Source organism: Rutidosis leptorrhynchoides, chromosome 7 (assembly GCF_046630445.1).
Source record: "Rutidosis leptorrhynchoides isolate AG116_Rl617_1_P2 chromosome 7, CSIRO_AGI_Rlap_v1, whole genome shotgun sequence".
Lineage (NCBI taxonomy): Eukaryota > Viridiplantae > Streptophyta > Magnoliopsida > Asterales > Asteraceae > Rutidosis > Rutidosis leptorrhynchoides.
Genome location: NC_092339.1, coordinates 360,669,794 through 360,741,882, shown reverse-complemented (window position 1 = coordinate 360,741,882; position 72,089 = coordinate 360,669,794).

Here is a 72,089-nt window from a genome sequence, read left to right as displayed (position 1 = left end):
TCCGAATATTGGACTTCGTGATTTAGAAAAAGCGGCTAACATGCAACATAAAGAAGCATGTTATGCTTACGGATTAGTAATGTTCGCTTCTCACCAAAGTGAGAACAAGAACATCGGGCTACAACTATTAAACAAAACGTTTCCACAAGTGACGGAGTCGGTAATTGGGGTAAGAAATGAGGTTTTTAGATTATTACGGGACTGTTGGACATTACGTAACCCTCGTCCCTTTGATGACGTTACAACACGCTGTCTTATCAACGGCCATAACGGTTATGTTGCACAAGACCAAGGATGGGAAGTAGTCCTAGTAAAACCAGAATGCATGACTTGTTTCTGGACGTATGAATTACGTGTCTTTATTGCCTTTGCTGAACGACTTGTGTACTAGCTAGAATTGTCTTCACAACTATCTTGTATCAAAGTTATTGTGTGCTATATTTCATGCTTTATGTAAAATAAGCGGTATTGTAAGTTTGTAAAATATTGTATAAAAGTTTGAACGCGAAATATTATTATAATCAGTTTTTCATATAGAATTGTAGTAGTTGAATTGTATATTAGCTACTAAGTATGAACTTAACGGGTAGGTACTACCCGAATTTAAACTTATAAAATGCTAATATGAAGAAAAAGCTTTTATAAATGAGTTCATATTATGCTACGAAATACTATTAACTACTCTTAATATTCTGTATGATTAACTTGTTCCATTTAACTATTTTGAAGGAAATGGCACCGACTACTCGACACACCGTGAATATGAATGAAGAGGAATTCCGTACTTTTCTAGCTTCAAACATAGCCGCAGTACAGGCTGCGCTACATACCAACAATAACCTTGGATCTAGCAGTACAGGAAATCGTATAGGATGCACCTACAAAGAATTCACTGCCTGCAAACCTTTGGAATTTGATGGAACCGAAGGACCGATCGGATTGAAACGGTGGACCGAGAAGGTTGAATCGGTGTTTGCCATAAGTAAGTGTACTGAAGAGGACAAAGTGAAGTACGCTACGCATACCTTCACAGGATTCTGCGTTAACATGGTGGAATACCTATCTAGAGCAAGTGGGACAAGATGATGCGTACGCACTACCGTGGTCAGCATTCAAGCACTTGATGAACGAGAAGTACCGTCCCAGAACCGAGGTCAATAAGCTCAAGACAGAACTTAGAGGGTTACGAACCCAAGGATTTGATATTACCACGTACGAAAGACGATTCACAGAATTGTGCCTATTGTGTCCGGGAGCATTCGAAGATGAGGAAGAGAAGATCGACGCGTTTGTGAAAGGATTACCGGAAAGAATCCAAGAAGATATAAGTTCACACGAGCCCGCCTCCATACAACAGGCATGTAGAATGGCTCACAAACTAGTGAACCAGATTGAAGAAAGAATTAAAGAACAGACTGCTGAAGAGGCCAATGTGAAGCAAGTCAAAAGAAAGTGGGAGGAAAACGGTGATAAGAATCACCAATACAACAACAACAGCAATTACAACAATAATCGCAACAATTATCCCAACAATCGCAACATCAATCGCAACTACAACAAACGGCCCAACAACAACAACAACAACAACAACAACAACAACAGCAACTACAACAATCATCCCAACAACAATAATAACCGCAACAACAACAACAATCAGAAGCAGCTATGCCAAAGGTGTGAAAAGAATCACTCGGGGTTCTGCACCAAATTTTTCAACAAGTGTAAAAGAAATGGTCATAGCGCGGCGAAGTGTGAGGTCTACGGACCAGGGGTTAATAGAACGAAAGGAACAAATGGTGTCGGAACGAGTAATGGCGGAGCAAGTAGTGTCGGAGCAAGTTATGCCAATGTAGTTTGTTATAAATGTGGAAAACCAGGCCACATTATTAGAAATTGCCCAAACCAGGAGAACACGAATGGACAAGGCCGTGGAAGAGTTTTCAATATTAATGCGGTAGAGGCACAGGAAGACCCGGAGCTTGTTACGGGTACGTTTCTTATTGACAATAAATCTGCTTACGTTTTATTTGATTCGGGTGCGGATAGAAGCTATATGAGTAGAGATTTTTGTGCTAAATTAAGTTGTCCATTGACGCCTTTGGATAGTAAATTTTTACTCGAATTAGCAAATGGTAAATTAATTTCAGCAGATAATATATGTCGGAATCGAGAAATTAAACTGGTTAGCGAAACATTTAAGATTGATTTGATACCAGTAGAGTTAGGGAGTTTTGATGTGATAATCGGTATGGACTGGTTGAAAGAAGTGAAAGCGGAGATCGTTTGTTACAAAAATGCAATTCGCATTATACGAGAAAAAGGAAAACCCTTAATGGTGTACGGGGAAAAGGGCAACACGAAGCTACATCTTATTAGTAATTTGAAGGCACAAAAACTAATAAGAAAAGGTTGCTATGCTGTTCTAGCACACGTCGAGAAAGTACAAACTGAAGAAAAGAGCATCAATGATGTTCCCATTGCAAAAGAATTTCCCGATGTATTTCCGAAAGAATTACCGGGATTACCCCCACATCGATCCGTTGAATTTCAAATAGATCTTGTACCAGGAGCTGCACCAATAGCTCGTGCTCCTTACAGACTCGCACCCAGCGAGATGAAAGAACTGCAAAGCCAATTACAAGAACTTTTAGAGCGTGGTTTCATTCGACCAAGCACATCACCGTGGGGAGCTCCTGTTTTGTTTGTTAAGAAGAAAGATGGTACATTCAGGTTGTGTATCGACTACCGAGAGTTGAACAAACTTACCATCAAGAACCGCTACCCACTACCGAGAATCGACGACTTATTTGATCAACTACAAGGCTCGTCTGTTTATTCAAAGATTGACTTACGTTCCGGGTATCATCAAATGCGGGTGAAAGAAGATGATATTCCAAAGACTGCTTTTAGAACACGTTACGGTCATTACGAGTTTATGGTCATGCCGTTTGGTTTAACTAATGCACCAGCTGTGTTCATGGACCTTATGAACCGAGTGTGTGGACCATACCTTGACAAGTTTGTCATTGTTTTCATTGATGACGTACTTATTTACTCAAAGAATGACCAAGAACACGGTGAACATTTGAGAAAGGTGTTAGAAGTATTGAGGAAGGAAGAATTGTACGCTAAGTTTTCAAAGTGTGCATTTTGGTTGGAAGAAGTTCAATTCCTCGGTCACATAGTGAACAAAGAAGGTATTAAGGTGGATCCGGCAAAGATATCATCATGATACTCTTACTCATTATTTCCTAATCGTTTCGTTTAATAGATTTTAATCGTCTTTTATATCGTGTTCGTAATAATGATAATAATAGTAATCAAAATAATTAGGTGTTACAAATATTTGTTTTAATTACACTAATATTAATAATGATAGTTACTATAACATTATTAACGATAATACTAATAATTATCTTAATGATAATATAGTAATAATAATAATAACAATAACAATAACCATTTTTAAATAATGATATATATATATTAATAATGATAATAATAATAATAATACTAATAATAATAATAATAATAATAATTGGATAATAATAATAATACTAATTATAACTTTAACGATAATAACGATAGTAATAATAAAAAAAATAACAATTTTTAATGATAAATCCCTTTTATTGATAAAGATAATAATAATGATAATAATAAGATAAAACTAGAACGACGATAATAATAATCATTTTTAATAAAAATATCGAAAATTCAATTGATTATAACTTCTAATCCGTTCATCGAAACCATTCGATATCTAAAGGAAAAGTTCTTAATTTTTCGCTAGCTTTCCAAGGACATGCATATCTTATACCTTATCTCAACCGCAAGTGTAACTAATTCAAGATTCAACCTAACCTGTCTAAGGGCAATATCAAAAGTACAAGCATGCATAATCCTAAATACTCGAGCATTAGTCAGGGATACACTATTAGTATGTAAAAGTTAAATTATGAGTACTCACGTATCAATATTGAGATTCAATATTGCAGGAAAGGTACGTAGACGCAACGAAAATGATAAAAACTATATTGACCTCACGAGCATACCCATGAACCATACTCAATCACCTCCATAGCTATAACCCATAATTTCCTTAATCCTATCCTACTCGAAAAACAATTTCGAAATCACTCGGACAGCACTCCGTCGTAATATTTTATGTATACTAATAATATCTTGAAATAATACGGAGTAAATATATATATGTAAATCTATTGAGAGAGTTTAGAGAAAAATATTTTCAAGTTTCTATGAAATAATGAAACCTAATGAATTCTATTTATAATAGATTTTTGAATTATTAAAGTGAATTATTAAAGTATGAATTATTAAAGTGAATTATTAAAGTATGAATTATTAAAGTGAATTATTAAAGTATGAATTATTAAAGTGAATTATTAAAGTATGAATTATTAAAGTGAATTATTAAAGTTAAAGTAAAGTAAAAATAAAGTAGAGGTAAAGTTTAAGTATAGTAAAAGTATAAAACTATAACTATGTACGTATAATACGCGTATAAATATATATAATATTAATTTAAATCATTTAATAAAATAAAATATAAATATCGTTATCTTTATCATACTAGTTAAGTAATGAGTTGTCAAAAGTGGTTCTAGATATTTATAAAAGTTATATACGTTTTAATAATAAAGTTCTTTTTAAACTGAAAACGTTTTTGTACGTTTGAAACTAAATAGGTCAATCGAGTCTTTATGAGATTCAATCTTCCACTATCCTTTGTCTAGTTCTCAATAATTGACAATTTGTTCTTATTTATAAATCACTTTACCATTTTCCGAATATTGTTAAAATGGAAAGATTTCTCAAATCAACGTGGGCCTTTCAACAGAGACTTGTAATCATAATTCAATATATCTGATAATTCAATCATTTGATCTTATCTTCTAATTCCATTGATAAACATTTTGAAACAGATACAATCATATAAAGTATTTAATCTAATATTTTGTTTACGTTTCAAGTTATAATATATATATACATATACATATATAATCATATTCGTTTAATGGTTCGTGAATCGTTGGAACTTGGTCGAGGTTGAATGAATGTATGAACATAGTTTAAAATTCTTGAAATTTAACTTAACAAATATTGCTTATCGTGTCGGAAACATATAAAGATTAAAGTTTAAATTTGGTTGGAAATTTTCGGGTTGTCACAGTACCTACCCGTTAAAGAAATTTCGTCCCGAAATTTGAGTGGAAAGGTCGTGAATGATAATAAGTATGTTTTCATGATGCATACGGGCTGAAAATTAGAGTTTTATCATCAGCGAATAATTTGGATAAACAATCCATTTATATGAAGAGTACGAATGAAGCTAACATAGAAGAGTGAAATGAGTAAGTGTAGATTCATCTTATCATTTGACGTAGATATGATTGATTCCTAGATTTTAAGGGATTTAAAGAAAATCTTCTTAATAAGATTTGACTCTCCGGTACTCAAGGGAATTAGGATCCTCTTTAAATGTGAGCGTCCATTTTAATTGTTCTTTCGGAGATTTTCTTATAAATTCACCTCCTTCGTTTCCTTACAACTCACACCTTCTATTGATGCATTTTATGCAAGTCCCTAGACATCTACCCACGTCCATTGCAGGTACAACAGTTTACAGGCCACCATGATTGCTCGTTATTATCCTATCCGTGTTTGTATGTGGTTACAGGAACTGCAGGAACGAGATTTAGATGTTTGACTATGTTAGACTTAGTCAGACGTACGAGTGAAGCCTCACTAGTATGGCTGACAAGCTCATACGCACGGTTGATGCTGAGCTAAGTCACAATTACAACCTAAATGAGAAGACATGAGTGAGTGATCACCCGTACGGCTGATGAAGCTAACTCGTACGTGTGATGAATGAATCGTATGGGTGAGTCAACAGCAGGGGTATATAAAGTCTTATGTTCTTCATTTTAGGTTAAGCCTCTCATTTGTTACACACACTCAGATCTAGTGAGCTCCTCCGATTCTCTCTCTCAGTCCAAATCACCCAGGTGGTGAATAATAGCTCTAGGTGTTGATCTAATCACACTTGATTTAGTTGTGGTTTGACTAAATTAATCAAAAAAAAAAACTTAACCTATTCACTAGAGGGTTTGATTCACTTATTCCGCCATTGTGTGAGTTAAATCTATTGATTTCTAAGTTCCTAGTCATGTTTCATCACCTTCTATTCTTTCCCCCTCAACTCATATTTTAAAGTATTCATCAATATGCTCCATCCAGTTCTGATTCTCAATATACTTCTAACTTTCATATCGGTCATTCTTCTTTTTCATCTACCGCCGGAAGAATCTATTTACTTCTACTATACTCTTGGGTTTATAGTGTTTCTAGTTCTCCCGTGTCTTTATATTGCTATATGCATCGATATATATGGTTTATAATTTATGGTTTGTCGTTGGGCTTTATATGTTCCCTTATATTTCAAAGTCTCTGCTTCTGTCTTCTATAATCATTATCATTCACAGTTAATGCTCTCTTTTATTTGCTGCAATTTATACCCCAATTTCTATTTCGGAGTTTTGTCCTTTCGTTTCTTCTTCTTGCGATTAAGCACCGCTTGTAATGGTCCAGAATTCACAGATATGAATTTCGGAATGAACATTGTTAATGTTCTAGGAAGGAAATTGTGATGGCACGATCTTGACTTGTCAAATTACTAGAATACCTTGGAAAAGGCCGAATCATCAAGAAATATTTTCTTGATATTTTAGAGGTTAAATAGAATACAAGATTCATATAACATGGCACATGATGATGTTATGATCTGTGAATCATCACATTCCATTTAGAAACTCAGCATGACTTACTGTAATATAATCACATTGATCAAGTGTCATTATATTATACTAATTCATGCTTCAGTTCCCAACACTACTTCAAAATATTACTATTTTAAACTTGAATGTTTCAGAATTTAGAAACTAAAATAGTTTCTTTTATGATGTAATACAGATAGCACGAAGAGGTAAATGATTTCAAATAAGAAAAATTAAGAAAATATCTTCAGAAATATGGAGGATATTTATAATGAAAGATATGATGATATTTTAGAATTTCTAATATCAGAGGATGATGAAGAATATTGTCCGCAGGGGTTTAGAGTCAGGAGCAAGGTATTCATTAATGACTTCAGTAGGTACTGAATCATTTGGATCCTTTGAAGTCAGGTTCAGTCTTTATAATTTGTCCACAGCCTCCTTCCTACTTTGCTCAATCCGTTTTCCAGTTCCAAAACTTCTCTTTTTCTGCGCTTTGCCAGTACACTTCATCATTATCATCCAGCTTTTACCATTTAAAGTCGTTTATAGTTTTTGCTGCTTCATCAGCATTTTTTTTTTTCCATTTTCGGAGAACCAATTCGTAGTTCGGAGTGTTTTTCAGAAACTTCACATTCAAATTAAGTCCAGAAGATAGACGTTATATATACACATATAACTGTTGGCGTAGACATGCTGCGAGATTTCAAAATACTGATTGCTAATTCCCAATGATTCGTATGGCAATTCTCATTACAAGATGCGAATGAGTAAATGATAGGGTTTCAATGAATAATTATAATGACTTTTTGGAGAGGCTAAAGTCAAAGGGTAATGAAGTTGTTGGTACATCTGCTAATAATGTGGTGGAATGTAAAAGGTTCCCTGGTAACGATGGTGTATATCTCAAGGTTATAATAAGGTTAGTCTGACTGAAAAGTCGAAGTTGACTTGCTGGAGCTGTGACAAAACTGGCTACTTTGAATAGGAGTCGCAAAGTTATTTTTGCTAATAAATGCCAAAGAATCTGACGCGGATACGTTGTTTAAACTTTTACTTTGGTTTCAAGAGTTTTTCGGGTACATAACTGTGGGTAACATGTGGTTGGATCATCATCTCGATTGCTCATCATTCGAAGTGTCTTCAGAAATTTTCGAAGGGTTTGAACACAGATTGTAATCGTTAACATACATTTGATATTCTAACACAGTTTTGAAGTCAAAATATAGCTTGTGAAAGATGTAAGGATCTAAGAGTGATGATTTTGGTCATATCTCAAGTTGAATTTTGAGATTTCAAAATCAGAATATGTAATTAAATTTTGAATGAGTATGGTTGTTTTGATTTCTATAAAAGAATGTATATTGTTGTGAAAGTAGGGAGTATAATGGATGATTTGCTGAATCAGATTCGAAGAATGTAACATATTAATTGTGAATTTATATATCTCTCGGGTATTACCTACCCGTTAAAAAAAAAAATTTCACAATTAATATTTTGTACAAAAGAATTTTATTACAGTCTTTATAAAAATATATATATGCGTGAGTTTCATTTGCTCCCTTTTACTCTTTACGTTTTTGGGCTGAGAATACATGCAAATGCTTTATTAACTGTTTTACAATATTTATATGCGTGAGTTTCATTTGCTCCCTTTTACTCTTTACATTTTTGGGCTGAGAATACATGCAAATGCTTTATTAACTGTTTTACAATTTTCATTACTCCCTTTTTAAATGCTTTCGCAATATATATTTTTGGGACTGAGAATACATGCGCTTTTATAAATGTTTGACAAAATAGACACAAGTAATTGAAACTACATTCTATGGTTGAATTATCGAAATCGAATATGCCCCTTTTTATTAAAGTCTGGTAATCTAAGAATTAGGGAACAGACACCCTAATTGACGCGAATCCTAAAGATAGATCTATTGGGCCTAACAAACCCCATCCAAAGTACCGGATGCTTTAGTACTTCGAAATTCATGTCCGAAGGAGGATCCCGGAATGATAGGGGATATTCTTATATGTATCTAGTTAATGTCGGTTACCAGGTGTTCACCATATGAATGATTATTTTTGTCTCTATGCATGGGACGTATATTTATGAACTGAAAGGACCCGTTCATATACATTATAAACGATTCACAATAGTTGATTACATTGCGAGGTATTTGACCTCTATATGATACATTTTACAAACATTGCATTCGTTTTTAAAAGACAAACTTTCTTTACATCGAAAATTGACAGACATGCATACCATTTCATAATATCCACTATCCAACTATAAATTAATTTAATAATAATCTTTGATGAACTCAATGACTCGAATGCAACGTTCTTCGAAATATGCTATGAAAGACTCCAAGTAATATCTTTAAAATGAGCAAATGCACAGCGGAAGATTTCTTTAACACCTGAGAATAAACATGCTTTAAAGTGTCAACCAAAAGGTTGGTGAGTTCATTAGTTTATCATAATCATTTATTTCCATCATTTTAATAGACCACAAGAATTTCATTTCCAGTTCTCATAAATATACGTCCTTCAACCTCGACCAAGTTCCAACGATTCACGAACCATTAAACGAATATGATTATATATGTATATGTGTATATATATTATAACTTGAAATGTAAACAAAATATTAGATTAAATACTTTATATGATTGTATCTGTTTTAAAATGTTTATCAATGGAATTAGAAGATAAGATCAAATGATTGAATTATCAGATATATTGAATTATGATTACAAGTCTCTGTTGAAAGGCCCACGTTGATTTGAGAAATCTTTTCATTTTAACAATATTCGGAAAATGGTAAAGTGATTTATAAATATGAACAAATTGCCAATCATTGAGAACTAGACAAAGGATAGTGGAAGATTGAATCTCATAAAGACTCGATTGATCTATTTAGTTTCAAACGTACAAAAACGTTTTCAGTTTAAAAAGAACTTTATTATTAAAACGTATATAACTTTTATAAATATCTAGAACCACTTTTGACAACTCATTACTTAACTAGTATGATAAAGATAACGATATTTATATTTTATTTTATTAAATATATATAACGATTTAAATTAATATTATATATATTTATACGCGTATTATACGTACATAGTTTTATACTTTTACTATACTTAAACTTTACCTTTACTTTAGTTTTACTTTACTTTAACTTTAATAATTCATACTTTAATAATTCACTTTAATAATTCATACTTTAATAATTCACTTTAATAATTCATACTTTAATAATTCATACTTTAATAATTCACTTTAATAATTCATACTTTAATAATTCACTTTAATAATTCAAAAATCTATTATAAATAGAATTCAATAGGTTTCATTATTTCATAGAAACTTGAAAATAGTTTTCTCTAAACTCTCTCAATCGATTTACATATATATATTTACTCCGTATTATCTCAAGATATTATTAGTATACATAAAATATTACGACGGAGTGGTGTCCTAGTGATTTCGAAGTTGTTTTTTCGAGTGGGATAAGATTAATTTTAATTATGGGTTATAGCTATGGAGGTGATTGAGTATGGTTCATGGGTATGCTCGTGAGGTCAATATAGTGTTTATCATCTCCGTTGCGTTTACGTACCTTTCCTGCAATATTGAATCTCAATATTGATATGTGAGTACTCATAATTTAATTTTTACATACTAATAGTGTATCCCTGACTAGTGCTCGAGTATATAGGATTATGCATGCTTGTACTTTTGATATTGCCATTACATAGGTTATGTTGATTCCTGAGTTAGTTACATATACGATTGAGATAAGGTATAAGATATGCATGTCATTGGAAAGCTTGCGAAAAATAGTTGAATTTTGGTTTAAGAATCACTTGAATCCAAGTAATGGTTAGAAAGTTATGAAATAAACAAATTGCATAATTAATTTCGTAATTAAAATTGCTGATGATAATTAGTGAACTAATTTTATGGGTTATAAAAAGTGATTATTTGGATTCTACTCGTCGAGTAGATGAATTTTCATATAAAGCACGTCTCGTTTCGTTGAACGGTTGTCAAGTTATGGACAAAAGAAGTTTTGCAAATTTTGATGAAATGTCGAAACCGAAACTGAAATTCTCGCTGATCTGCGTTGTTTCATATATAAAAAAAAATACCACTGAATTCTTTGCTGTACGGTCTAATAAAAAAATCTAGTCGTTTGTCAATTCGAGTCTCGACGATTTTTCTAAAAATCATCAAAGTTGACAGTTTGGTCACATTTTAAAATTCTAAAAAGAGCTGAAACTTTTTTATTTAAAAATGTCAGTTTTGTATCAGTTGTCATGGTCGGCCTGATATGTGTTTACTCTTGCCAAAAATCATGTTATATCTTTGTGGTAACGAGAATTTGCAGGCTTTGACCGTTTGTCAATATGAGTTTTGAGGAATTTTCTAAAAATCTCCAAAGTAGGCTACTCGGTCACTTTTGTAAATTTATTAAAGCTGAAAAATTAACTTTGAAACGCCGAAAACGCGTTGGCAACTACGAGTTGTCTAGGTTTAGTTTACTTCTGTAATATTTATGCTTAATTTTTTTAGTAATGTGTAACTTTTATCTTTGGCCGTTTATCAATCGGAGTTCCGATAATTTTTCTAAAAATAGCTGAAGTGGCCCGTTTAGTCATGTTTGATCGAAAATCATTTTTGTATAAGTTATTATATATTTGCATGCGACCTCATTTTTACTTTGACCTTTGACTTTTAACTTTAACCTTTGACTTTTGACTTTTAACTTTGACTTTTCCTGTTAACTTTTCAGTTAACTTTTTGTGTTGATTTTCTCTAAAAAAAAAAAAAAAAAAAAACCTAAAATACTATTTTATGATTATGAATCCATTTGTGTTACATTGTTTCACACGTCACCTTTTACTAGAATCTTAATTGAGCATGAGTAATATAACATGTTACTATACTGTAGAGTTAGACTCGAGCTATAGGATAGGATTACACTATGACCTGACCTAAATTGCTATACAAATATTGACCAACATATAAATATATATAATTAATATAGGTTCGTGAATCCGAGGCCAACCTTGCACTTGTTCAATGACGTTATATGTATTTTTACTACGAAATACAGTATGGTGAGTTTCATTTGCCTTTTTACCCTTTATATTTTTGGGACTCAGAATACATGCGCTTTTATAAATGTTTGCCGAAATAGACACAAGTAATTGAAACTACATTCTATGGTTGAATTATCGAAATCGAATATGCCCCTTTTTATTAAAGTCTGGTAATCTAAGAATTCCATAGCTATAACCCATAATTTCCTTAATCCTATCCTACTCGAAAAACAATTTCGAAATCACTCGGACAGCACTCCGTCGTAATATTTTATGTATACTAATAATATCTTGAAATAATACGGAGTAAATATATATATGTAAATCTATTGAGAGAGTTTAGAGAAAAATATTTTCAAGTTTCTATGAAATAATGAAACCTAATGAATTCTATTTATAATAGATTTTTGAATTATTAAAGTGAATTATTAAAGTATGAATTATTAAAGTGAATTATTAAAGTATGAATTATTAAAGTGAATTATTAAAGTATGAATTATTAAAGTGAATTATTAAAGTATAAATTATTAAAGTGAATTATTAAAGTAAAGTAAAGTAAAAATAAAGTAGAGGTAAAGTTTAAGTATAGTAAAAGTATAAAACTATAACTATGTACGTATAATACGCGTATAAATATATATAATATTAATTTAAATCATTTAATAAAATAAAATATAAATATCGTTATCTTTATCATACTAGTTAAGTAATGAGTTGTCAAAAGTGGTTCTAGATATTTATAAAAGTTATATACGTTTTAATAATAAAGTTCTTTTTAAACTGAAAACGTTTTTGTACGTTTGAAACTAAATAGGTCAATCGAGTCTTTATGAGATTCAATCTTCCACTATCCTTTGTCTAGTTCTCAATAATTGACAATTTGTTCTTATTTATAAATCACTTTACCATTTTCCGAATATTGTTAAAATGGAAAGATTTCTCAAATCAACGTGGGCCTTTCAACAGAGACTTGTAATCATAATTCAATATATCTGATAATTCAATCATTTGATCTTATCTTCTAATTCCATTGATAAACATTTTGAAACAGATACAATCATATAAAGTATTTAATCTAATATTTTGTTTACGTTTCAAGTTATAATATATATATACATATACATATATAATCATATTCGTTTAATGGTTCGTGAATCGTTGGAACTTGGTCGAGGTTGAATGAATGTATGAACATAGTTTAAAATTCTTGAAATTTAACTTAACAAATATTGCTTATCGTGTCGGAAACATATAAAGATTAAAGTTTAAATTTGGTTGGAAATTTTCGGGTTGTCACAGTACCTACCCGTTAAAGAAATTTCGTCCCGAAATTTGAGTGGAAAGGTCGTGAATGATAATAAGTATGTTTTCATGATGCATACGGGCTGAAAATTAGAGTTTTATCATCAGCGAATAATTTGGATAAACAATCCATTTATATGAAGAGTACGAATGAAGCTAACATAGAAGAGTGAAATGAGTAAGTGTAGATTCATCTTATCATTTGACGTAGATATGATTGATTCCTAGATTTTAAGGGATTTAAAGAAAATCTTCTTAATAAGATTTGACTCTCCGGTACTTAAGGGAATTAGGATCCTCTTTAAATGTGATCGTCCATTTTAATTGTTCTTTCGGAGATTTTCTTATAAATTCACCTCCTTCGTTTCCTTACAACTCACACCTTCTATTGATGCATTTTATGCAAGTCCCTAGACATCTACCCACGTCCATTGCAGGTACAACAGTTTACAGGCCACCATGATTGCTCGTTATTATCCTATCCGTGTTTGTATGTGGTTACAGGAACTGCAGGAACGAGATTTAGATGTTTGACTATGTTAGACTTAGTCAGACGTACGAGTGAAGCCTCACTAGTATGGCTGACAAGCTCATACGCACGGTTGATGCTGAGCTAAGTCACAATTACAACCTAAATGAGAAGACATGAGTGAGTGATCACCCGTACGGCTGATGAAGCTAACTCGTACGTGTGATGAATGAATCGTATGGGTGAGTCAACAGCAGGGGTATATAAAGTCTTATGTTCTTCATTTTAGGTTAAGCCTCTCATTTGTTACACACACTCAGATCTAGTGAGCTCCTCCGATTCTCTCTCTCAGTCCAAATCACCCAGGTGGTGAATAATAGCTCTAGGTGTTGATCTAATCACACTTGATTTAGTTGTGGTTTGACTAAATTAATCAAAAAAAAAAAACTTAACCTATTCACTAGAGGGTTTGATTCACTTATTCCGCCATTGTGTGAGTTAAATCTATTGATTTCTAAGTTCCTAGTCATGTTTCATCACCTTCTATTCTTTCCCCCTCAACTCATATTTTAAAGTATTCATCAATATGCTCCATCCAGTTCTGATTCTCAATATACTTCTAACTTTCATATCGGTCATTCTTCTTTTTCATCTACCGCCGGAAGAATCTATTTACTTCTACTATACTCTTGGGTTTATAGTGTTTCTAGTTCTCCCGTGTCTTTATATTGCTATATGCATCGATATATATGGTTTATAATTTATGGTTTGTCGTTGGGCTTTATATGTTCCCTTATATTTCAAAGTCTCTGCTTCTGTCTTCTATAATCATTATCATTCACAGTTAATGCTCTCTTTTATTTGCTGCAATTTATACCCCAATTTCTATTTCGGAGTTTTGTCCTTTCGTTTCTTCTTCTTGCGATTAAGCACCGCTTGTAATGGTCCAGAATTCACAGATATGAATTTCGGAATGAACATTGTTAATGTTCTAGGAAGGAAATTGTGATGGCACGATCTTGACTTGTCAAATTACTAGAATACCTTGGAAAAGGCCGAATCATCAAGAAATATTTTCTTGATATTTTAGAGGTTAAATAGAATACAAGAGTCATATAACATGGCACATGATGATGTTATGATCTGTGAATCATCACGTTCCATTTAGAAACTCAGCATGACTTACTGTAATATAATCACATTGATCAAGTGTCATTATATTATACTAATTCATGCTTCAGTTCCCAACACTACTTCAAAATATTACTATTTTAAACTTGAATGTTTCAGAATTTAGAAACTAAAATAGTTTCTTTTATGATGTAATACAGATAGCACGAAGAGGTAAATGATTTCAAATAAGAAAAATTAAGAAAATATCTTCAGAAATATGGAGGATATTTATAATGAAAGATATGATGATATTTTAGAATTTCTAATATCAGAGGATGATGAAGAATATTGTCCGCAGGGGTTTAGAGTCAGGAGCAAGGTATTCATTAATGACTTCAGTAGGTACTGAATCATTTGGATCCTTTGAAGTCAGGTTCAGTCTTTATAATTTGTCCACAGCCTCCTTCCTACTTTGCTCAATCCGTTTTCCAGTTCCAAAACTTCTCTTTTTCTGCGCTTTGCCAGTACACTTCATCATTATCATCCAGCTTTTACCATTTAAAGTCGTTTATAGTTTTTGCTGCTTCATCAGCATTTTTTTTTTTCCATTTTCGGAGAACCAATTCGTAGTTCGGAGTGTTTTTCAGAAACTTCACATTCAAATTAAGTCCAGAAGATAGACGTTATATATACACATATAACTGTTGGCGTAGACATGCTGCGAGATTTCAAAATACTGATTGCTAATTCCCAATGATTCGTATGGCAATTCTCATTACAAGATGCGAATGAGTAAATGATAGGGTTTCAATGAATAATTATAATGACTTTTTGGAGAGGCTAAAGTCAAAGGGTAATGAAGTTGTTGGTACATCTGCTAATAATGTGGTGGAATGTAAAAGGTTCCCTGGTAACAATGGTGTATATCTCAAGGTTATAATAAGGTTAGTCTGACTGAAAAGTCGAAGTTGACTTGCTGGAGCTGTGACAAAACTGGCTACTTTGAATAGGAGTCGCAAAGTTATTTTTGCTAATAAATGCCAAAGAATCTGACGCGGATACGTTGTTTAAACTTTTACTTTGGTTTCAAGAGTTTTTCGGGTACATAACTGTGGGTAACATGTGGTTGGATCATCATCTCGATTGCTCATCATTCGAAGTGTCTTCAGAAATTTTCGAAGGGTTTGAACACAGATTGTAATCGTTAACATACATTTGATATTCTAACACAGTTTTGAAGTCAAAATATAGCTTGTGAAAGATGTAAGGATCTAAGAGTGATGATTTTGGTCATATCTCAAGTTGAATTTTGAGATTTCAAAATCAGAATATGTAATTAAATTTTGAATGAGTATGGTTGTTTTGATTTCTATAAAAGAATGTATATTGTTGTGAAAGTAGGGAGTATAATGGATGATTTGCTGAATCAGATTCGAAGAATGTAACATATTAATTGTGAATTTATATATCTCTCGGGTATTACCTACCCGTTAAAAAAAAAATTTCACAATTAATATTTTGTACAAAAGAATTTTATTACAGTCTTTATAAAAATATATATATGTATATTTTCTTCAGATGTAACATAGATTTAATGAGTTAATGTTAAATTAAACTCATTTGATTTACGGTTGAAACTAGAATTGAATAATCCCTAAAGGCTTTAAAAAGTACATAACTTTTACGCAGTATTTCTTTAATGACATTGAAATTATGAATCAATACTTCGTTATTTGTTGATGTATGATGTTCGGTTCGTGGAATTCTTGTGATTTCGCAAAGTACGAATGATGTTATCTGAAAAGTTTCGGGTACATCGATGATGAAAGTGTAAAATCAAATATATACTTGATTTATTATGAATTGGAATTTGTTGAATTGCAACAGAGATTGTAGTTAACGCTGGTTAAGTTGCGGCCGAAGGACGTACATTATTGCATATTTGTAATATGAATTAACTGAGTAGTTAAGATTCACACACAATAGCTTAGCACGGAAAGATTTATTTCAAAATATATATATATATATATATATATATATATATATATATATATATATATATATATATATATAAGGACCCGTTCATATACATTATAAACGATTCACAATAGTTGATTACATTGCGAGGTATTTGACCTCTATATGATACATTTTACAAACATTGCATTCGTTTTTAAAAGACAAACTTTCTTTACATCGAAAATTGACAGACATGCATACCATTTCATAATATCCACTATCCAACTATAAATTAATTTAATAATAATCTTTGATGAACTCAATGACTCGAATGCAACGTTCTTCGAAATATGCTATGAAAGACTCCAAGTAATATCTTTAAAATGAGCAAATGCACAGCGGAAGATTTCTTTAACACCTGAGAATAAACATGCTTTAAAGTGTCAACCAAAAGGTTGGTGAGTTCATTAGTTTATCATAATCATTTATTTCCATCATTTTAATAGACCACAAGAATTTCATTTCCAGTTCTCATAAATATACGTCCCATGCATAGAGACAAAAATAATCATTCATATGGTGAACACCTGGTAACCGACATTAACTAGATACATATAAGAATATCCCCTATCATTCCGGGATCCTCCTTCGGACATGAATTTCGAAGTACTAAAGCATCCGGTACTTTGGATGGGGTTTGTTAGGCCCAATAGATCTATCTTTAGGATTCGCGTCAATTAGGGTGTCTGTTCCCTAATTCTTAGATTACCAGACTTTAATAAAAAGGGGCATATTCGATTTCGATAATTCAACCATAGAATGTAGTTTCAATTACTTGTGTCTATTTTGTCAAACATTTATAAAAGCGCATGTATTCTCAGTCCCAAAAATATATATTGCGAAAGCATTTAAAAAGGGAGTAATGAAAATTGTAAAACAGTTAATAAAGCATTTGCATGTATTCTCAGCCCAAAAACGTAAAGAGTAAAAGGGAGCAAATGAAACTCACGCATATAAATATTGTAAAACAGTTAATAAAGCATTTGCATGTATTCTCAGCCCAAAAACGTAAAGAGTAAAAGGGAGCAAATGAAACTCACGCATATAAATATTGTAAAACAGTTAATAAAGCATTTGCATGTATTCTCAGTCCCAAAAAAATGTAAAGAGTAAAAGGGCAATGAAACTCACCATACTGTATTTCGTAGTAAAAATACATATAACGTCATTGAACAAGTGCAAGGTTGGCCTCGGATTCACGAACCTAAATTAATTATATATATTTATGTGTTGGTCAATATTTGTCTAACAAATTAGGTCAAGTCATAGTGTACCACAATCCTAATGCTCGAGACTAATATGCAAAAGTCAACAAAAGTAAATTTGACTCAAAATAATTTCCAAAAATCTATACATGATTAATATATAGTTTAAATATCGTCGTTTTATATTTTTAAATATTTTTAAAAGATTTATTAGAGTAAATAATATAATTTATTTATTAATTAATAAAATTTTATATTAAATTTATATAATAAAATATACTTTTATATATATTAAGTAATAAAATTTATAAGCCAGGTTCATTTAATATCATAAAGATAATATGATAGGTATTATTAAAGTAAGTTATTACACGTAGTAAAATATGTTTGTATCACATATTTATTTGATAAAATAATATCTATAATGATAGTAAGTAAAAGTTGTATTATTTTGTAATAATAATTATTATTATAAAAATATCAATATTTATAATTACTAAGATAACATTATGATAAAACGATAATTCTAATTATGATAACTTTAATATTTACGATAATTTTTAATATTATCTTTAAAATAATAATTCTATTTAAAATAATAATAATAATAATATTTTATAGTAACAATGACATTTCTATTAAAATGATAATTTTTGTTAAAATGATAGTTTTGATACTAACGATACTTTTAATAATAATAGTAGTGATAAAAATAATAAGAACGATAATTTTATTTAAATCAATATCTTATAATATTTTAATTTCATCATGATACTCTTACTCATTATTTCCTAATCGTTTCGTTTAATAGATTTTAATCGTCTTTTATATCGTGTTCGTAATAATGATAATAATAGTAATCAAAATAATTAGGTGTTACAAATATTTGTTTTAATTACACTAATATTAATAATGATAGTTACTATAACATTATTAACGATAATACTAATAATTATCTTAATGATAATATAGTAATAATAATAATAACAATAACAATAACCATTTTTAAATAATGATATATATATATTAATAATGATAATAATAATAATAATACTAATAATAATAATAATAATAATAATTGGATAATAATAATAATACTAATTATAACTTTAACGATAATAACGATAGTAATAATAAAAAAAATAACAATTTTTAATGATAAATCCCTTTTATTGATAAAGATAATAATAATGATAATAATAAGATAAAACTAGAACGACGATAATAATAATCATTTTTAATAAAAATATCGAAAATTCAATTGATTATAACTTCTAATCCGTTCATCGAAACCATTCGATATCTAAAGGAAAAGTTCTTAATTTTTCGCTAGCTTTCTAAGGACATGCATATCTTATACCTTATCTCAACCGCAAGTGTAACTAATTCAAGATTCAACCTAACCTGTCTAAGGGCAATATCAAAAGTACAAGCATGCATAATCCTAAATACTCGAGCATTAGTCAGGGATACACTATTAGTATGTAAAAGTTAAATTATGAGTACTCACGTATCAATATTGAGATTCAATATTGCAGGAAAGGTACGTAGACGCAACGAAAATGATAAAAACTATATTGACCTCACGAGCATACCCATGAACCATACTCAATCACCTCCATAGCTATAACCCATAATTTCCTTAATCCTATCCTACTCGAAAAACAATTTCGAAATCACTCGGACAGCACTCCGTCGTAATATTTTATGTATACTAATAATATCTTGAAATAATACGGAGTAAATATATATATGTAAATCTATTGAGAGAGTTTAGAGAAAAATATTTTCAAGTTTCTATGAAATAATGAAACCTAATGAATTCTATTTATAATAGATTTTTGAATTATTAAAGTGAATTATTAAAGTATGAATTATTAAAGTGAATTATTAAAGTATGAATTATTAAAGTGAATTATTAAAGTATGAATTATTAAAGTGAATTATTAAAGTATGAATTATTAAAGTGAATTATTAAAGTTAAAGTAAAGTAAAAATAAAGTAGAGGTAAAGTTTAAGTATAGTAAAAGTATAAAACTATAACTATGTACGTATAATACGCGTATAAATATATATAATATTAATTTAAATCATTTAATAAAATAAAATATAAATATCGTTATCTTTATCATACTAGTTAAGTAATGAGTTGTCAAAAGTGGTTCTAGATATTTATAAAAGTTATATACGTTTTAATAATAAAGTTCTTTTTAAACTGAAAACGTTTTTGTACGTTTGAAACTAAATAGGTCAATCGAGTCTTTATGAGATTCAATCTTCCACTATCCTTTGTCTAGTTCTCAATAATTGACAATTTGTTCTTATTTATAAATCACTTTACCATTTTCCGAATATTGTTAAAATGGAAAGATTTCTCAAATCAACGTGGGCCTTTCAACAGAGACTTGTAATCATAATTCAATATATCTGATAATTCAATCATTTGATCTTATCTTCTAATTCCATTGATAAACATTTTGAAACAGATACAATCATATAAAGTATTTAATCTAATATTTTGTTTACGTTTCAAGTTATAATATATATATACATATACATATATAATCATATTCGTTTAATGGTTCGTGAATCGTTGGAACTTGGTCGAGGTTGAATGAATGTATGAACATAGTTTAAAATTCTTGAAATTTAACTTAACAAATATTGCTTATCGTGTCGGAAACATATAAAGATTAAAGTTTAAATTTGGTTGGAAATTTTCGGGTTGTCACAGTACCTACCCGTTAAAGAAATTTCGTCCCGAAATTTGAGTGGAAAGGTCGTGAATGATAATAAGTATGTTTTCATGATGCATACGGGCTGAAAATTAGAGTTTTATCATCAGCGAATAATTTGGATAAACAATCCATTTATATGAAGAGTACGAATGAAGCTAACATAGAAGAGTGAAATGAGTAAGTGTAGATTCATCTTATCATTTGACGTAGATATGATTGATTCCTAGATTTTAAGGGATTTAAAGAAAATCTTCTTAATAAGATTTGACTCTCCGGTACTTAAGGGAATTAGGATCCTCTTTAAATGTGATCGTCCATTTTAATTGTTCTTTCGGAGATTTTCTTATAAATTCACCTCCTTCGTTTCCTTACAACTCACACCTTCTATTGATGCATTTTATGCAAGTCCCTAGACATCTACCCACGTCCATTGCAGGTACAACAGTTTACAGGCCACCATGATTGCTCGTTATTATCCTATCCGTGTTTGTATGTGGTTACAGGAACTGCAGGAACGAGATTTAGATGTTTGACTATGTTAGACTTAGTCAGACGTACGAGTGAAGCCTCACTAGTATGGCTGACAAGCTCATACGCACGGTTGATGCTGAGCTAAGTCACAATTACAACCTAAATGAGAAGACATGAGTGAGTGATCACCCGTACGGCTGATGAAGCTAACTCGTACGTGTGATGAATGAATCGTATGGGTGAGTCAACAGCAGGGGTATATAAAGTCTTATGTTCTTCATTTTAGGTTAAGCCTCTCATTTGTTACACACACTCAGATCTAGTGAGCTCCTCCGATTCTCTCTCTCAGTCCAAATCACCCAGGTGGTGAATAATAGCTCTAGGTGTTGATCTAATCACACTTGATTTAGTTGTGGTTTGACTAAATTAATCAAAAAAAAAAACTTAACCTATTCACTAGAGGGTTTGATTCACTTATTCCGCCATTGTGTGAGTTAAATCTATTGATTTCTAAGTTCCTAGTCATGTTTCATCACCTTCTATTCTTTCCCCCTCAACTCATATTTTAAAGTATTCATCAATATGCTCCATCCAGTTCTGATTCTCAATATACTTCTAACTTTCATATCGGTCATTCTTCTTTTTCATCTACCGCCGGAAGAATCTATTTACTTCTACTATACTCTTGGGTTTATAGTGTTTCTAGTTCTCCCGTGTCTTTATATTGCTATATGCATCGATATATATGGTTTATAATTTATGGTTTGTCGTTGGGCTTTATATGTTCCCTTATATTTCAAAGTCTCTGCTTCTGTCTTCTATAATCATTATCATTCACAGTTAATGCTCTCTTTTATTTGCTGCAATTTATACCCCAATTTCTATTTCGAAGTTTTGTCCTTTCGTTTCTTCTTCTTGCGATTAAGCACCGCTTGTAATGGTCCAGAATTCACAGATATGAATTTCGGAATGAACATTGTTAATGTTCTAGGAAGGAAATTGTGATGGCACGATCTTGACTTGTCAAATTACTAGAATACCTTGGAAAAGGCCGAATCATCAAGAAATATTTTCTTGATATTTTAGAGGTTAAATAGAATACAAGAGTCATATAACATGGCACATGATGATGTTATGATCTGTGAATCATCACGTTCCATTTAGAAACTCAGCATGACTTACTGTAATATAATCACATTGATCAAGTGTCATTATATTATACTAATTCATGCTTCAGTTCCCAACACTACTTCAAAATATTACTATTTTAAACTTGAATGTTTCAGAATTTAGAAACTAAAATAGTTTCTTTTATGATGTAATACAGATAGCACGAAGAGGTAAATGATTTCAAATAAGAAAAATTAAGAAAATATCTTCAGAAATATGGAGGATATTTATAATGAAAGATATGATGATATTTTAGAAATTCTAAAATATCATCATATCTTTCATTATAAATATCCTCCATATTTCTGAAGATATTTTCTTAATTTTTCTTATTTGAAATCATTTACCTCTTCGTGCTATCTGTATTACATCATAAAAGAAACTATTTTAGTTTCTAAATTCTGAAACATTCAAGTTTAAAATAGTAATATTTTGAAGTAGTGTTGGGAACTGAAGCATGAATTAGTATAATATAATGACACTTGATCAATGTGATTATATTACAGTAAGTCATGCTGAGTTTCTAAATGGAACGTGATGATTCACAGATCATAACATCATCATGTGCCATGTTATATGACTCTTGTATTCTATTTAACCTCTAAAATATCAAGAAAATATTTCTTGATGATTCGGCCTTTTCCAAGGTATTCTAGTAATTTGACAAGTCAAGATCGTGCCATCACAATTTCCTTCCTAGAACATTAACAATGTTCATTCCGAAATTCATATCTGTGAATTCTGGACCATTACAAGCGGTGCTTAATCGCAAGAAGAAGAAACGAAAGGACAAAACTCCGAAATAGAAATTGGGGTATAAATTGCAGCAAATAAAAGAGAGCATTAACTGTGAATGATAATGATTATAGAAGACAGAAGCAGAGACTTTGAAATATAAGGGAACATATAAAGCCCAACGACAAACCATAAATTATAAACCATATATATCGATGCATATAGCAATATAAAGACACGGGAGAACTAGAAACACTATAAACCCAAGAGTATAGTAGAAGTAAATAGATTCTTCCGGCGGTAGATGAAAAAGAAGAATGACCGATATGAAAGTTAGAAGTATATTGAGAATCAGAACTGGATGGAGCATATTGATGAATACTTTAAAATATGAGTTGAGGGGGAAAGAATAGAAGGTGATGAAACATGACTAGGAACTTAGAAATCAATAGATTTAACTCACACAATGGCGGAATAAGTGAATCAAACCCTCTAGTGAATAGGTTAAGTTTTTTTTTTGATTAATTTAGTCAAACCATAACTAAATCAAGTGTGATTAGATCAACACCTAGAGCTATTATTCACCACCTGGGTGATTTGGACTGAGAGAGAGAATCGGAGGAGCTCACTAGATCTGAGTGTGTGTAACAAATGAGAGGCTTAACCTAAAATGAAGAACATAAGACTTTATATACCCCTGCTGTTGACTCACCCATACGATTCATTCATCACACGTACGAGTTAGCTTCATCAGCCGTACGGGTGATCACTCACTCATGTCTTCTCATTTAGGTTGTAATTGTGACTTAGCTCAGCATCAACCGTGCGTATGAGCTTGTCAGCCATACTAGTGAGGCTTCACTCGTACGTCTGACTAAGTCTAACATAGTCAAACATCTAAATCTCGTTCCTGCAGTTCCTGTAACCACATACAAACACGGATAGGATAATAACGAGCAATCATGGTGGCCTGTAAACTGTTGTACCTGCAATGGACGTGGGTAGATGTCTAGGGACTTGCATAAAATGCATCAATAGAAGGTGTGAGTTGTAAGGAAACGAAGGAGGTGAATTTATAAGAAAATCTCCGAAAGAACAATTAAAATGGACGATCACATTTAAAGAGGATCCTAATTCCCTTAAGTACCGGAGAGTCAAATCTTATTAAGAAGATTTTCTTTAAATCCCTTAAAATCTAGGAATCAATCATATCTACGTCAAATGATAAGATGAATCTACACTTACTCATTTCACTCTTCTATGTTAGCTTCATTCGTACTCTTCATATAAATGGATTGTTTATCCAAATTATTCGCTGATGATAAAACTCTAATTTTCAGCCCGTATGCATCATGAAAACATACTTATTATCATTCACGACCTTTCCACTCAAATTTCGGGACGAAATTTCTTTAACGGGTAGGTACTGTGACAACCCGAAAATTTCCAACCAAATTTAAACTTTAATCTTTATATGTTTCCGACACGATAAGCAATATTTGTTAAGTTAAATTTCAAGAATTTTAAACTATGTTCATACATTCATTCAACCTCGACCAAGTTCCAACGATTCACGAACCATTAAACGAATATGATTATATATGTATATGTATATATATATTATAACTTGAAACGTAAACAAAATATTAGATTAAATACTTTATATGATTGTATCTGTTTCAAAATGTTTATCAATGGAATTAGAAGATAAGATCAAATGATTGAATTATCAGATATATTGAATTATGATTACAAGTCTCTGTTGAAAGGCCCACGTTGATTTGAGAAATCTTTCCATTTTAACAATATTCGGAAAATGGTAAAGTGATTTATAAATAAGAACAAATTGTCAATTATTGAGAACTAGACAAAGGATAGTGGAAGATTGAATCTCATAAAGACTCGATTGACCTATTTAGTTTCAAACGTACAAAAACGTTTTCAGTTTAAAAAGAACTTTATTATTAAAACGTATATAACTTTTATAAATATCTAGAACCACTTTTGACAACTCATTACTTAACTAGTATGATAAAGATAACGATATTTATATTTTATTTTATTAAATGATTTAAATTAATATTATATATATTTATACGCGTATTATACGTACATAGTTATAGTTTTATACTTTTACTATACTTAAACTTTACCTCTACTTTATTTTTACTTTACTTTAACTTTAATAATTCACTTTAATAATTCATACTTTAATAATTCACTTTAATAATTCATACTTTAATAATTCACTTTAATAATTCATACTTTAATAATTCACTTTAATAATTCATACTTTAATAATTCACTTTAATAATTCAAAAATCTATTATAAATAGAATTCATTAGGTTTCATTATTTCATAGAAACTTGAAAATATTTTTCTCTAAACTCTCTCAATAGATTTACATATATATATTTACTCGGTATTATTTCAAGATATTATTAGTATACATAAAATATTACGACGGAGTGCTGTCCGAGTGATTTCAAAATTGTTTTTCGAGTAGGATAGGATTAAGGAAATTATGGGTTATAGCTATGGAGGTGATTGAGTATGGTTCATGGGTATGCTCGTGAGGTCAATATAGTTTTTATCATTTTCGTTGCGTCTACGTACCTTTCCTGCAATATTGAATCTCAATATTGATACGTGAGTACTCATAATTTAACTTTTACATACTAATAGTGTATCCCTGACTAATGCTCGAGTATTTAGGATTATGCATGCTTGTACTTTTGATATTGCCCTTAGACAGGTTAGGTTGAATCTTGAATTAGTTACACTTGCGGTTGAGATAAGGTATAAGATATGCATGTCCTTGGAAAGCTAGCGAAAAATTAAGAACTTTTCCTTTAGATATCGAATGGTTTCGATGAACGGATTAGAAGTTATAATCAATTGAATTTTCGATATTTTTATTAAAAATGATTATTATTATCGTCGTTCTAGTTTTATCTTATTATTATCATTATTATTATCTTTATCAATAAAAGGGATTTATCATTAAAAATTGTTATTTTTTTTATTATTACTATCGTTATTATCGTTAAAGTTATAATTAGTATTATTATTATTATCCAATTATTATTATTATTATTATTATTAGTATTATTATTATTATTATCATTATTAATATATATATATCATTATTTAAAAATGGTTATTGTTATTGTTATTATTATTATTACTATATTATCATTAAGATAATTATTAGTATTATCGTTAATAATGTTATAGTAACTATCATTATTAATATTAGTGTAATTAAAACAAATATTTGTAACACCTAATTATTTTGATTACTATTATTATCATTATTACGAACACGATATAAAAGACGATTAAAATCTATTAAACGAAACGATTAGGAAATAATGAGTAAGAGTATCATGATGAAATTAAAATATTATAAGATATTGATTTAAATAAAATTATCGTTCTTATTATTTTTATCACTACTATTATTATTAAAAGTATCGTTAGTATCAAAACTATCATTTTAACAAAAATTATCATTTTAATAGAAATGTCATTGTTACTATAAAATATTATTATTATTATTATTTTAAATAGAATTATTATTTTAAAGATAATATTAAAAATTATCGTAAATATTAAAGTTATCATAATTAGAATTATCGTTTTATCATAATGTTATCTTAGTAATTATAAATATTGATATTTTTATAATAATAATTATTATTACAAAATAATACAACTTTTACTTACTATCATTATAGATATTATTTTATCAAATAAATATGTGATACAAACATATTTTACTACGTGTAATAACTTACTTTAATAATACCTATCATATTATCTTTATGATATTAAATGAACCTGGCTTATAAATTTTATTACTTAATATATATAAAAGTATATTTTATTATATAAATTTAATATAAAATTTTATTAATTAATAAATAAATTATATTATTTACTCTAATAAATCTTTTAAAAATATTTAAAAATATAAAACGACGATATTTAAACTATATATTAATCATGTATAGATTTTTGGAAATTATTTTGAGTCAAATTTACTTTTGTTGACTTTTGCATATTAGTCTCGAGCATTAGGATTGTGGTACACTATGACTTGACCTAATTTGTTAGACAAATATTGACCAACACATAAATATATATAATTAATTTAGGTTCGTGAATCCGAGGCCAACCTTGCACTTGTTCAATGACGTTATATGTATTTTTACTACGAAATACAGTATGGTGAGTTTCATTGCCCTTTTACTCTTTACATTTTTTTGGGACTGAGAATACATGCAAATGCTTTATTAACTGTTTTACAATATTTATATGCGTGAGTTTCATTTGCTCCCTTTTACTCTTTACGTTTTTGGGCTGAGAATACATGCAAATGCTTTATTAACTGTTTTACAATATTTATATGCGTGAGTTTCATTTGCTCCCTTTTACTCTTTACGTTTTTGGGCTGAGAATACATGCAAATGCTTTATTAACTGTTTTACAATTTTCATTACTCCCTTTTTAAATGCTTTCGCAATATATATTTTTGGGACTGAGAATACATGCGCTTTTATAAATGTTTGACAAAATAGACACAAGTAATTGAAACTACATTCTATGGTTGAATTATCGAAATCGAATATGCCCCTTTTTATTAAAGTCTGGTAATCTAAGAATTAGGGAACAGACACCCTAATTGACGCGAATCCTAAAGATAGATCTATTGGGCCTAACAAACCCCATCCAAAGTACCGGATGCTTTAGTACTTCGAAATTCATGTCCGAAGGAGGATCCCGGAATGATAGGGGATATTCTTATATGTATCTAGTTAATGTCGGTTACCAGGTGTTCACCATATGAATGATTATTTTTGTCTCTATGCATGGGACGTATATTTATGAGAACTGGAAATGAAATTCTTGTGGTCTATTAAAATGATGGAAATAAATGATTATGATAAACTAATGAACTCACCAACCTTTTGGTTGACACTTTAAAGCATGTTTATTCTCAGGTGTTAAAGAAATCTTCCGCTGTGCATTTGCTCATTTTAAAGATATTACTTGGAGTCTTTCATAGCATATTTCAAAGAACGTTGCATTCGAGTCATTGAGTTCATCAAAGATTATTATTAAATTAATTTATAGTTGGATAGTGGATATTATGAAATGGTATGCATGTCTGTCAATTTTCGATGTAAAGAAAGTTTGTCTTTTAAAAACGAATGCAATGTTTGTAAAATGTATCATATAGAGGTCAAATACCTCGCAATGTAATCAACTATTGTGAATCGATACCAACTGAAAGGACCCGTTCATATACATTATAAACGATTCACAATAGTTGATTACATTGCGAGGTATTTGACCTCTATATGATACATTTTACAAACATTGCATTCGTTTTTAAAAGACAAACTTTCTTTACATCGAAAATTGACAGACATGCATACCATTTCATAATATCCACTATCCAACTATAAATTAATTTAATAATAATCTTTGATGAACTCAATGACTCGAATGCAACGTTCTTCGAAATATGCTATGAAAGACTCCAAGTAATATCTTTAAAATGAGCAAATGCACAGCGGAAGATTTCTTTAACACCTGAGAATAAACATGCTTTAAAGTGTCAACCAAAAGGTTGGTGAGTTCATTAGTTTATCATAATCATTTATTTCCATCATTTTAATAGACCACAAGAATTTCATTTCCAGTTCTCATAAATATACGTCCCATGCATAGAGACAAAAATAATCATTCATATGGTGAACACCTGGTAACCGACATTAACTAGATACATATAAGAATATCCCCTATCATTCCGGGATCCTCCTTCGGACATGAATTTCGAAGTACTAAAGCATCCGGTACTTTGGATGGGGTTTGTTAGGCCCAATAGATCTATCTTTAGGATTCGCGTCAATTAGGGTGTCTGTTCCCTAATTCTTAGATTACCAGACTTTAATAAAAAGGGGCATATTCGATTTCGATAATTCAACCATAGAATGTAGTTTCAATTACTTGTGTCTATTTTGTCAAACATTTATAAAAGCGCATGTATTCTCAGTCCCAAAAATATATATTGCGAAAGCATTTAAAAAGGGAGTAATGAAAATTGTAAAACAGTTAATAAAGCATTTGCATGTATTCTCAGCCCAAAAACGTAAAGAGTAAAAGGGAGCAAATGAAACTCACGCATATAAATATTGTAAAACAGTTAATAAAGCATTTGCATGTATTCTCAGCCCAAAAACGTAAAGAGTAAAAGGGAGCAAATGAAACTCACGCATATAAATATTGTAAAACAGTTAATAAAGCATTTGCATGTATTCTCAGTCCCAAAAAAATGTAAAGAGTAAAAGGGCAATGAAACTCACCATACTGTATTTCGTAGTAAAAATACATATAACGTCATTGAACAAGTGCAAGGTTGGCCTCGGATTCACGAACCTAAATTAATTATATATATTTATGTGTTGGTCAATATTTGTCTAACAAATTAGGTCAAGTCATAGTGTACCACAATCCTAATGCTCGAGACTAATATGCAAAAGTCAACAAAAGTAAATTTGACTCAAAATAATTTCCAAAAATCTATACATGATTAATATATAGTTTAAATATCGTCGTTTTATATTTTTAAATATTTTTAAAAGATTTATTAGAGTAAATAATATAATTTATTTATTAATTAATAAAATTTTATATTAAATTTATATAATAAAATATACTTTTATATATATTAAGTAATAAAATTTATAAGCCAGGTTCATTTAATATCATAAAGATAATATGATAGGTATTATTAAAGTAAGTTATTACACGTAGTAAAATATGTTTGTATCACATATTTATTTGATAAAATAATATCTATAATGATAGTAAGTAAAAGTTGTATTATTTTGTAATAATAATTATTATTATAAAAATATCAATATTTATAATTACTAAGATAACATTATGATAAAACGATAATTCTAATTATGATAACTTTAATATTTACGATAATTTTTAATATTATCTTTAAAATAATAATTCTATTTAAAATAATAATAATAATAATATTTTATAGTAACAATGACATTTCTATTAAAATGATAATTTTTGTTAAAATGATAGTTTTGATACTAACGATACTTTTAATAATAATAGTAGTGATAAAAATAATAAGAACGATAATTTTATTTAAATCAATATCTTATAATATTTTAATTTCATCATGATACTCTTACTCATTATTTCCTAATCGTTTCGTTTAATAGATTTTAATCGTCTTTTATTTCGTGTTCGTAATAATGATAATAATAGTAATCAAAATAATTAGGTGTTACAAATATTTGTTTTAATTACACTAATATTAATAATGATAGTTACTATAACATTATTAACGATAATACTAATAATTATCTTAATGATAATATAGTAATAATAATAATAACAATAACAATAACCATTTTTAAATAATGATATATATATATTAATAATGATAATAATAATAATAATACTAATAATAATAATAATAATAATTGGATAATAATAATAATACTAATTATAACTTTAACGATAATAACGATAGTAATAATAAAAAAAAATAACAATTTTTAATGATAAATCCCTTTTATTGATAAAGATAATAATAATGATAATAATAAGATAAAACTAGAACGACGATAATAATAATCATTTTTAATAAAAATATCGAAAATTCAATTGATTATAACTTCTAATCCGTTCATCGAAACCATTCGATATCTAAAGGAAAAGTTCTTAATTTTTCGCTAGCTTTCCAAGGACATGCATATCTTATACCTTATCTCAACCGCAAGTGTAACTAATTCAAGATTCAACCTAACCTGTCTAAGGGCAATATCAAAAGTACAAGCATGCATAATCCTAAATACTCGAGCATTAGTCAGGGATACACTATTAGTATGTAAAAGTTAAATTATGAGTACTCACGTATCAATATTGAGATTCAATATTGCAGGAAAGGTACGTAGACGCAACGAAAATGATAAAAACTATATTGACCTCACGAGCATACCCATGAACCATACTCAATCACCTCCATAGCTATAACCCATAATTTCCTTAATCCTATCCTACTCGAAAAACAATTTCGAAATCACTCGGACAGCACTCCGTCGTAATATTTTATGTATACTAATAATATCTTGAAATAATACGGAGTAAATATATATATGTAAATCTATTGAGAGAGTTTAGAGAAAAATATTTTCAAGTTTCTATGAAATAATGAAACCTAATGAATTCTATTTATAATAGATTTTTGAATTATTAAAGTGAATTATTAAAGTATGAATTATTAAAGTGAATTATTAAAGTATGAATTATTAAAGTGAATTATTAAAGTATGAATTATTAAAGTGAATTATTAAAGTATGAATTATTAAAGTGAATTATTAAAGTTAAAGTAAAGTAAAAATAAAGTAGAGGTAAAGTTTAAGTATAGTAAAAGTATAAAACTATAACTATGTACGTATAATACGCGTATAAATATATATAATATTAATTTAAATCATTTAATAAAATAAAATATAAATATCGTTATCTTTATCATACTAGTTAAGTAATGAGTTGTCAAAAGTGGTTCTAGATATTTATAAAAGTTATATACGTTTTAATAATAAAGTTCTTTTTAAACTGAAAACGTTTTTGTACGTTTGAAACTAAATAGGTCAATCGAGTCTTTATGAGATTCAATCTTCCACTATCCTTTGTCTAGTTCTCAATAATTGACAATTTGTTCTTATTTATAAATCACTTTACCATTTTCCGAATATTGTTAAAATGGAAAGATTTCTCAAATCAACGTGGGCCTTTCAACAGAGACTTGTAATCATAATTCAATATATCTGATAATTCAATCATTTGATCTTATCTTCTAATTCCATTGATAAACATTTTGAAACAGATACAATCATATAAAGTATTTAATCTAATATTTTGTTTACGTTTCAAGTTATAATATATATATACATATACATATATAATCATATTCGTTTAATGGTTCGTGAATCGTTGGAACTTGGTCGAGGTTGAATGAATGTAAGAACATAGTTTAAAATTCTTGAAATTTAACTTAACAAATATTGCTTATCGTGTCGGAAACATATAAAGATTAAAGTTTAAATTTGGTTGGAAATTTTCGGGTTGTCACAGTACCTACCCGTTAAAGAAATTTCGTCCCGAAATTTGAGTGGAAAGGTCGTGAATGATAATAAGTATGTTTTCATGATGCATACGGGCTGAAAATTAGAGTTTTATCATCAGCGAATAATTTGGATAAACAATCCATTTATATGAAGAGTACGAATGAAGCTAACATAGAAGAGTGAAATGAGTAAGTGTAGATTCATCTTATCATTTGACGTAGATATGATTGATTCCTAGATTTTAAGGGATTTAAAGAAAATCTTCTTAATAAGATTTGACTCTCCGGTACTTAAGGGAATTAGGATCCTCTTTAAATGTGATCGTCCATTTTAATTGTTCTTTCGGAGATTTTCTTATAAATTCACCTCCTTCGTTTCCTTACAACTCACACCTTCTATTGATGCATTTTATGCAAGTCCCTAGACATCTACCCACGTCCATTGCAGGTACAACAGTTTACAGGCCACCATGATTGCTCGTTATTATCCTATCCGTGTTTGTATGTGGTTACAGGAACTGCAGGAACGAGATTTAGATGTTTGACTATGTTAGACTTAGTCAGATGTACGAGTGAAGCCTCACTAGTATGGCTGACAAGCTCATACGCACGGTTGATGCTGAGCTAAGTCACAATTACAACCTAAATGAGAAGACATGAGTGAGTGATCACCCGTACGGCTGATGAAGCTAACTCGTACGTGTGATGAATGAATCGTATGGGTGAGTCAACAGCAGGGGTATATAAAGTCTTATGTTCTTCATTTTAGGTTAAGCCTCTCATTTGTTACACACACTCAGATCTAGTGAGCTCCTCTGATTCTCTCTCTCAGTCCAAATCACCCAGGTGGTGAATAATAGCTCTAGGTGTTGATCTAATCACACTTGATTTAGTTGTGGTTTGACTAAATTAATCAAAAAAAAAAACTTAACCTATTCACTAGAGGGTTTGATTCACTTATTCCGCCATTGTGTGAGTTAAATCTATTGATTTCTAAGTTCCTAGTCATGTTTCATCACCTTCTATTCTTTCCCCCTCAACTCATATTTTAAAGTATTCATCAATATGCTCCATCCAGTTCTGATTCTCAATATACTTCTAACTTTCATATCGGTCATTCTTCTTTTTCATCTACCGCCGGAAGAATCTATTTACTTCTACTATACTCTTGGGTTTATAGTGTTTCTAGTTCTCCCGTGTCTTTATATTGCTATATGCATCGATATATATGGTTTATAATTTATGGTTTGTCGTTGGGCTTTATATGTTCCCTTATATTTCAAAGTCTCTGCTTCTGTCTTCTATAATCATTATCATTCACAGTTAATGCTCTCTTTTATTTGCTGCAATTTATACCCCAATTTCTATTTCGGAGTTTTGTCCTTTCGTTTCTTCTTCTTGCGATTAAGCACCGCTTGTAATGGTCCAGAATTCACAGATATGAATTTCGGAATGAACATTGTTAATGTTCTAGGAAGGAAATTGTGATGGCACGATCTTGACTTGTCAAATTACTAGAATACCTTGGAAAAGGCCGAATCATCAAGAAATATTTTCTTGATATTTTAGAGGTTAAATAGAATACAAGAGTCATATAACATGGCACATGATGATGTTATGATCTGTGAATCATCACGTTCCATTTAGAAACTCAGCATGACTTACTGTAATATAATCACATTGATCAAGTGTCATTATATTATACTAATTCATGCTTCAGTTCCCAACACTACTTCAAAATATTACTATTTTAAACTTGAATGTTTCAGAATTTAGAAACTAAAATAGTTTCTTTTATGATGTAATACAGATAGCACGAAGAGGTAAATGATTTCAAATAAGAAAAATTAAGAAAATATCTTCAGAAATATGGAGGATATTTATAATGAAAGATATGATGATATTTTAGAATTTCTAATATCAGAGGATGATGAAGAATATTGTCCGCAGGGGTTTAGAGTCAGGAGCAAGGTATTCATTAATGACTTCAGTAGGTACTGAATCATTTGGATCCTTTGAAGTCAGGTTCAGTCTTTATAATTTGTCCACAGCCTCCTTCCTACTTTGCTCAATCCGTTTTCCAGTTCCAAAACTTCTCTTTTTCTGCGCTTTGCCAGTACACTTCATCATTATCATCCAGCTTTTACCATTTAAAGTCGTTTATAGTTTTTGCTGCTTCATCAGCATTTTTTTTTTCCATTTTCGGAGAACCAATTCGTAGTTCGGAGTGTTTTTCAGAAACTTCACATTCAAATTAAGTCCAGAAGATAGACGTTATATATACACATATAACTGTTGGCGTAGACATGCTGCGAGATTTCAAAATACTGATTGCTAATTCCCAATGATTCGTATGGCAATTCTCATTACAAGATGCGAATGAGTAAATGATAGGGTTTCAATGAATAATTATAATGACTTTTTGGAGAGGCTAAAGTCAAAGGGTAATGAAGTTGTTGGTACATCTACTAATAATGTGGTGGAATGTAAAAGGTTCTCTGGTAACGATGGTGTATATCTCAAGGTTATAATAAGGTTAGTCTGACTGAAAAGTCGAAGTTGACTTGCTGGAGCTGTGACAAAACTGGCTACTTTGAATAGGAGTCGCAAAGTTATTTTTGCTAATAAATGCCAAAGAATCTGACGCGGATACGTTGTTTAAACTTTTACTTTGGTTTCAAGAGTTTTTCGGGTACATAACTGTGGGTAACATGTGGTTGGATCATCATCTCGATTGCTCATCATTCGAAGTGTCTTCAGAAATTTTCGAAGGGTTTGAACACAGATTGTAATCGTTAACATACATTTGATATTCTAACACAGTTTTGAAGTCAAAATATAGCTTGTGAAAGATGTAAGGATCTAAGAGTGATGATTTTGGTCATATCTCAAGTTGAATTTTGAGATTTCAAAATCAGAATATGTAATTAAATTTTGAATGAGTATGGTTGTTTTGATTTCTATAAAAGAATGTATATTGTTGTGAAAGTAGGGAGTATAATGGATGATTTGCTGAATCAGATTCGAAGAATGTAACATATTAATTGTGAATTTATATATCTCTCGGGTATTACCTACCCGTTAAAAAAAAAAATTTCACAATTAATATTTTGTACAAAAGAATTTTATTACAGTCTTTATAAAAATATATATATGTATATTTTCTTCAGATGTAACATAGATTTAATGAGTTAATGTTAAATTAAACTCATTTGATTTACGGTTGAAACTAGAATTGAATAATCCCTAAAGGCTTTAAAAAGTACATAACTTTTACGCAGTATTTCTTTAATGACATTGAAATTATGAATCAATACTTCGTTATTTGTTGATGTATGATGTTCGGTTCGTGGAATTCTTGTGAATTTCGCAAAGTACGAATGATGTTATCTGAAAAGTTTCGGGTACATCGATGATGAAAGTGTAAAATCAAATATATACTTGATTTATTATGAATTGGAATTTGTTGAATTGCAACAGAGATTGTAGTTAACGCTGGTTAAGTTGCGGCCGAAGGACGTACATTATTGCATATTTGTAATATGAATTAACTGAGTAGTTAAGATTCACACACAATAGCTTAGCACGGAAAGATTTATTTCAAAATATATATATATATATATATATATATATATATATATATATATATATATATATATATACTACCCGTTAAAAAAAAAATTTCACAATTAATATGTTACATTCTTCGAATCTGATTCAGCAAATCATCCATTATACTCCCTACTTTCACAACAATATACATTCTTTTATAGAAATCAAAACAACCATACTCATTCAAAATTTAATTACATATTATGATTTTGAAATCTCAAAATTCAACTTGAGATATGACCAAAATCATCACTCTTAGATCCTTACATCTTTCACAAGCTATATTTTGACTTCAAAACTGTGTTAGAATATCAAATGTATGTTAACGATTACAATCTGTGTTCAAACCCTTCAAAAATTTCTGAAGACACTTCGAATGATGAGCAATCGAGATGATGATCCAACCACATGTTACCCACAGTTATGTACCCGAAAAACTCTTGAAACCAAAGTAAAAGTTTAAACAACGTATCCGCGTCAGATTCTTTGGCATTTATTAGCAAAAATAACTTTGCGACTCCTATTCAAAGTAGCCAGTTTTGTCACAGCTCCAGCAAGTCAACTTCGACTTTTCAGTCAGACTAACCTTATTATAACCTTGAGATATACACCATCGTTACCAGGGAACCTTTTACATTCCACCACATTATTAGCAGATGTACCAACAACTTCATTACCCTTTGACTTTAGCCTCTCCAAAAAGTCATTATAATTATTCATTGAAACCCTATCATTTACTCATTCGCATCTTGTAATGAGAATTGCCATACGAATCATTGGGAATTAGCAATCAGTATTTTGAAATCTCGCAGCATGTCTACGCCAACAGTTATATGTGTATATATAACGTCTATCTTCTGGACTTAATTTGAATGTGAAGTTTCTGAAAAACACTCCAAACTACGAATTGGTTCTCCGAAAATGGAAAAAAAAAATGCTGATGAAGCAGCAAAAACTATAAACGACTTTAAATGGTAAAAGCTGGATGATAATGATGAAGTGTACTGGCAAAGCGCAGAAAAAGAGAAGTTTTGGAACTGGAAAACGGATTGAGCAAAGTAGGAAGGAGGCTGTGGACAAATTATAAAGACTGAACCTGACTTCAAAGGATCCAAATGATTCAGTACCTACTGAAGTCATTAATGAATACCTTGCTCCTGACTCTAAACCCCTGCGGACAATATTCTTCATCATCCTCTGATATTAGAAATTCTAAAATATCATCATATCTTTCATTATAAATATCCTCCATATTTCTGAAGATATTTTCTTAATTTTTCTTATTTGAAATCATTTACCTCTTCGTGCTATCTGTATTACATCATAAAAGAAACTATTTTAGTTTCTAAATTCTGAAACATTCAAGTTTAAAATAGTAATATTTTGAAGTAGTGTTGGGAACTGAAGCATGAATTAGTATAATATAATGACACTTGATCAATGTGATTATATTACAGTAAGTCATGCTGAGTTTCTAAATGGAACGTGATGATTCACAGATCATAACATCATCATGTGCCATGTTATATGACTCTTGTATTCTATTTAACCTCTAAAATATCAAGAAAATATTTCTTGATGATTCGGCCTTTTCCAAGGTATTCTAGTAATTTGACAAGTCAAGATCGTGCCATCACAATTTCCTTCCTAGAACATTAACAATGTTCATTCCGAAATTCATATCTGTGAATTCTGGACCATTACAAGCGGTGCTTAATCGCAAGAAGAAGAAACGAAAGGACAAAACTCCGAAATAGAAATTGGGGTATAAATTGCAGCAAATAAAAGAGAGCATTAACTGTGAATGATAATGATTATAGAAGACAGAAGCAGAGACTTTGAAATATAAGGGAACATATAAAGCCCAACGACAAACCATAAATTATAAACCATATATATCGATGCATATAGCAATATAAAGACACGGGAGAACTAGAAACACTATAAACCCAAGAGTATAGTAGAAGTAAATAGATTCTTCCGGCGGTAGATGAAAAAGAAGAATGACCGATATGAAAGTTAGAAGTATATTGAGAATCAGAACTGGATGGAGCATATTGATGAATACTTTAAAATATGAGTTGAGGGGGAAAGAATAGAAGGTGATGAAACATGACTAGGAACTTAGAAATCAATAGATTTAACTCACACAATGGCGGAATAAGTGAATCAAACCCTCTAGTGAATAGGTTAAGTTTTTTTTTTTGATTAATTTAGTCAAACCACAACTAAATCAAGTGTGATTAGATCAACACCTAGAGCTATTATTCACCACCTGGGTGATTTGGACTGAGAGAGAGAATCGGAGGAGCTCACTAGATCTGAGTGTGTGTAACAAATGAGAGGCTTAACCTAAAATGAAGAACATAAGACTTTATATACCCCTGCTGTTGACTCACCCATACGATTCATTCATCACACGTACGAGTTAGCTTCATCAGCCGTACGGGTGATCACTCACTCATGTCTTCTCATTTAGGTTGTAATTGTGACTTAGCTCAGCATCAACCGTGCGTATGAGCTTGTCAGCCATACTAGTGAGGCTTCACTCGTACGTCTGAATAAGTCTAACATAGTCAAACATCTAAATCTCGTTCCTGCAGTTCCTGTAACCACATACAAACACGGATAGGATAATAACGAGCAATCATGGTGGCTTGTAAACTGTTGTACCTGCAATGGACGTGGGTAGATGTCTAGGGACTTGCATAAAATGCATCAATAGAAGGTGTGAGTTGTAAGGAAACGAAGGAGGTGAATTTATAAGAAAATCTCCGAAAGAACAATTAAAATGGACGATCACATTTAAAGAGGATCCTAATTCCCTTAAGTACCGGAGAGTCAAATCTTATTAAGAAGATTTTCTTTAAATCCCTTAAAATCTAGGAATCAATCATATCTACGTCAAATGATAAGATGAATCTACACTTACTCATTTCACTCTTCTATGTTAGCTTCATTCGTACTCTTCATATAAATGGATTGTTTATCCAAATTATTCGCTGATGATAAAACTCTAATTTTCAGCCCGTATGCATCATGAAAACATACTTATTATCATTCACGACCTTTCCACTCAAATTTCGGGACGAAATTTCTTTAACGGGTAGGTACTGTGACAACCCGAAAATTTCCAACCAAATTTAAACTTTATTCTTTATATGTTTCCGACACGATAAGCAATATTTGTTAAGTTAAATTTCAAGAATTTTAAACTATGTTCATACATTCATTCAACCTCGACCAAGTTCCAACGATTCACGAACCATTAAACGAATATGATTATATATGTATATGTATATATATATTATAACTTGAAACGTAAACAAAATATTAGATTAAATACTTTATATGATTGTATCTGTTTCAAAATGTTTATCAATGGAATTAGAAGATAAGATCAAATGATTGAATTATCAGATATATTGAATTATGATTACAAGTCTCTGTTGAAAGGCCCACGTTGATTTGAGAAATCTTTCCATTTTAACAATATTCGGAAAATGGTAAAGTGATTTATAAATAAGAACAAATTGTCAATTATTGAGAACTAGACAAAGGATAGTGGAAGATTGAATCTCATAAAGACTCGATTGACCTATTTAGTTTCAAACGTACAAAAACGTTTTCAGTTTAAAAAGAACTTTATTATTAAAACGTATATAACTTTTATAAATATCTAGAACCACTTTTGACAACTCATTACTTAACTAGTATGATAAAGATAACGATATTTATATTTTATTTTATTAAATGATTTAAATTAATATTATATATATTTATACGCGTATTATACGTACATAGTTATAGTTTTATACTTTTACTATACTTAAACTTTACCTCTACTTTATTTTTACTTTACTTTAACTTTAATAATTCACTTTAATAATTCATACTTTAATAATTCACTTTAATAATTCATACTTTAATAATTCACTTTAATAATTCATACTTTAATAATTCACTTTAATAATTCATACTTTAATAATTCACTTTAATAATTCATACTTTAATAATTCACTTTAATAATTCATACTTTAATAATTCACTTTAATAATTCAAAAATCTATTATAAATAGAATTCATTAGGTTTCATTATTTCATAGAAACTTGAAAATATTTTTCTCTAAACTCTCTCAATAGATTTACATATATATATTTACTCCGTATTATTTCAAGATATTATTAGTATACATAAAATATTACGACGGAGTGCTGTCCGAGTGATTTCGAAATTGTTTTTCGAGTAGGATAGGATTAAGGAAATTATGGGTTATAGCTATGGAGGTGATTGAGTATGGTTCATGGGTATGCTCGTGAGGTCAATATAGTTTTTATCATTTTCGTTGCGTCTACGTACCTTTCCTGCAATATTGAATCTCAATATTGATACGTGAGTACTCATAATTTAACTTTTACATACTAATAGTGTATCCCTGACTAATGCTCGAGTATTTAGGATTATGCATGCAAATGCTTTATTAACTGTTTTACAATATTTATATGCGTGAGTTTCATTTGCTCCCTTTTACTCTTTACGTTTTTGGGCTGAGAATACATGCAAATGCTTTATTAACTGTTTTACAATTTTCATTACTCCCTTTTTAAATGCTTTCGCAATATATATTTTTGGGACTGAGAATACATGCGCTTTTATAAATGTTTGACAAAATAGACACAAGTAATTGAAACTACATTCTATGGTTGAATTATCGAAATCGAATATGCCCCTTTTTATTAAAGTCTGGTAATCTAAGAATTAGGGAACAGACACCCTAATTGACGCGAATCCTAAAGATAGATCTATTGGGCCTAACAAACCCCATCCAAAGTACCGGATGCTTTAGTACTTCGAAATTCATGTCCGAAGGAGGATCCCGGAATGATAGGGGATATTCTTATATGTATCTAGTTAATGTCGGTTACCAGGTGTTCACCATATGAATGATTATTTTTGTCTCTATGCATGGGACGTATATTTATGAGAACTGGAAATGAAATTCTTGTGGTCTATTAAAATGATGGAAATAAATGATTATGATAAACTAATGAACTCACCAACCTTTTGGTTGACACTTTAAAGCATGTTTATTCTCAGGTGTTAAAGAAATCTTCCGCTGTGCATTTGCTCATTTTAAAGATATTACTTGGAGTCTTTCATAGCATATTTCGAAGAACGTTGCATTCGAGTCATTGAGTTCATCAAAGATTATTATTAAATTAATTTATAGTTGGATAGTGGATATTATGAAATGGTATGCATGTCTGTCAATTTTCGATGTAAAGAAAGTTTGTCTTTTAAAAACGAATGCAATGTTTGTAAAATGTATCATATAGAGGTCAAATACCTCGCAATGTAATCAACTATTGTGAATCGTTTATAATGTATATGAACGGGTCCTTTCAGTGTACAAGCATGCATAATCCTAAATACTCGAGCATTAGTCAGGGATACACTATTAGTATGTAAAAGTTAAATTATGAGTACTCACGTATCAATATTGAGATTCAATATTGCAGGAAAGGTACGTAGACGCAACGAAAATGATAAAAACTATATTGACCTCACGAGCATACCCATGAACCATACTCAATCACCTCCATAGCTATAACCCATAATTTCCTTAATCCTATCCTACTCGAAAAACAATTTCGAAATCACTCGGACAGCACTCCGTCGTAATATTTTATGTATACTAATAATATCTTGAAATAATACGGAGTAAATATATATATGTAAATCTATTGAGAGAGTTTAGAGAAAAATATTTTCAAGTTTCTATGAAATAATGAAACCTAATGAATTCTATTTATAATAGATTTTTGAATTATTAAAGTGAATTATTAAAGTATGAATTATTAAAGTGAATTATTAAAGTATGAATTATTAAAGTGAATTATTAAAGTATGAATTATTAAAGTGAATTATTAAAGTATGAATTATTAAAGTGAATTATTAAAGTTAAAGTAAAGTAAAAATAAAGTAGAGGTAAAGTTTAAGTATAGTAAAAGTATAAAACTATAACTATGTACGTATAATACGCGTATAAATATATATAATATTAATTTAAATCATTTAATAAAATAAAATATAAATATCGTTATCTTTATCATACTAGTTAAGTAATGAGTTGTCAAAAGTGGTTCTAGATATTTATAAAAGTTATATACGTTTTAATAATAAAGTTCTTTTTAAACTGAAAACGTTTTTGTACGTTTGAAACTAAATAGGTCAATCGAGTCTTTATGAGATTCAATCTTCCACTATCCTTTGTCTAGTTCTCAATAATTGACAATTTGTTCTTATTTATAAATCACTTTACCATTTTCCGAATATTGTTAAAATGGAAAGATTTCTCAAATCAACGTGGGCCTTTCAACAGAGACTTGTAATCATAATTCAATATATCTGATAATTCAATCATTTGATCTTATCTTCTAATTCCATTGATAAACATTTTGAAACAGATACAATCATATAAAGTATTTAATCTAATATTTTGTTTACGTTTCAAGTTATAATATATATATACATATACATATATAATCATATTCGTTTAATGGTTCGTGAATCGTTGGAACTTGGTCGAGGTTGAATGAATGTATGAACATAGTTTAAAATTCTTGAAATTTAACTTAACAAATATTGCTTATCGTGTCGGAAACATATAAAGATTAAAGTTTAAATTTGGTTGGAAATTTTTGGGTTGTCACAGTACCTACCCGTTAAAGAAATTTCGTCCCGAAATTTGAGTGGAAAGGTCGTGAATGATAATAAATATGTTTTCATGATGCATACGGGCTGAAAATTAGAGTTTTATCATCAGCGAATAATTTGGATAAACAATCCATTTATATGAAGAGTACGAATGAAGCTAACATAGAAGAGTGAAATGAGTAAGTGTAGATTCATCTTATCATTTGACGTAGATATGATTGATTCCTAGATTTTAAGGGATTTAAAGAAAATCTTCTTAATAAGATTTGACTCTCCGGTACTCAAGGGAATTAGGATCCTCTTTAAATGTGATCGTCCATTTTAATTGTTCTTTCGGAGATTTTCTTATAAATTCACCTCCTTCGTTTCCTTACAACTCACACCTTCTATTGATGCATTTTATGCAAGTCCCTAGACATCTACCCACGTCCATTGCAGGTACAACAGTTTACAGGCCACCATGATTGCTCGTTATTATCCTATCCGTGTTTGTATGTGGTTACAGGAACTGCAGGAACGAGATTTAGATGTTTGACTATGTTAGACTTAGTCAGACGTACGAGTGAAGCCTCACTAGTATGGCTGACAAGCTCATACGCACGGTTGATGCTGAGCTAAGTCACAATTACAACCTAAATGAGAAGACATGAGTGAGTGATCACCCGTACGGCTGATGAAGCTAACTCGTACGTGTGATGAATGAATCGTATGGGTGAGTCAACAGCAGGGGTATATAAAGTCTTATGTTCTTCATTTTAGGTTAAGCCTCTCATTTGTTACACACACTCAGATCTAGTGAGCTCCTCCGATTCTCTCTCTCAGTCCAAATCACCCAGGTGGTGAATAATAGCTCTAGGTGTTGATCTAATCACACTTGATTTAGTTGTGGTTTGACTAAATTAATCAAAAAAAAAACTTAACCTATTCACTAGAGGGTTTGATTCACTTATTCCGCCATTGTGTGAGTTAAATCTATTGATTTCTAAGTTCCTAGTCATGTTTCATCACCTTCTATTCTTTCCCCCTCAACTCATATTTTAAAGTATTCATCAATATGCTCCATCCAGTTCTGATTCTCAATATACTTCTAACTTTCATATCGGTCATTCTTCTTTTTCATCTACCGCCGGAAGAATCTATTTACTTCTACTATACTCTTGGGTTTATAGTGTTTCTAGTTCTCCCGTGTCTTTATATTGCTATATGCATCGATATATATGGTTTATAATTTATGGTTTGTCGTTGGGCTTTATATGTTCCCTTATATTTCAAAGTCTCTGCTTCTGTCTTCTATAATCATTATCATTCACAGTTAATGCTCTCTTTTATTTGCTGCAATTTATACCCCAATTTCTATTTCGGAGTTTTGTCCTTTCGTTTCTTCTTCTTGCGATTAAGCACCGCTTGTAATGGTCCAGAATTCACAGATATGAATTTCGGAATGAACATTGTTAATGTTCTAGGAAGGAAATTGTGATGGCACGATCTTGACTTGTCAAATTACTAGAATACCTTGGAAAAGGCCGAATCATCAAGAAATATTTTCTTGATATTTTAGAGGTTAAATAGAATACAAGAGTCATATAACATGGCACATGATGATGTTATGATCTGTGAATCATCACGTTCCATTTAGAAACTCAGCATGACTTACTGTAATATAATCACATTGATCAAGTGTCATTATATTATACTAATTCATGCTTCAGTTCCCAACACTACTTCAAAATATTACTATTTTAAACTTGAATGTTTCAGAATTTAGAAACTAAAATAGTTTCTTTTATGATGTAATACAGATAGCACGAAGAGGTAAATGATTTCAAATAAGAAAAATTAAGAAAATATCTTCAGAAATATGGAGGATATTTATAATGAAAGATATGATGATATTTTAGAATTTCTAATATCAGAGGATGATGAAGAATATTGTCCGCAGGGGTTTAGAGTCAGGAGCAAGGTATTCATTAATGACTTCAGTAGGTACTGAATCATTTGGATCCTTTGAAGTCAGGTTCAGTCTTTATAATTTGTCCACAGCCTCCTTCCTACTTTGCTCAATCCGTTTTCCAGTTCCAAAACTTCTCTTTTTCTGCGCTTTGCCAGTACACTTCATCATTATCATCCAGCTTTTACCATTTAAAGTCGTTTATAGTTTTTGCTGCTTCATCAGCATTTTTTTTTTTCATTTTCGGAGAACCAATTCGTAGTTCGGAGTGTTTTTCAGAAACTTCACATTCAAATTAAGTCCAGAAGATAGACGTTATATATACACATATAACTGTTGGCGTAGACATGCTGCGAGATTTCAAAATACTGATTGCTAATTCCCAATGATTCGTATGGCAATTCTCATTACAAGATGCGAATGAGTAAATGATAGGGTTTCAATGAATAATTATAATGACTTTTTGGAGAGGCTAAAGTCAAAGGGTAATGAAGTTGTTGGTACATCTGCTAATAATGTGGTGGAATGTAAAAGGTTCCCTGGTAACGATGGTGTATATCTCAAGGTTATAATAAGGTTAGTCTGACTGAAAAGTCGAAGTTGACTTGCTGGAGCTGTGACAAAACTGGCTACTTTGAATAGGAGTCGCAAAGTTATTTTTGCTAATAAATGCCAAAGAATCTGACGCGGATACGTTGTTTAAACTTTTACTTTGGTTTCAAGAGTTTTTCGGGTACATAACTGTGGGTAACATGTGGTTGGATCATCATCTCGATTGCTCATCATTCGAAGTGTCTTCAGAAATTTTCGAAGGGTTTGAACACAGATTGTAATCGTTAACATACATTTGATATTCTAACACAGTTTTGAAGTCAAAATATAGCTTGTGAAAGATGTAAGGATCTAAGAGTGATGATTTTGGTCATATCTCAAGTTGAATTTTGAGATTTCAAAATCAGAATATGTAATTAAATTTTGAATGAGTATGGTTGTTTTGATTTCTATAAAAGAATGTATATTGTTGTGAAAGTAGGGAGTATAATGGATGATTTGCTGAATCAGATTCGAAGAATGTAACATATTAATTGTGAATTTATATATCTCTCGGGTATTACCTACCCGTTAAAAAAAAAAATTTCACAATTAATATTTTGTACAAAAGAATTTTATTACAGTCTTTATAAAAATATATATATGTATATTTTCTTCAGATGTAACATAGATTTAATGAGTTAATGTTAAATTAAACTCATTTGATTTACGGTTGAAACTAGAATTGAATAATCCCTAAAGGCTTTAAAAAGTACATAACTTTTACGCAGTATTTCTTTAATGACATTGAAATTATGAATCAATACTTCATTATTTGTTGATGTATGATGTTCGGTTCGTGGAATTCTTGTGAATTTCGCAAAGTACGAATGATGTTATCTGAAAAGTTTCGGGTACATCGATGATGAAAGTGTAAAATCAAATATATACTTGATTTATTATGAATTGGAATTTGTTGAATTGCAGCAGAGATTGTAGTTAACGCTGGTTAAGTTGCGGCCGAAGGACGTACATTATTGCATATTTGTAATATGAATTAACTGAGTAGTTAAGATTCACACACAATAGCTTAGCACGGAAAGATTTATTTCAAAATATATATATATATATATATATATATATATATATATATATATATATATATATATATATATATATATATATATATATATATATATATATATATATAATATAATATACATATAATTTCTTTAGAGGGAATGAGTTAATTCTTCATAACTCGTTGATACAATATACACGTTATTGATTCGTAATGATGTCCACAGTGATTCTTGAACTGACGGAGTTTGTGATGTTATCGGTGTTGTTGATTCGGATGTTGACTGTACTGACGATGCTGGTAACGCTGACGGTACTGTTGATGCTGTTGGTAAAGCAAGTTTAGCTTGTTAATCACACACCATTTTTGTCAGGGTTTCTACTCTTCCTTCTATCATTTTGGTTTGCTTAACTGATTTATGGTTAGGGCTAGATTAGATAATCTCTAAGACTTTAGAGATTACATAATCGCCGCGGAATGTTTCTCCAATGAAGTTATGAATTAATACTTCGTCAGTTATTGTTGTTGGTACTCCTTGGTATCTATGGTGCGTATGACGTTGATGCTCGTGGGACAGATTGTGAAGTTGAGGTTTACGACGCGGTTGTGGTTGGAGGTGGTAATGGTACTGTTGGCATTGATGATGGTGGTACTAGTTATGCTGCTGATGCTGCTGCTGGTGTTTGTAATCTCTGCACCATATTCTCCAAAGCCACTACCCGAGCGCGAAGCTCGTTGACTTCTTCTATTACACCGGGGTGATTGTCGGTTCGGACGAGCGGATAAATAAAATCTAAAATTTGATGTAATATATAATCATGACGAGATACTCTGGAAATGAGCGAGAAAATGGTGTTTCGAACAGGTTCGCCGGTAAGTGCTTCAGGTTCTTCGTCAAGAGGGCAATGTGGTGGATGGAAAGGATCACCTTCTTCTTGTCTCCAATGATTGAGGAGGCTACGAACCCATCCCCAATTCATCCAGAATAGGTGATGACTGATTGGTTGATCTATTCCGGTCACACTGCTTTCGGAGCTTGAATGAGATTCCATTTCGGAATCTGAGTGACTTGAACTGATGACGAATTCCATTTCATACGATTGGATAAAGGATTTTTTTTTTTGATATGAAATGATTTTGGCTAACGGATGGTATTCTAATTACATAGAATATATATATATATATATATATATATATATATATATATATATATATATATATATATATATATATATATATATATATATATATATATATATATATATATATAAATATATATAGATCAAAAGATTTCGTAGATTACGGAGGACTTTGCGGGATATGTCAGGCAAAGTTTAAAGTAACAGATACGATAAGATATGATTTAGCAGATATGCTAAGATATGAATTTTTGTCTATACACTATTCAAGCAATCAATGCAGCAAGACGTGTCTTAGACTAAAAATGATAAGCAGGTAATTTCCTGAGGATGATAAGTAGTTAATTTTCGACACAAAATGATAAGCAAAACTTTTGACATGCAGACATGGTCGAAGTCCAGACTCACTAATGCATCCTATCGACTTATCAGTTAGACACACTAATGCAGACCTGGTTCGCTAAGACCACCGCTCTGATACCAACTGAAAGGACCCGTTCATATACATTATAAACGATTCACAATAGTTGATTACATTGCGAGGTATTTGACCTCTATATGATACATTTTACAAACATTGCATTCGTTTTTAAAAGACAAACTTTCTTTACATCGAAAATTGACAGACATGCATACCATTTCATAATATCCACTATCCAACTATAAATTAATTTAATAATAATCTTTGATGAACTCAATGACTCGAATGCAACGTTCTTCGAAATATGCTATGAAAGACTCCAAGTAATATCTTTAAAATGAGCAAATGCACAGCGGAAGATTTCTTTAACACCTGAGAATAAACATGCTTTAAAGTGTCAACCAAAAGGTTGGTGAGTTCATTAGTTTATCATAATCATTTATTTCCATCATTTTAATAGACCACAAGAATTTCATTTCCAGTTCTCATAAATATACGTCCCATGCATAGAGACAAAAATAATCATTCATATGGTGAACACCTGGTAACCGACATTAACTAGATACATATAAGAATATCCCCTATCATTCCGGGATCCTCCTTCGGACATGAATTTCGAAGTACTAAAGCATCCGGTACTTTGGATGGGGTTTGTTAGGCCCAATAGATCTATCTTTAGGATTCGCGTCAATTAGGGTGTCTGTTCCCTAATTCTTAGATTACCAGACTTTAATAAAAAGGGGCATATTCGATTTCGATAATTCAACCATAGAATGTAGTTTCAATTACTTGTGTCTATTTTGTCAAACATTTATAAAAGCGCATGTATTCTCAGTCCCAAAAATATATATTGCGAAAGCATTTAAAAAGGGAGTAATGAAAATTGTAAAACAGTTAATAAAGCATTTGCATGTATTCTCAGCCCAAAAACGTAAAGAGTAAAAGGGAGCAAATGAAACTCACGCATATAAATATTGTAAAACAGTTAATAAAGCATTTGCATGTATTCTCAGCCCAAAAACGTAAAGAGTAAAAGGGAGCAAATGAAACTCACGCATATAAATATTGTAAAACAGTTAATAAAGCATTTGCATGTATTCTCAGTCCCAAAAAAATGTAAAGAGTAAAAGGGCAATGAAACTCACCATACTGTATTTCGTAGTAAAAATACATATAACGTCATTGAACAAGTGCAAGGTTGGCCTCGGATTCACGAACCTAAATTAATTATATATATTTATGTGTTGGTCAATATTTGTCTAACAAATTAGGTCAAGTCATAGTGTACCACAATCCTAATGCTCGAGACTAATATGCAAAAGTCAACAAAAGTAAATTTGACTCAAAATAATTTCCAAAAATCTATACATGATTAATATATAGTTTAAATATCGTCGTTTTATATTTTTAAATATTTTTAAAAGATTTATTAGAGTAAATAATATAATTTATTTATTAATTAATAAAATTTTATATTAAATTTATATAATAAAATATACTTTTATATATATTAAGTAATAAAATTTATAAGCCAGGTTCATTTAATATCATAAAGATAATATGATAGGTATTATTAAAGTAAGTTATTACACGTAGTAAAATATGTTTGTATCACATATTTATTTGATAAAATAATATCTATAATGATAGTAAGTAAAAGTTGTATTATTTTGTAATAATAATTATTATTATAAAAATATCAATATTTATAATTACTAAGATAACATTATGATAAAACGATAATTCTAATTATGATAACTTTAATATTTACGATAATTTTTAATATTATCTTTAAAATAATAATTCTATTTAAAATAATAATAATAATAATATTTTATAGTAACAATGACATTTCTATTAAAATGATAATTTTTGTTAAAATGATAGTTTTGATACTAACGATACTTTTAATAATAATAGTAGTGATAAAAATAATAAGAACGATAATTTTATTTAAATCAATATCTTATAATATTTTAATTTCATCATGATACTCTTACTCATTATTTCCTAATCGTTTCGTTTAATAGATTTTAATCGTCTTTTATATCGTGTTCGTAATAATGATAATAATAGTAATCAAAATAATTAGGTGTTACAAATATTTGTTTTAATTACACTAATATTAATAATGATAGTTACTATAACATTATTAACGATAATACTAATAATTATCTTAATGATAATATAGTAATAATAATAATAACAATAACAATAACCATTTTTAAATAATGATATATATATATTAATAATGATAATAATAATAATAATACTAATAATAATAATAATAATAATTGGATAATAATAATAATACTAATTATAACTTTAACGATAATAACGATAGTAATAATAAAAAAAATAACAATTTTTAATGATAAATCCCTTTTATTGATAAAGATAATAATAATGATAATAATAAGATAAAACTAGAACGACGATAATAATAATCATTTTTAATAAAAATATCGAAAATTCAATTGATTATAACTTCTAATCCGTTCATCGAAACCATTCGATATCTAAAGGAAAAGTTCTTAATTTTTCGCTAGCTTTCCAAGGACATGCATATCTTATACCTTATCTCAACCGCAAGTGTAACTAATTCAAGATTCAACCTAACCTGTCTAAGGGCAATATCAAAAGCACAAGCATGCATAATCCTAAATACTCGAGCATTAGTCAGGGATACACTATTAGTATGTAAAAGTTAAATTATGAGTACTCACGTATCAATATTGAGATTCAATATTGCAGGAAAGGTACGTAGACGCAACGAAAATGATAAAAACTATATTGACCTCACGAGCATACCCATGAACCATACTCAATCACCTCCATAGCTATAACCCATAATTTCCTTAATCCTATCCTACTCGAAAAACAATTTCGAAATCACTCGGACAGCACTCCGTCGTAATATTTTATGTATACTAATAATATCTTGAAATAATACGGAGTAAATATATATATGTAAATCTATTGAGAGAGTTTAGAGAAAAATATTTTCAAGTTTCTATGAAATAATGAAACCTAATGAATTCTATTTATAATAGATTTTTGAATTATTAAAGTGAATTATTAAAGTATGAATTATTAAAGTGAATTATTAAAGTATGAATTATTAAAGTGAATTATTAAAGTATGAATTATTAAAGTGAATTATTAAAGTATGAATTATTAAAGTGAATTATTAAAGTTAAAGTAAAGTAAAAATAAAGTAGAGGTAAAGTTTAAGTATAGTAAAAGTATAAAACTATAACTATGTACGTATAATACGCGTATAAATATATATAATATTAATTTAAATCATTTAATAAAATAAAATATAAATATCGTTATCTTTATCATACTAGTTAAGTAATGAGTTGTCAAAAGTGGTTCTAGATATTTATAAAAGTTATATACGTTTTAATAATAAAGTTCTTTTTAAACTGAAAACGTTTTTGTACGTTTGAAACTAAATAGGTCAATCGAGTCTTTATGAGATTCAATCTTCCACTATCCTTTGTCTAGTTCTCAATAATTGACAATTTGTTCTTATTTATAAATCACTTTACCATTTTCCGAATATTGTTAAAATGGAAAGATTTCTCAAATCAACGTGGGCCTTTCAACAGAGACTTGTAATCATAATTCAATATATCTGATAATTCAATCATTTGATCTTATCTTCTAATTCCATTGATAAACATTTTGAAATAGATACAATCATATAAAGTATTTAATCTAATATTTTGTTTACGTTTCAAGTTATAATATATATATACATATACATATATAATCATATTCGTTTAATGGTTCGTGAATCGTTGGAACTTGGTCGAGGTTGAATGAATGTATGAACATAGTTTAAAATTCTTGAAATTTAACTTAACAAATATTGCTTATCGGAAGATTTCTTTAACACCTGAGAATAAACATGCTTTAAAGTGTCAACCAAAAGGTTGGTGAGTTCATTAGTTTATCATAATCATTTATTTCCATCATTTTAATAGACCACAAGAATTTCATTTCCAGTTCTCATAAATATACGTCCCATGCATAGAGACAAAAATAATCATTCATATGGTGAACACCTGGTAACCGACATTAACTAGATACATATAAGAATATCCCCTATCATTCCGGGATCCTCCTTCGGACATGAATTTCGAAGTACTAAAGCATCCGGTACTTTGGATGGGGTTTGTTAGGCCCAATAGATCTATCTTTAGGATTCGCGTCAATTAGGGTGTCTGTTCCCTAATTCTTAGATTACCAGACTTTAATAAAAAGGGGCATATTCGATTTCGATAATTCAACCATAGAATGTAGTTTCAATTACTTGTGTCTATTTTGTCAAACATTTATAAAAGCGCATGTATTCTCAGTCCCAAAAATATATATTGCGAAAGCATTTAAAAAGGGAGTAATGAAAATTGTAAAACAGTTAATAAAGCATTTGCATGTATTCTCAGCCCAAAAACGTAAAGAGTAAAAGGGAGCAAATGAAACTCACGCATATAAATATTGTAAAACAGTTAATAAAGCATTTGCATGTATTCTCAGCCCAAAAACGTAAAGAGTAAAAGGGAGCAAATGAAACTCACGCATATAAATATTGTAAAACAGTTAATAAAGCATTTGCATGTATTCTCAGTCCCAAAAAAATGTAAAGAGTAAAAGGGCAATGAAACTCACCATACTGTATTTCGTAGTAAAAATACATATAACGTCATTGAACAAGTGCAAGGTTGGCCTCGGATTCACGAACCTAAATTAATTATATATATTTATGTGTTGGTCAATATTTGTCTAACAAATTAGGTCAAGTCATAGTGTACCACAATCCTAATGCTCGAGACTAATATGCAAAAGTCAACAAAAGTAAATTTGACTCAAAATAATTTCCAAAAATCTATACATGATTAATATATAGTTTAAATATCGTCGTTTTATATTTTTAAATATTTTTAAAAGATTTATTAGAGTAAATAATATAATTTATTTATTAATTAATAAAATTTTATATTAAATTTATATAATAAAATATACTTTTATATATATTAAGTAATAAAATTTATAAGCCAGGTTCATTTAATATCATAAAGATAATATGATAGGTATTATTAAAGTAAGTTATTACACGTAGTAAAATATGTTTGTATCACATATTCTGATTTTGAAATCTCAAAATTCAACTTGAGATATGACCAAAATCATCACTCTTAGATCCTTACATCTTTCACAAGCTATATTTTGACTTCAAAACTGTGTTAGAATATCAAATGTATGTTAACGATTACAATCTGTGTTCAAACCCTTCGAAAATTTCTGAAGACACTTCGAATGATGAGCAATCGAGATGATGATCCAACCACATGTTACCCACAGTTATGTACCCGAAAAACTCTTGAAACCAAAGTAAAAGTTTAAACAACGTATCCGCGTCAGATTCTTTGGCATTTATTAGCAAAAATAACTTTGCGACTCCTATTCAAAGTAGCCAGTTTTGTCACAGCTCCAGCAAGTCAACTTCGACTTTTCAGTCAGACTAACCTTATTATAACCTTGAGATATACACCATCGTTACCAGGGAACCTTTTACATTCCACCACATTATTAGCAGATGTACCAACAACTTCATTACCCTTTGACTTTAGCCTCTCCAAAAAGTCATTATAATTATTCATTGAAACCCTATCATTTACTCATTCGCATCTTGTAATGAGAATTGCCATACGAATCATTGGGAATTAGCAATCAGTATTTTGAAATCTCGCAGCATGTCTACGCCAACAGTTATATGTGTATATATAACGTCTATCTTCTGGACTTAATTTGAATGTGAAGTTTCTGAAAAACACTCCGAACTACGAATTGGTTCTCCGAAAATGGAAAAAAAAAAAATGCTGATGAAGCAGCAAAAACTATAAACGACTTTAAATGGTAAAAGCTGGATGATAATGATGAAGTGTACTGGCAAAGCGCAGAAAAAGAGAAGTTTTGGAACTGGAAAACGGATTGAGCAAAGTAGGAAGGAGGCTGTGGACAAATTATAAAGACTGAACCTGACTTCAAAGGATCCAAATGATTCAGTACCTACTGAAGTCATTAATGAATACCTTGCTCCTGACTCTAAACCCCTGCGGACAATATTCTTCATCATCCTCTGATATTAGAAATTCTAAAATATCATCATATCTTTCATTATAAATATCCTCCATATTTCTGAAGATATTTTCTTAATTTTTCTTATTTGAAATCATTTACCTCTTCGTGCTATCTGTATTACATCATAAAAGAAACTATTTTAGTTTCTAAATTCTGAAACATTCAAGTTTAAAATAGTAATATTTTGAAGTAGTGTTGGGAACTGAAGCATGAATTAGTATAATATAATGACACTTGATCAATGTGATTATATTACAGTAAGTCATGCTGAGTTTCTAAATGGAACGTGATGATTCACAGATCATAACATCATCATGTGCCATGTTATATGACTCTTGTATTCTATTTAACCTCTAAAATATCAAGAAAATATTTCTTGATGATTCGGCCTTTTCCAAGGTATTCTAGTAATTTGACAAGTCAAGATCGTGCCATCACAATTTCCTTCCTAGAACATTAACAATGTTCATTCCGAAATTCATATCTGTGAATTCTGGACCATTACAAGCGGTGCTTAATCGCAAGAAGAAGAAACGAAAGGACAAAACTCCGAAATAGAAATTGGGGTATAAATTGCAGCAAATAAAAGAGAGCATTAACTGTGAATGATAATGATTATAGAAGACAGAAGCAGAGACTTTGAAATATAAGGGAACATATAAAGCCCAACGACAAACCATAAATTATAAACCATATATATCGATGCATATAGCAATATAAAGACACGGGAGAACTAGAAACACTATAAACCCAAGAGTATAGTAGAAGTAAATAGATTCTTCCGGCGGTAGATGAAAAAGAAGAATGACCGATATGAAAGTTAGAAGTATATTGAGAATCAGAACTGGATGGAGCATATTGATGAATACTTTAAAATATGAGTTGAGGGGGAAAGAATAGAAGGTGATGAAACATGACTAGGAACTTAGAAATCAATAGATTTAACTCACACAATGGCGGAATAAGTGAATCAAACCCTCTAGTGAATAGGTTAAGTTTTTTTTTTTTGATTAATTTAGTCAAACCACAACTAAATCAAGTGTGATTAGATCAACACCTAGAGCTATTATTCACCACCTGGGTGATTTGGACTGAGAGAGAGAATCGGAGGAGCTCACTAGATCTGAGTGTGTGTAACAAATGAGAGGCTTAACCTAAAATGAAGAACATAAGACTTTATATACCCCTGCTGTTGACTCACCCATACGATTCATTCATCACACGTACGAGTTAGCTTCATCAGCCGTACGGGTGATCACTCACTCATGTCTTCTCATTTAGGTTGTAATTGTGACTTAGCTCAGCATCAACCGTGCGTATGAGCTTGTCAGCCATACTAGTGAGGCTTCACTCGTACGTCTGACTAAGTCTAACATAGTCAAACATCTAAATCTCGTTCCTGCAGTTCCTGTAACCACATACAAACACGGATAGGATAATAACGAGCAATCATGGTGGCCTGTAAACTGTTCTACCTGCAATGGACGTGGGTAGATGTCTAGGGACTTGCATAAAATGCATCAATAGAAGATGTGAGTTGTAAGGAAACGAAGGAGGTGAATTTATAAGAAAATCTCCGAAAGAACAATTAAAATGGACGATCACATTTAAAGAGGATCCTAATTCCCTTAAGTACCGGAGAGTCAAATCTTATTAAGAAGATTTTCTTTAAATCCCTTAAAATCTAGGAATCAATCATATCTACGTCAAATGATAAGATGAATCTACACTTACTCATTTCACTCTTCTATGTTAGCTTCATTCGTACTCTTCATATAAATGGATTGTTTATCCAAATTATTCGCTGATGATAAAACTCTAATTTTCAGCCCGTATGCATCATGAAAACATACTTATTATCATTCACGACCTTTCCACTCAAATTTCGGGACGAAATTTCTTTAACGGGTAGGTACTGTGACAACCCGAAAATTTCCAACCAAATTTAAACTTTAATCTTTATATGTTTCCGACACGATAAGCAATATTTGTTAAGTTAAATTTCAAGAATTTTAAACTATGTTCATACATTCATTCAACCTCGACCAAGTTCCAACGATTCACGAACCATTAAACGAATATGATTATATATGTATATGTATATATATATTATAACTTGAAACGTAAACAAAATATTAGATTAAATACTTTATATGATTGTATCTGTTTCAAAATGTTTATCAATGGAATTAGAAGATAAGATCAAATGATTGAATTATCAGATATATTGAATTATGATTACAAGTCTCTGTTGAAAGGCCCACGTTGATTTGAGAAATCTTTCCATTTTAACAATATTCGGAAAATGGTAAAGTGATTTATAAATAAGAACAAATTGTCAATTATTGAGAACTAGACAAAGGATAGTGGAAGATTGAATCTCATAAAGACTCGATTGACCTATTTAGTTTCAAACGTACAAAAACGTTTTCAGTTTAAAAAGAACTTTATTATTAAAACGTATATAACTTTTATAAATATCTAGAACCACTTTTGACAACTCATTACTTAACTAGTATGATAAAGATAACGATATTTATATTTTATTTTATTAAATGATTTAAATTAATATTATATATATTTATACGCGTATTATACGTACATAGTTATAGTTTTATACTTTTACTATACTTAAACTTTACCTCTACTTTATTTTTACTTTACTTTAACTTTAATAATTCACTTTAATAATTCATACTTTAATAATTCACTTTAATAATTCATACTTTAATAATTCACTTTAATAATTCATACTTTAATAATTCACTTTAATAATTCATACTTTAATAATTCACTTTAATAATTCAAAAATCTATTATAAATAGAATTCATTAGGTTTCATTATTTCATAGAAACTTGAAAATATTTTTCTCTAAACTCTCTCAATAGATTTACATATATATATTTACTCCGTATTATTTCAAGATATTATTAGTATACATAAAATATTACGACGGAGTGCTGTCCGAGTGATTTCGAAATTGTTTTTCGAGTAGGATAGGATTAAGGAAATTATGGGTTATAGCTATGGAGGTGATTGAGTATGGTTCATGGGTATGCTCGTGAGGTCAATATAGTTTTTATCATTTTCGTTGCGTCTACGTACCTTTCCTGCAATATTGAATCTCAATATTGATACGTGAGTACTCATAATTTAACTTTTACATACTAATAGTGTATCCCTGACTAATGCTCGAGTATTTAGGATTATGCATGCTTGTACTTTTGATATTGCCCTTAGACAGGTTAGGTTGAATCTTGAATTAGTTACACTTGCGGTTGAGATAAGGTATAAGATATGCATGTCCTTGGAAAGCTAGCGAAAAATTAAGAACTTTTCCTTTAGATATCGAATGGTTTCGATGAACGGATTAGAAGTTATAATCAATTGAATTTTCGATATTTTTATTAAAAATGATTATTATTATCGTCGTTCTAGTTTTATCTTATTATTATCATTATTATTATCTTTATCAATAAAAGGGATTTATCATTAAAAATTGTTATTTTTTTTATTATTACTATCGTTATTATCGTTAAAGTTATAATTAGTATTATTATTATTATCCAATTATTATTATTATTATTATTATTAGTATTATTATTATTATTATCATTATTAATATATATATATCATTATTTAAAAATGGTTATTGTTATTGTTATTATTATTATTACTATATTATCATTAAGATAATTATTAGTATTATCGTTAATAATGTTATAGTAACTATCATTATTAATATTAGTGTAATTAAAACAAATATTTGTAACACCTAATTATTTTGATTACTATTATTATCATTATTACGAACACGATATAAAAGACGATTAAAATCTATTAAACGAAACGATTAGGAAATAATGAGTAAGAGTATCATGATGAAATTAAAATATTATAAGATATTGATTTAAATAAAATTATCGTTCTTATTATTTTTATCACTACTATTATTATTAAAAGTATCGTTAGTATCAAAACTATCATTTTAACAAAAATTATCATTTTAATAGAAATGTCATTGTTACTATAAAATATTATTATTATTATTATTTTAAATAGAATTATTATTTTAAAGATAATATTAAAAATTATCGTAAATATTAAAGTTATCATAATTAGAATTATCGTTTTATCATAATGTTATCTTAGTAATTATAAATATTGATATTTTTATAATAATAATTATTATTACAAAATAATACAACTTTTACTTACTATCATTATAGATATTATTTTATCAAATAAATATGTGATACAAACATATTTTACTACGTGTAATAACTTACTTTAATAATACCTATCATATTATCTTTATGATATTAAATGAACCTGGCTTATAAATTTTATTACTTAATATATATAAAAGTATATTTTATTATATAAATTTAATATAAAATTTTATTAATTAATAAATAAATTATATTATTTACTCTAATAAATCTTTTAAAAATATTTAAAAATATAAAACGACGATATTTAAACTATATATTAATCATGTATAGATTTTTGGAAATTATTTTGAGTCAAATTTACTTTTGTTGACTTTTGCATATTAGTCTCGAGCATTAGGATTGTGGTACACTATGACTTGACCTAATTTGTTAGACAAATATTGACCAACACATAAATATATATAATTAATTTAGGTTCGTGAATCCGAGGCTAACCTTGCACTTGTTCAATGACGTTATATGTATTTTTACTACGAAATACAGTATGGTGAGTTTCATTGCCCTTTTACTCTTTACATTTTTTTGGGACTGAGAATACATGCAAATGCTTTATTAACTGTTTTACAATATTTATATGCGTGAGTTTCATTTGCTCCCTTTTACTCTTTACGTTTTTGGGCTGAGAATACATGCAAATGCTTTATTAACTGTTTTACAATATTTATATGCGTGAGTTTCATTTGCTCCCTTTTACTCTTTACGTTTTTGGGCTGAGAATACATGCAAATGCTTTATTAACTGTTTTACAATTTTCATTACTCCCTTTTTAAATGCTTTCGCAATATATATTTTTGGGACTGAGAATACATGCGCTTTTATAAATGTTTGACAAAATAGACACAAGTAATTGAAACTACATTCTATGGTTGAATTATCGAAATCGAATATGCCCCTTTTAATTAAAGTCTGGTAATCTAAGAATTAGGGAACAGACACCCTAATTGACGCGAATCCTAAAGATAGATCTATTGGGCCTAACAAACCCCATCCAAAGTACCGGATGCTTTAGTACTTCGAAATTTATATCATATCCGAAGGGTGTCCCGGAATGATGGGGATATTCTTATATATGCATCTTGTTATTGTCGGTTACCAGGTGTTCACCATATGAATGATTTTTATCTCTATGTATGGGATGTGTATTGAAATATGAAATCTTGTGGTCTATTGTTACGATTTGATATATATAGGTTAAACCTATAACTCACCAACATTTTTGTTGACGTTTAAAGCATGTTTATTCTCAGGTGAATATTAAGAGCTTCCGCTGTTGCATACTAAAATAAGGACAAGATTTGGAGTCCATGTTTGTATGATATTGTGTAAAAACTGCATTCAAGAAACTGATTTCGATGTAACATATTTGTATTGTAAACCATTATGTAATGGTCGTATGTAAACAGGATATTTTAGATTATCATTATTTGATAATCTACGTAAAGCTTTTTAAACCTTTATTTATGAAATAAAGGTTATGGTTTGTTTTAAAAATGAATGCAGTCTTTGAAAAACGTCTCATATAGAGATCAAAACCTCGCAACGAAATCAATTAATATGGAACGTTTTTAATCAATAAGAACGGGACATTTCAGTTGGTATCCGAGCGTTGGTCTTAGAGAACCAGAAAATTTGCATTAGTGTGTCTTATCGAGTTTGTTAGGATGCATTAGTGAGTCTGGACTTCGACCGTGTTTTCTTTAAAAATGATTGCTTAACATTTTTGTTGGAAACTATATATTTTTAACATATGAATATTATGTGATATATTAATCTCTTAACGTGTTTGATATTATGTGATAGATGTCTACCTCTAGAACAAGTCCCATTGACTCACCTAATAATAATGAAGAGTCAAATGTAAATTGGAATGATTTGTGGACTGATTCACAAGTTCCCGAAGAGGAACCGGAAGAAGAGTCGGAACCGGAAGAAGAGTCGGAACCGGAAGAAGAATCGGAACCGGAAGAAGAATCGGAACCGGATGAAGAAATAGAACCGGTGGGGGAAATAATAAAACGGTTAAGTAAAAGAAAATCCTCAACCAACCGACCAAAGTTAATTATGGTCAATGGTGTTTCCGCCAAGGAAGCAAAATATTGGGAGGATTACCAATTCTCCGATGAATCGGATTCCGACGAGAATTCCGATGATGTTATAGAAATTACCCCAACTGAATTTAAAAAGGCAAAAGAAAATAATAAGGGAAATGGCATAAAAATAGAAAAATCTAATTCCAACCCCGATGAACTTTATATGTATCGTCAACCCCCGAAGTCCTTAAGTTGTAACAATGACCCGGGAACCTCTAAACCACCAGGTTTTTCTAAACCAATGTGGACAACGACGGCTCGTATTAGGGGAACACCATATATCCCTAGAAACTTGGCAAAACGAACCAAAACCGAAGAAGAAGAAACGAGCGAGTCGGAATAAGATAGTTGTATTCGTGTGGTGTAATATATGTAATATAGTGTTCTTATGCTTTATGATATATGTAAAAATTGCTTGTATTAATAAGTATTTTTTTATGAATCTAACTCTTGTCTATTTTACAGTTTAAAAACACAAAATGGATAGACAACCCAATATTTTAAGAGACCTACCCGGAGACATGATTGATGAAATCTTGTCTAGAGTCGGCCAGAATTCTTCGGCACAACTATTTAAGGCGAGATCAGTTTGTAAGACATTCGAAGAACGTTCCAAGAATGTCTTGGTTTATAAGAGACTTTCGTTTGAAAGATGGGGGATATCACATTGGGAAACCCATAAGTTACGATGTGTTTACTTTGACGCATATATTGCGGGGAACCCAAATGCTATTTTACGCAACGGGTTAAGAAATTATTTTGACTCAATATATCCGAATATTGGACTTCGTGATTTAGAAAAAGCGGCTAACATGCAACATAAAGAAGCATGTTATGCTTACGGATTAGTAATGTTCGCTTCTCACCAAAGTGAGAACAAGAACATCGGGCTACAACTATTAAACAAAACGTTTCCACAAGTGACGGAGTCGGTAATTGGGGTAAGAAATGAGGTTTTTAGATTATTACGGGACTGTTGGACATTACGTAACCCTCGTCCCTTTGATGACGTTACAACACGCTGTCTTATCAACGGCCATAACGGTTATGTTGCACAAGACCAAGGATGGGAAGTAGTCCTAGTAAAACCAGAATGCATGACTTGTTTCTGGACGTATGAATTACGTGTCTTTATTGCCTTTGCTGAACGACTTGTGTACTAGCTAGAATTGTCTTCACAACTATCTTGTATCAAAGTTATTGTGTGCTATATTTCATGCTTTATGTAAAATAAGCGGTATTGTAAGTTTGTAAAATATTGTATAAAAGTTTGAACGCGAAATATTATTATAATCAGTTTTTCATATAGAATTGTAGTAGTTGAATTGTATATTAGCTACTAAGTATGAACTTAACGGGTAGGTACTACCCGAATTTAAACTTATAAAATGCTAATATGAAGAAAAAGCTTTTATAAATGAGTTCATATTATGCTACGAAATACTATTAACTACTCTTAATATTCTGTATGATTAACTTGTTCCATTTAACTATTTTGAAGGAAATGGCACCGACTACTCGACACACCGTGAATATGAATGAAGAGGAATTCCGTACTTTTCTAGCTTCAAACATAGCCGCAGTACAGGCTGCGCTACATACCAACAATAACCTTGGATCTAGCAGTACAGGAAATCGTATAGGATGCACCTACAAAGAATTCACTGCCTGCAAACCTTTGGAATTTGATGGAACCGAAGGACCGATCGGATTGAAACGGTGGACCGAGAAGGTTGAATCGGTGTTTGCCATAAGTAAGTGTACTGAAGAGGACAAAGTGAAGTACGCTACGCATACCTTCACAGGTTCTGCGTTAACATGGTGGAATACCTATCTAGAGCAAGTGGGACAAGATGATGCGTACGCACTACCGTGGTCAGCATTCAAGCACTTGATGAACGAGAAGTACCGTCCCAGAACCGAGGTCAATAAGCTCAAGACAGAACTTAGAGGGTTACGAACCCAAGGATTTGATATTACCACGTACGAAAGACGATTCACAGAATTGTGCCTATTGTGTCCGGGAGCATTCGAAGATGAGGAAGAGAAGATCGACGCATTTGTGAAAGGATTACCGGAAAGAATCCAAGAAGATATAAGTTCACACGAGCCCGCCTCCATACAACAGGCATGTAGAATGGCTCACAAACTAGTGAACCAGATTGAAGAAAGAATTAAAGAACAGACTGCTGAAGAGGCCAATGTGAAGCAAGTCAAAAGAAAGTGGGAGGAAAACGGTGATAAGAATCACCAATACAACAACAACAGCAATTACAACAATAATCGCAACAATTATCCCAACAATCGCAACATCAATCGCAACTACAACAAACGGCCCAACAACAACAACAACAACAACAACAACAACAACAACAGCAACTACAACAATCATCCCAACAACAATAATAACCGCAACAACAACAACAACAATCAGAAGCAGCTATGCCAAAGGTGTGAAAAGAATCACTCGGGGTTCTGCACCAAATTTTGCAACAAGTGTAAAAGAAATGGTCATAGCGCGGCGAAGTGTGAGGTCTACGGACCAGGGGTTAATAGAACGAAAGGAACAAATGGTGTCGGAACGAGTAATGGCGGAGCAAGTAGTGTCGGAGCAAGTTATGCCAATGTAGTTTGTTATAAATGTGGAAAACCAGGCCACATTATTAGAAATTGCCCGAACCAGGAGAACACGAATGGACAAGGCCGTGGAAGAGTTTTCAATATTAATGCGGTAGAGGCACAGGAAGACCCGGAGCTTGTTACGGGTACGTTTCTTATTGACAATAAATCTGCTTACGTTTTATTTGATTCGGGTGCGGATAGAAGCTATATGAGTAGAGATTTTTGTGCTAAATTAAGTTGTCCATTGACGCCTTTGGATAGTAAATTTTTACTCGAATTAGCAAATGGTAAATTAATTTCAGCAGATAATATATGTCGGAATCGAGAAATTAAACTGGTTAGCGAAACATTTAAGATTGATTTGATACCAGTAGAGTTAGGGAGTTTTGATGTGATAATCGGTATGGACTGGTTGAAAGAAGTGAAAGCGGAGATCGTTTGTTACAAAAATGCAATTCGCATTATACGAGAAAAAGGAAAACCCTTAATGGTGTACGGGGAAAAGGGCAACACGAAGCTACATCTTATTAGTAATTTGAAGGCACAAAAACTAATAAGAAAAGGTTGCTATGCTGTTCTAGCACACGTCGAGAAAGTACAAACTGAAGAAAAGAGCATCAATGATGTTCCCATTGCAAAAGAATTTCCCGATGTATTTCCGAAAGAATTACCGGGATTACCCCCACATCGATCCGTTGAATTTCAAATAGATCTTGTACCAGGAGCTGCACCAATAGCTCGTGCTCCTTACAGACTCGCACCCAGCGAGATGAAAGAACTGCAAAGCCAATTACAAGAACTTTTAGAGCGTGGTTTCATTCGACCAAGCACATCACCGTGGGGAGCTCCTGTTTTGTTTGTTAAGAAGAAAGATGGTACATTCAGGTTGTGTATCGACTACCGAGAGTTGAACAAACTTACCATCAAGAACCGCTACCCACTACCGAGAATCGACGACTTATTTGATCAACTACAAGGCTCGTCTGTTTATTCAAAGATTGACTTACGTTCCGGGTATCATCAAATGCGGGTGAAAGAAGATGATATTCCAAAGACTGCTTTTAGAACACGTTACGGTCATTACGAGTTTATGGTCATGCCGTTTGGTTTAACTAATGCACCAGCTGTGTTCATGGACCTTATGAACCGAGTGTGTGGACCATACCTTGACAAGTTTGTCATTGTTTTCATTGATGACATACTTATTTACTCAAAGAATGACCAAGAACACGGTGAACATTTGAGAAAGGTGTTAGAAGTATTGAGGAAGGAAGAATTGTACGCTAAGTTTTCAAAGTGTGCATTTTGGTTGGAAGAAGTTCAATTCCTCGGTCACATAGTGAACAAAGAAGGTATTAAGGTGGATCCGGCAAAGATAGAAACTGTTGAAAAGTGGGAAACCCCGAAAACTCCGAAACACATACGCCAGTTTTTAGGACTAGCTGGTTACTACAGAAGGTTCATCCAAGACTTTTCCAGAATAGCAAAACCCTTGACTGCATTAACGCATAAAGGGAAGAAATTTGAATGGAATGATGAACAAGAGAAAGCGTTTCAGTTATTGAAGAAAAAGCTAACTACAGCACCTATATTGTCATTGCCTGAAGGGAATGATGATTTTGTGATTTATTGTGATGCATCAAAGCAAGGTCTCGGTTGTGTATTAATGCAACGAACGAAGGTGATTGCTTATGCGTCTAGACAATTGAAGATTCACGAACAAAATTATACGACGCATGATTTGGAATTAGGCGCGGTTGTTTTTGCATTAAAGACTTGGAGGCACTACTTATATGGGGTCAAAAGTATTATATATACCGACCACAAAAGTCTCCAACACATATTTAATCAGAAACAACTGAATATGAGGCAGCGTAGGTGGATTGAATTATTGAATGATTACGACTTTGAGATTCGTTACCACCCGGGGAAGGCAAATGTGGTAGCCGATGCCTTGAGCAGGAAGGACAGAGAACCCATTCGAGTAAAATCTATGAATATAATGATTCATAATAACATTACTACTCAAATAAAGGAGGCGCAACAAGGAGTTTTAAAAGAGGGAAATTTAAAGGATGAAATACCCAAAGGATCGGAGAAGCATCTTAATATTCGGGAAGACGGAACCCGGTATAGGGCTGAAAGGATTTGGGTACCAAAATTTGGAGATATGAGAGAAATGGTACTTAGAGAAACTCATAAAACCAGATACTCAATACATCCTGGAACGGGGAAGATGTACAAGGATCTCAAGAAACATTTTTGGTGGCCGGGTATGAAAGCCGATGTTGCTAAATACGTAGGAGAATGTTTGACGTGTTCTAAGGTCAAAGCTGAGCATCAGAAACCATCAGGTCTACTTCAACAACCCGAAATCCCGGAATGGAAATGGGAAAACATTACCATGGATTTCATCACTAAATTGCCAAGGACTGCAAGTGGTTTTGATACTATTTGGGTAATAGTTGATCGTCTCACCAAATCAGCACACTTCCTACCAATAAGAGAAGATGACAAGATGGAGAAGTTAGCACGACTGTATTTGAAGGAAGTCGTCTCCAGACATGGAATACCAATCTCTATTATCTCTGATAGGGATGGCAGATTTATTTCAAGATTCTGGCAGACATTACAGCAAGCATTAGGAACTCGTCTAGACATGAGTACTGCCTATCATCCACAAACTGATGGGCAGAGCGAAAGGACGATACAAACGCTTGAAGACATGCTACGAGCATGTGTTATTGATTTCGGAAACAGTTGGGATCGACATCTACCGTTAGCAGAATTTTCCTACAACAACAGCTACCATTCAAGCATTGAGATGGCGCCGTTTGAAGCACTTTATGGTAGAAAGTGCAGGTCTCCGATTTGTTGGAGTGAAGTGGGGGATAGACAGATTACGGGTCCGGAGATTATACAAGAAACTACCGAGAAGATCATCCAAATTCAACAACGGTTGAAAACCGCCCAAAGTCGACAAAAGAGCTACGCTGACATTAAAAGAAAAGATATAGAATTTGAAATTGGAGAGATGGTCATGCTTAAAGTTGCACCTTGGAAAGGCGTTGTTCGATTTGGTAAACGAGGGAAATTAAATCCAAGGTATATTGGACCATTCAAGATTATTGATCGTGTCGGACCAGTAGCTTACCGACTAGAGTTACCTCAACAACTCGCGGCTGTACATAACACTTTCCACGTCTCGAATTTAAAGAAATGTTTTGCTAAAGAAGATCTCACTATTCCGTTAGATGAAATCCAAATCAACGAAAAACTTCAATTCATCGAAGAACCCGTCGAAATAATGGATCGTGAGGTTAAAAGACTTAAGCAAAACAAGATACCAATTGTTAAGGTTCGATGGAATGCTCGTAGAGGACCCGAGTTCACCTGGGAGCGTGAAGATCAGATGAAGAAGAAATACCCGCATCTATTTCCAGAAGATTCGTCAACACCTTCAACAGCTTAAAATTTCGGGACGAAATTTATTTAACGGGTAGGTACTGTAGTGACCCGAACTTTTCCATGTTTATATATATTAATTGAGATTGATATTTACATGATTAAATGTTTCCAACATGTTAAGCAATCAAACTTGTTAAGACTTGATTAATTGAAATATGTTTCATATAGACAATTGACCACCCAAGTTGATCGGTGATTCACGAACGTTAAAACTTGTAAAAACTATATGATGACATATATATGGATATATATATATATAGTTAACATGATACTATGATAAGAAAACATATCATAAAGTATATTAACAATGAACTACATATGTAAAAACAAGACTACTAACTTAATGATTTTTAAACGAGACATATATGTAACGATTATCGTTGTAAAGACATTTAATGTATATATATCATATTAAGAGATATTCATACATGATAATATCATGATAATATAATAATTTAAAATCTCATTTGATATTATAAACATTGGGTTAACAACATTTAACAAGATCGTTAACCTAAAGGTTTCAAAACAACACTTACATGTAACGACTAACGATGACTTAACGACTCAGTTAAAATGTATATACATGTAGTGTTTTAATATGTATTTATACACTTTTTAAAGACTTCAATACACTTATCAAAATACTTCTACTTAACAAAAATGCTTACAATTACATCCTCGTTCAGTTTCATCAACAATTCTACTCGTATGCACCCGTATTCGTACTCGTACAATACACAGCTTTTAGATGTATGTACTATTGGTATATACACTCCAATGATCAGCTCTTAGCAGCCCATGTGAGTCACCTAACACATGTGGGAACCATCATTTGGCAACTAGCATGAAATATCTCATAAAATTACAAAAATATGAGTAATCATTCATGACTTATTTACATGAAAACAAAATTACATATCCTTTATATCTAATCCATACACCAACGACCAAAAACACCTACAAACACTTTCATTCTTCAATTTTCTTCATCTAATTGATCTCTCTCAAGTTCTATCTTCAAGTTCTAAGTGTTCTTCATAAATTCCAAAAGTTCTAGTTTCATAAAATCAAGAATACTTTCAAGTTTGCTAGCTCACTTCCAATCTTGTAAGGTGATCATCCAACCTCAAGAAATCTTTGTTTCTTACAGTAGGTTATCATTCTAATACAAGGTAATAATCATATTCAAACTTTGGTTCAATTTCTATAACTATAACAATCTTATTTCAAGTGATGATCTTACTTGAACTTGTTTTCGTGTCATGATTCTGCTTCAAGAACTTCGAGCCATCCAAGGATCCATTGAAGCTAGATCCATTTTTCTCTTTTCCAGTAGGTTTATCCAAGGAAATTAAGGTAGTAATTATGTTCATAACATCATTCGATTCATACATATAAAGCTATCTTATTCGAAGGTTTAAACTTGTAATCACTAGAACATAGTTTAGTTAATTCTAAACTTGTTCGCAAACAAAAGTTAATCCTTCTAACTTGACTTTTAAAATCAACTAAACACATGTTCTATATCTATATGATATGCTAACTTAATGATTTAAAACCTGGAAACACGAAAAACACCGTAAAACCGGATTTACGCCGTCGTAGTAACACCGCGGGCTGTTTTGGGTTAGTTAATTAAAAACTATGATAAACTTTGATTTAAAAGTTGTTATTCTGAGAAAATGATTTTTATTATGAACATGAAACTATATCCAAAAATTATGGTTAAACTCAAAGTGGAAGTATGTTTTCTAAATTGATCATCTAGACGTCGTTCTTTCGACTGAAATGACTACCTTTACAAAAACGACTTGTAACTTATTTTTACGACTATAAACCTATACTTTTTCTGTTTAGATTCAAAAAATAGAGTTCAATATGAAACCATAGCAATTTGATTCACTCAAAACGGATTTAAAATGAAGAAGTTATGGGTAAAACAAGATTGGATAATTTTTCTCATTTTAGCTACGTGAAAATTGGTAACAAATCTATTCCAACCATAACTTAATCAACTTGTATTGTATATTATGTAATCTTGAGATACCATAGACACGTATACAATGTTTCGACCTATCATGTCGACACATCTATATATATTTCGGAACAACCATAGACACTCTATATGTGAATGTTGGAGTTAGCTATACAGGGTTGAGGTTGATTCCAAAATATATATAGTTTGAGTTGTGATCAATACTGAGATACGTATACACTGGGTCGTGGATTGATTCAAGATAATATTTATCGATTTATTTCTGTACATCTAACTGTGGACAACTAGTTATAGGTTACTAACGAGGACAGCTGACTTAATAAACTTAAAACATCAAAATATATTAAAAGTGTTGTAAATATATTTTGAACATACTTTAATATATATGTATATATTGTTATAGGTTCGTGAATCAACAGTGGCCAAGTCTTACTTCCCGACGAAGTAAAAATCTGTGAAAGTGAGTTATAGTCCCACTTTTAAAATCTAATATTTTTGGGATGAGAATACATGCAGGTTTTATAAATGATTTACAAAATAGACACAAGTACGTGAAACTACATTCTATGGTTGAATTATCGAAATCGAATATGCCCCTTTTTATTAAAGTCTGGTAATCTAAGAATTAGGGAACAGACACCCTAATTGACGCGAATCCTAAAGATAGATCTATTGGGCCTAACAAACCCCATCCAAAGTACCGGATGCTTTAGTACTTCGAAATTTATATCATATCCGAAGGGTGTCCCGGAATGATGGGGATATTCTTATATATGCATCTTGTTATTGTCGGTTACCAGGTGTTCACCATATGAATGATTTTTATCTCTATGTATGGGATGTGTATTGAAATATGAAATCTTGTGGTCTATTGTTACGATTTGATATATATAGGTTAAACCTATAACTCACCAACATTTTTGTTGACGTTTAAAGCATGTTTATTCTCAGGTGAATATTAAGAGCTTGGAAAGCTAGCGAAAAATTAAGAACTTTTCCTTTAGATATCGAATGGTTTCGATGAACGGATTAGAAGTTATAATCAATTGAATTTTCGATATTTTTATTAAAAATGATTATTATTATCGTCGTTCTAGTTTTATCTTATTATTATCATTATTATTATCTTTATCAATAAAAGGGATTTATCATTAAAAATTGTTATTTTTTTTATTATTACTATCGTTATTATCGTTAAAGTTATAATTAGTATTATTATTATTATCCAATTATTATTATTATTATTATTATTAGTATTATTATTATTATTATCATTATTAATATATATATATATCATTATTTAAAAATGGTTATTGTTATTGTTATTATTATTATTACTATATTATCATTAAGATAATTATTAGTATTATCGTTAATAATGTTATAGTAACTATCATTATTAATATTAGTGTAATTAAAACAAATATTTGTAACACCTAATTATTTTGATTACTATTATTATCATTATTACGAACACGATATAAAAGACGATTAAAATCTATTAAACGAAACGATTAGGAAATAATGAGTAAGAGTATCATGATGAAATTAAAATATTATAAGATATTGATTTAAATAAAATTATCGTTCTTATTATTTTTATCACTACTATTATTATTAAAAGTATCGTTAGTATCAAAACTATCATTTTAACAAAAATTATCATTTTAATAGAAATGTCATTGTTACTATAAAATATTATTATTATTATTATTATTTTAAATAGAATTATTATTTTAAAGATAATATTAAAAATTATCGTAAATATTAAAGTTATCATAATTAGAATTATCGTTTTATCATAATGTTATCTTAGTAATTATAAATATTGATATTTTTATAATAATAATTATTATTACAAAATAATACAACTTTTACTTACTATCATTATAGATATTATTTTATCAAATAAATATGTGATACAAACATATTTTACTACGTGTAATAACTTACTTTAATAATACCTATCATATTATCTTTATGATATTAAATGAACCTGGCTTATAAATTTTATTACTTAATATATATAAAAGTATATTTTATTATATAAATTTAATATAAAATTTTATTAATTAATAAATAAATTATATTATTTACTCTAATAAATCTTTTAAAAATATTTAAAAATATAAAACGACGATATTTAAACTATATATTAATCATGTATAGATTTTTGGAAATTATTTTGAGTCAAATTTACTTTTGTAGACTTTTGCATATTAGTCTCGAGCATTAGGATTGTGGTACACTATGACTTGACCTAATTTGTTAGACAAATATTGACCAACACATAAATATATATAATTAATTTAGGTTCGTGAATCCGAGGCCAACCTTGCACTTGTTCAATGACGTTATATGTATTTTTACTACGAAATACAGTATGGTGAGTTTCATTGCCCTTTTACTCTTTACATTTTTTTGGGACTGAGAATACATGCAAATGCTTTATTAACTGTTTTACAATATTTATATGCGTGAGTTTCATTTGCTCCCTTTTACTCTTTACGTTTTTGGGCTGAGAATACATGCAAATGCTTTATTAACTGTTTTACAATATTTATATGCGTGAGTTTCATTTGCTCCCTTTTACTCTTTACGTTTTTGGGCTGAGAATACATGCAAATGCTTTATTAACTGTTTTACAATTTTCATTACTCCCTTTTTAAATGCTTTCGCAATATATATTTTTGGGACTGAGAATACATGCGCTTTTATAAATGTTTGACAAAATAGACACAAGTAATTGAAACTACATTCTATGGTTGAATTATCGAAATCGAATATGCCCCTTTTTATTAAAGTCTGGTAATCTAAGAATTAGGGAACAGACACCCTAATTGACGCGAATCCTAAAGATAGATCTATTGGGCCTAACAAACCCCATCCAAAGTACCGGATGCTTTAGTACTTCGAAATTCATGTCCGAAGGAGGATCCCGGAATGATAGGGGATATTCTTATATGTATCTAGTTAATGTCGGTTACCAGGTGTTCACCATATGAATGATTATTTTTGTCTTTATGCATGGGACGTATATTTATGAGAACTGGAAATGAAATTCTTGTGGTCTATTAAAATGATGGAAATAAATGATTATGATAAACTAATGAACTCACCAACCTTTTGGTTGACACTTTAAAGCATGTTTATTCTCAGGTGTTAAAGAAATCTTCCGCTGTGCATTTGCTCATTTTAAAGATATTACTTGGAGTCTTTCATAGCATATTTCGAAGAACGTTGCATTCGAGTCATTGAGTTCATCAAAGATTATTATTAAATTAATTTATAGTTGGATAGTGGATATTATGAAATGGTATGCATGTCTGTCAATTTTCGATGTAAGGAAAGTTTGTCTTTTAAAAACGAATGCAATGTTTGTAAAATGTATCATATAGAGGTCAAATACCTCGCAATGTAATCAACTATTGTGAATCGTTTATAATGTATATGAACGGGTCCTTTCAGTTGGTATCAGAGCGGTGGTCTTAGCGAACCAGGTCTGCATTAGTGTGTCTAACTGATAAGTCGATAGGATGCATTAGTGAGTCTGGACTTCGACCATGTCTGCATGTCAAAAGTTTTGCTTATCATTTTGTGTCGAAAATTAACTACTTATCATCCTCAGGAAATTACCTGCTTATCATTTTTAGTCTAAGACACGTCTTGCTGCATTGATTGCATGAATAGTGTATAGACAAAAATTCATATCTTAGCATATCTGCTAAATCATATCTTATCGTATCTGTTACTTTAAAC